The following is a 72089-nucleotide window of genomic DNA, read 5'->3' as shown; positions in this document are numbered from 1 at the left end:
GCCCTGGGGTCAGCCACACTGGCTGCTGCAGAAGTCACGGAGGTTGTGAACAATCAAGGAATCCATGACTTCCGCAACCTCTGTGACAGACATGGAGCCTAGCGATGACATCCCAGAAACCTGCAAGATATTTCATGGCAGCAACAAAGTTGAAACTGAAGAAGCAGCAGAAAGTTGTGCACCCAGAACACAGGAGGATGGAAGAGGAGAGCAGCTCTGATTATATTTAGTAGTGCTGCTCTTCAGCCCATCTAAAAAAATCCATCTGAGCAGCAGGGCAGAGATGTAATTATAGATATAGAAATCAGGGCATAATGTTTAAAGGGTGCTCTATTGGAAAAAGTACATTTTTTAATTAGTCAATTGAAAAAAATTCAAGTTGACAGTGCCCCTTTAAGTGAAAATAGAACAGAAGAATTCAAGCAGAAGTATTGCACTCTAAAAGCACTAAACGTGAGGAATAAGATGTCAGGTAAGTCCACTGAAGTGCATACTATAAATGAATTAAAGAGACAGCTAAATGCTTTTATAGAGCTAGAGGGGGAATTAGAAACAGTGACAAAACAGGAAAAATAGGGTGAGCTAAAACACATAAAGGATAAGTTTTCTGGTTCTTTTCCCATCCAACATTTCCTTATGTTCATTACTGAATGTATTTTGTAACATATTTTTATATGATAGAGATTGGCATGAAAAAGAACTCATTTGAGGTACTCAGATGATCCCAGTGTCCTAGAAACTTCACTCTCTTCAAAACTTAACATCTAGACAGAGAAGACTCTGAAAAGTAAAAGTAAATCTTGAAGCCCAAACTTTATCTAATTTTTATTGTGTGAAGCTAACCATGAACTAGGAATCTCTGGTTTCCGAGTGGCAGCCATGTTAGTCTGTATCAGCAAAAAAAAGTGAGGAGTCCTTGTGGCACCTTAAAGACTAACAAATTTATTTGGGCGTAAGCTTTCGTGGGCTAGAACCCACTTCATCGGATGCATGAAGTAAAAGATACAGGAGCAGGTGTAAATACATGAAAGGACGTGGGTTGCTTTACCAACTGTTAGGTCAGTCTAACGAGATAAATCAATGGGACACTCTCTTACCACTTCAAAAGTTATTTCTCCTCCCTTGGTATCCTGCTGTTAATTGATTTATCTCGTTAGATTGACCTCACACTTGGTAAAGCAACCACATCCTTTCATGTATTTATATCTGTTCTTGTATCTTTTACTTCATGCATCTGATGAAGTGGGTTCTAGCCCACGAAAGCTTATGCCCAAATAAATGTGTTAGTCTCTAAGGTGCCACAAGGACTCCTCATTTTTTTTTTAGGACTCTCTGAGAGACCAGCAGAGGGGCAAGGGTGGATAAAAGAGACTGACTATTGTTGCTGCCCTTTGTACCCTATGCATTGTTTTAAGAGTGATATTTTGTGCATTGCTTTTCTTCTGTAGCATTTTCAGTTCCTATAACTGCATCAATATTTCCTCATAATGGGTCCAATCCAGCCATCACTGAAGGCTCCTATTGATTTAACTGGGAGATGTATAATTTACAGCATGTGGTCCATTTTGTAAATAGCAAAATAAGTAGTACAGCTGGTTGAAATATTTTGAATAAAACTTTTTGTTGGAATGAAAATTGACATTGTCAACATTTTTCATGTATCTCACCAAAATGTATGTTTTTATTTTTCCCCATTTTTATTGAAAACATATTAAAATGTTATCAAAATGCTTTGTGTACCAAAACCCCAGTTTTCTCTAAAACAAATCAATAACCAATTCAAATATGTTTTTGATAAATTCCCCCCACAATAATTAGAAAAATATTTTAATACATACAAATTAGTTTCATTTTGAACCCTTCAAAATGAAGAAAAAAAAACTCTTCAAAATTCAAACAGTTCAATAATTAGGGATTATTTTAACTGTGGGATGTTCACCACACTTTCAGCAGCTTCAGAGACATGCTACTGATTCCTTTTCCTTCAGGTTTTTCTTCCAAAACTTGCCAAACATTTATTTCAAATAATTTTGAAGTGTATTTTAGAGTTATATAATCACTTATAGAAAAGGAGTACTTGTGGCACCTTAGAGATAACCAATTTATTATGCTTTCGTGAGCTACAGCTCACTTCATCGGATGCATACCTGTCATAATCAGTTATGTGTAACTCCTCTCCATAATATGATTCAGCAACAGACAGATTACCATTAGAAAATGGAACATATAATTACTATATTTTATGTTACCGGCATATGCAGGTTAATAAAAAAAGACTTAACGTCATTAAAGTAAGATAAGTAAAGGTCAGCTGTGTCTTAATGTATTTAATTATTTGCACACTTTATTGTAATTTATATGCCAATGTATAGTGCTACGTAATCCTAGTACGGTAAGATTACCTATAGGGGTTTTACAATAGATCCATTTGACTGCTTTCATAGAACATAGAGAAAAAGGTATTTTACAATGAATATAGTGGTATTTATTATGTCTTTTTACTCCATGAGAGGAAAACATTCTGTGTTATGAATGATGAAAAATCTAGAAAGATTAATCCTGAAGCTCTTAGGTTGAACTTCTCATTTTCCAGATGCAATAGGCCCATTTCTTGATTATGACCTAGGAGCACTCATCACACATTGGAAGGTGATGTGAAGGTGCCATTAAGCATGATCTTTCACTCCTCCAATCCTACTGTTGCTATGTTCACAATCAGTCCCTGGTATAAGTTTGCTTGTCCTGTTGAAACTTACAATGGCTGCTAATGGCCTGAAAGGGGCTGAAAACACAACTGGGGATTGGTACAGTTATAGGCATTCTGGCCATACCTCTAAAGTGATAACAGATGGTGGGGTTTGGAAACTCTGTGCTGGTTCTTCACCCCCGAAGTACAGTAAAAAGTGTCTGCTCTGCACTGAGGGATCTTATGCAAAATGTTAAATACCAACCGTTACTTTAAGAAGCAAATCATTATAGATACTACTTCACTGGGAATTATACTATAGAGTAGCAAATTCCAGCATAGTTCTATTCTATAATTTAGTTTTCAAGCATATTCTTTCTTTCCAGTTCAATCACAGCTACAATACCTTACTGGTTTCCCAGAAGCCAAAAACACAGCTTACTTAAAGCAACCCAGCCTTGGGCTCTCACCCAGACAACCAAATCAAACATGATGAGAATCTTGTTCATCACGTAAAAAGTTCGATCAATCCTACCAGGTCAATGAATATTTCAGATCTCACCCAAATACATACTTACATCCAATTCTTATTAACTAAACTGCAATTTATTAAAAAAGAAAAGAGAGACAGTACAGGTTTCAAGATCACTATATATAGAAATATGAATAAAATTCTTAGGTCTGCTTCATAGTAGAGATTCTGAGCTTCAGAGCTGCAAAAAATTCTTTCAGAATTAGTTGCAGAGGTTATAGTCCAATGTCCAATATCAGGGTGATCCAGACTGGAGCTGGAAACCTCAGTCTTGTGACTCAAACTTCCCCTGATGAAGCTTAAGTAGATCTGAGATAACAGGATCAGGGCCCTTGAGTTCTTTTTATAGTTCTCTGGCAGCTTCTTGATAGCAGGTGATCCTTGAGTGAAGCATTGCGGGTTTGAAGTAAAACCTTCTATTTCCTAAGCACCACCGGTAATTAGCTGCATGGATTAGCATAAGGCAACTGCCCATCTCCCGCCATTTACAAATAGTTTTCTACATACTTTAAAGAGATATGGAGACAATGATATTAGTACATTCAGAGTTCATCTAAATGTTAACACGTCCTTTTGATCTCTGAACTAACAGAATACAATGACAGACAGGAACTGTTTGGTTACATTGTCAACCTCTGACAATATAACATGCATCCGATGAAATGAGCTGTAGCTCACAAAAGTTATGCTCAAATAAATTGGTTAGTCTCTAAGGTGCCACTAGTACTCCTTTTCTTTTTACAAAAAACACAATCATTGTCTCCTAATGTGTCTGTAATGGTTGAATCTGGTTTAGTTAGCTGCTAATGCTTAATCCCTTCTGGCTCAGTGTCACACCAGTTTTTGACGCCACTGACACTTTTACTAGATATGTGTGGATTTAAAATATCCAGATTTGACGAGTGTACAAGAATAGACAAGTAGGTTATTATCCTGAAAATTATGAAATGTTCATTATTTCATATGGTCCAGAGTTACACACTTGTATATTTATAGCATGTGCATTTTAATATTATGTTCAGAAGATTGTTATGCAAGTTATAAAAATACTGTAGCTTCTACAAGTCCTACTTATGGATGAGGGCTCCATTGTGCCAGGCACTGTACAAACACAGAACACAAATAAAGTTTATAATCCAACTATAATATAAGACACAACATATGGCAGAGTACAAGAAAACAATGAGACAATATTGGTCAGCATGATAGGTGGTAATATTTAATTGTATATAATTTCTCTATATTTTGTAAAATAGGAGCCTCTCTGGAGGGGCAGTGATAATGTCTATAGTAGTGGTTTTCAGCCTGTGCTCCACAGACCCATGGGGGTCCACAGACTATGTCTAAGGGGTTTGCAAAAAGTTGTGGTTACCATAGAACAGAGGGTTTCAACCTGTGGTCCATGGACCCCTGCGGGCCCGCAGACTGTCTGAGATTTCCAAAGGGGTCTGCACTTCCATTTGAAATTTTGTAGGGGTCAGGAAATGTAAAAAAAATGAAAATCATTGTAGGCTATGAGACATTTTGCTGATGTTGACCGTCTGCAGGCACGTGCCCCCCCTCCTCCCCCCCCCCCGCAGCTTCCAGTGGCCGGGAACAGCGAACTGCGGCCACTTGGGAGTTGCGGGGGGCCGTGCCTACAGACGGTCAACATCAGCAAAATGTCTCATGGCCTGCAATCAGATTACCCTGATGGGCCATCTGCGGCCTGTGGGGCACAGGTTGCCCACCACTGGTCTAGAGTATCCTTAAGGGGTTTGGGTTAGCTAGAGTGGAGAGGCAAACCAGCAAGACACAACTGTGGCGCCTATTGCGGCCTTTCCTTTCACTGCTCCTCCTCCCCTCTCACTGCTCCCCCTTGTGGATGTCATTTGGGAGGCGGGTAGCCCACATGACTGCCTGAATACAAGCTCCATAGAGACATCTTTTGGCCAACCTGGGGGAACTGCAACTCCTGCCTGTAACTCAGTCTGACGTGTGAAATTCAGGCTGAGCGGAGAGCAGGCATGACACGTCTGTCAAATGTGTGAGCGTCATGTGAAATGCTACATGTGTGAGGCTTAGCAGCCCAGCATAACTCACTTATGGCTTTGCCATTTGTGAGTAATGCTCCCATCACACACTTATGCTGATAAAACATTTATACACTGCTGATGTTCAGCATAGATTATTGTTTATTTTCTCTCATTTAAGCTAAGTAGGTTGCCACAGCTTTATGTCATGCACTTGATTCTTTAGGCATTTTGCATTATTCCAGTTTTACTCTGCTGAAATGCAGAAATTAATTCAGTGAAATTATATCATCATAAACTCTGTGTGATGTAGTGGTTAATTAGGCCCCAAAATATGTAAATGATCAAATATGTGCCATAAGAGGAGAATATAAGCGAGAGGGACTGAGAGAGGGAGTACATGATGTGTTATAAAAGTTTTATCAACATAAGTTCAAATGCACACATTACTCATAAGTAGAGATGCTGGAGTCATTTATACAGGTAATCCAAATGAGCATCAGTAGAACCTTTATGCCACATCACATTGAAATCAAGGGATTTAAACTGGCATTAAAACTGGAATATCACAATGATGATTCAGTCCCTTACGTCCTCCTCCTCACCTATATACACCAGGAAAAGCCATATACAATCTGTCCTTGAAAGATATAGATCAGCAGTTCTCCAGCTTTTTCAGTATGTGAACAATTTTGTATGATTCTACAAATGTGTCACGTTGCAGAACATGAAAAAGGGCTCAGCAGACCACTGCTTGAGAATAGCTGGTGTATGTAATAACTGAAATGTAAAAATATGCTGTCATTCCCCTCAATGAACAGAACTACCCATTCTTAAAATCAAAAGTAATCTGTTCTTTTTTCCTACTGTCATTATACATAGTTCAGTTCTCACCTTAATTTGTTTTAATCTACAAATATAAAATATGAATATAATTAACCATGCACTATAACTCAGGGATGATAAATATCATATTTATTGGAGACTTCATGTTATCTGACCTAAGAATGTGTGGCAGCTTTCAAAAATGTGATTGCTTCCAGCGGAAATTATGGCCCAAGCAATAGAACCGTTGAATGCTCTAAAATGCATTAACAGTGTTGCATTAAATTGAGATAACATTGCTTTAACCTCTGGATGCCACTCCAGTTAGATAAGTGAAAATCTCGCTGCATTTAGAAACATTTTTTTAACTTGTTCTAAATATTTTATTTATTCTGAACGTTAATCAAAATAATAAATGAACAAAAATAAAACAAAACAATAACATAATAGATCATTAAAAAGAGAGAGAAAATATAACCTTCCAGTTTTAGTCAAGAATGTAAGACTAGTATTAAACTTGAGAGAAGAGGGAAATCATATGAAAAATCCATATAAAGCCACACACAGAAGCATATCTCCTATAGTTGTCGGATGCCATTTTAGTGATGGGCACTCAATTCATACTGCCCTTTTATATAATTCTTTGCCAACAAATAACATTGCTAAGAGGAGTATCTGTCACTTGAGAAAATTTGTAAATAGAGCTGGGCAAAAACTCAGATCTGGGTCCAGTTCCAGCTTTTGAAATCCCTCCCTGCCAACCAGAGTTCATGGGTGTAGGAATCAGGCTCCTGGTTCACTCTACATCACTATATCAAAGTTGAAAAAAAATTAGGAATGCTTGGAACTTTGATCCAGAAAGATGAAACGCATTAGAATTCAGGGAGATAAGATCAGCAATATTCTCATCTGAGAAATCAGCTGCCGTTGCTCTATCCTGTTCCCAAAAGACAACATTTTCATATCCAAAAATCTTCTGGCATCTTCCAAAAATATGTATTAACACATTTTATTCAAAATTAAAGAGAACTGAAGCCAGTGGCATCAGCTCAAATTCTGGGAAGACAGATTCCTATTTCATTAAATCATATTTATATTTCCTGAATTTCTTAGCTTGAGCCAAGTCAGGAATAATATGAAGTTATTGCTTCAGAAGATGAATATTTCCTCCCACCTCTGCTTCCCCCAACAATATTTTTTTAAAAATAAATACAGCATGGCCACTGTAAGCGGCAAATACAAAACAAACAATATCAACATCCCAGTTCATGGGTGTGTAAACATCACAGATTCCCACCTTTGGATCGAAGACTTTAAAAGTTTTCCCACCTATTAAGGAAATTCAAAGTAGAAGCTAAACTCACAGTTACACTCTGGTTGCTTTTTACTACATTACACAATGCATTGAGAAGTCTTAGGCTGTATTATAGTGCTATGCCTTTACCCCCTTGCAGTGGGAATCTCCCTAAAATTGGGTCAACTGGGAAACCTGTGGCAGCGTGGCTCCAAGCTGTGATGCCAGAGGGCAGCAGAGCTACCAAGACCACACAAACTCCAGATAGATGACCCTTGGCTCCCACAGCTCCCAGAGGATCAAGGGATTTGTGATGGGGCATATGTCCAATGTAGTGAGGCGGTGTGGCTCCCCGCCGCCCCAGAGAGGGACAAGCCCATCCGGAGGCCGGGGTGGGCAGAGCTAGGGAGCTCTGAGCCTGCCCCTCAGAAGGTCAGGCGGCGACCCGGAAGTATAAAGGCTCGCCCTCAGAGCTCACTGGAGAGCCAGTTGCCAAGGAGGTCAGACACCTCCAGCCTGGCCTGTGACTGGGAAGTCCCTGTGACCCAAGGTGCCTGCCAGGACTGGCCCAACTTGCCCTGTGCCCACTACCTGGAGGAGTTGCTGGGCCTGCCGCTCGCCTTCTACTCTGAGGAACCCATGGTGCTGGACCCCCCAGAGGACAGCACCATGACTCAGGTACCACAAGAGGGGGAGTCAGGAAGTAGCCCGGGGGCAGCTGACCCTAGTCTGGCTGGAGCACTGCCAGAGCCCACGTCAGTGTGTTGCGGCCAGGATCCCCACTGACACAGCAGCGGGTCTTCTACCACTGCTAGGGGCCTGGGCTGGGACCCAGTGGAGTGGGAGGGCCTGCATTCCCCTGTTGGGGACACTGGGGCATGGCCACTAGGTAACTCGAGGGGATGGAAGACCACGAGTGTCGATGAAGCCCCCTCACACTAGGCCCAAGTGTTCTTGGCCCCCCTCCCACCTGGAGGCACTCGCAGCAGCTCTGCGTACTAGGCCCAAGTGTCCTTGGCCCCCCCGCCTGGAGGCACACACAGCAGTTATGCTGAGGATCTGCAACAATATGTTGCAGAGTCAGACTGCCTGAAACTAAGCAAGGCCAAACAGGGCAGATATGGAAGAACAATGCTGAATAAAGCAGCTTTATGTATAGTTTAACAAATGATACAGAGAACAAGGGAACTAGCTGGGAACTGAATTGGCTGGCTATATGGATACTTAGGGCAGCTTGCTATTGGATAAGTATGCTGGGAAAAAGGATGTATAAAAGCCTGTGTAACTTCCTGCTCTGTGTGCAGGATTTGAGATTCTATTCTCCCTGTACCTTTTTGCAGCTGCAAATAAACTTTTCTGCTTCTCCACCCCGTTGTGATTATTGGATGTAGCACAACGGGTAGCGAACCAACCCAAGCTGTTGTTTAGCCTCTCGGCACTGGGTGCCGGCAACAGCTTTTGGCGTCCCTGGGTGGGCCACGAGGCTGCAATTTAGCCTTGCCTGGACCCCTCCTGGTGGTCGAGGATTGCGGCGAGAACCGACGCCCAGCGCGCATCTGTAAGTTCATCGGGGGCCTCGGAGGAGACGCAATTTGATCGACCCCGGAGGGCACAACGGTGCAACACACTCATATAGTGGAGAAGCAGTTGTGGGTGACGGTGGGGAACCGGTCCCTTGGACATAGGGGAGGAGCAGCTGTGGACGACGGTGAAGAACCGGTCCCTTGGATAAGGTAGGAACCTTTTGAAATCCGGATTGTATGCTCTGTTGGAACCTGGGGACACCCAGAGTTACCCTGTAGGTATGGGACAGGGACAGAGCTCGGGGGTTAGGGCACGGTGTATGCCCCTAGAATGCATTTTAGCAAACTGGAAGGTATTTGGTGCGGATCCCATGACTAAGACCCAATTAAAATGATTCCGGTTTCGTTCAATATCTTCATAAATGATCTGGAGGATGGTGTGGATTGCACTCTCAGCAAATTTGCGGATGATACTAAACTGGGAGGAGTGGTAGATACGCTGGAGGGGAGGGATAGGATACAGAAGGACCTAGACAAATTGGAGGATTGGGCCAAAAGAAATCTGATGAGGTTCAATAAGGATAAGTGCAGGGTCCTGCACTTAGGACGGAAGAACCCAATGCACAGCTACAGACTAGGGACCGAATGGCGAGGCAGCAGTTCTGCGGAAAAGGACCTAGGGGTGACAGTGGACGAGAAGCTGGATATGAGTCAGCAGGGTGCCCTTGTTGCCAAGAAGGCCAATGGCATTTTGGGATGTATAAGTAGGGGCATAGCAAGCAGATCGAGGGATGTGATCGTCCCCCTCTATTCGACATTGGTGAGGCCTCATCTGGAGTACTGTGTCCAGTTTTGGGCCCCACACTACAAGAAGGATGTGGATAAATTGGAGAGAATCCAGCGAAGGGCAACAAAAATGATTAGGGGTCTGGAACACATGACTTATGAGGAGAGGCTGAGGGAACTGGGATTGTTTAGTCTGCAGAAGAGAAGAATGAGGGGGGATTTGATAGCTGCTTTCAACTACCTGAGAGGTAGTTCCAGAGAGGATGGTTCTAGACTATTCTCAGTGGTGGAAGAGGACAGGACAAGGAGTAATGGTCTCAAGTTGCAGTGGGGGAGGTTTAGGTTGGATATTAGGAAAAACTTTTTCACTAGGAGGGTGGTGAAACACTGGAATGCGTTGTCTAGGGAGGTGGTGGAATCTCCTTCCTTAGAGGTTTTTAAGGTCAGGCTTGACAAAGCCCTGGCTGGGATGATTTAATTGGGGATGGGTCCTGCTTTTGAGCAGGGGGTTGGACTAGATGACCTGCCGAGGTCCCTTCCAACCCTGATATTCTATGATTCTATGACTGGCTTCAATATCAACTAGAGGACCAGGAGTGGTGGCCACCAGGAGGGTCAATTAATTACAACACAATCCTCCAATTAGTTTTGTTTTGTCAGTGAATGGGTAAATGGTATGAATATTTGTATTCACAAGCGTTTATAGCTTTAAGAAATAGAATAGAGCTGTAATTCTGCAGAGTTGTAATTTGATTCCGACTGGTTCGGTAGCAGCTAATGTTAGTCCCCAGACCCCCACCCCCACTGTAATGGCAGAGCCGGTGTCCCCTTCGGCCCCCACACCCCCACCTTATAAGGGTAGGATGCCTCGGGTTACAGAGATTGCCCCCTCGGTGGGACTCTATTCTTTGCTTACCGAGACTGTTGTGGCTTGCCCAGGGGCAGACGGATATCAGGCTAACACTATGTAAGTTTACACCCATGTGCCATTCAATCCAATAAACTTAGCAGCTTTTAAAACACTGGCTGGAGAATTGTCAACGAACCCAAGCCGGTTTATTTCAGTCTTTGAGGAGTGCCTCAATAGTCACAAGCTGGATTGAGACAACTGTAATATCCTCCTGAGAACCCTGTTGTCTGAGGTAGAGGGATCAGGTTACAGCTAAGGCAAGGGGAGTGTCAGCTTTCATGCGAAAAAAAAAAAAAAAAAAGGAAGCTATCTGTCAAGTTCCTACCCCAAGCACTTATAAGTGGCTCAGGGCATTTCTGGGTATGGCAGGCTTTTGCAGGATATGGATCCCAGAGTTTGGACTGTGGGCTAAACCCCTGTACGACTATGTAAAAGGAGCAGATCATGACCCCTTCTGTTGGACCCCAGAGGCTGACAGGGCATTTAAAATTCTGAAAAGGAAGTTGATGGAAGTCCCGGCTCTGGGCCTGCCGGATCTCTCTAAGCCATTTCAGTTGTATGTACATGAACGAAAAGGGGTGGTCCTAGGAGTGCTCACACAGCTGTTAGGAGCATGGAGATGTCCCGTGGCTTATTTTTCTAAGCAACTGGATCAGGTTGCAAAGGGTTGGCCGGCATGTTTATGGGCGGTCGCAGCTACTGCCCTAGTGCTTGAGGAAGCCGAGAAGCTAACATTGGGAGAGGTTATGCAAATCTATACTCCCCATATGGTCCGAGCCTTATTGGATGCAAAGGGAGGGCTTTGGCTCACGCAGGCTCAGATTGCTCGGTCTCAGCAGAAGTCACCTTACAGCCTTGCCCCTCCCTTAACTCTGAAGTCACCTTACAGTCTTGCCCCTCCCTTAACTCAGCCACTCTCTTGCCAGAAACAGAGGAACAAAAACATGACTGTTTAGAGATCATAGATGCCCAGTACTCCAGCAGTCCAGATTTAAAGGATGTACCCCTCCCAAATGCAGATTATGAGTGGTACACTGATGGTAGCAGTACTGTAATAGATGGGCAGAGGAGGGCGGGTTATGCTGTTGTGACCCTCCATGACACTGTGGAAGCTGAAGGTTTGCCTGCTGGGACCTCTGCCCAGCTTGCCGAACTAATAGCCCTGACCCGTGCACTTGAACTGTCAAAAGGAAAGCGGGTCAACATTTTTACTGATTCAAAGTATGCTTTTGGTGTGCTGCATGCTCATGCTGGCCTATGGAAGCAAAGGGGAATGCTGACAGCCCAAGGCTCCCCAGTCAAGTATGGGCCCCAAATCCTCCGGCTCTTAGAAGCCGTACAACTTCCCTCGGAAGTGGCGGTGGTACACTGTAAAGCTCATCAAAGGGAAGATCAAGATGTGGCCAGAGGTAATGATAGGGCAGATAGAGAGGCTAAGCATGCTGCCACCCTGCCATCCCCTCAGACTAACAATGCCCATATGCATGCCCTTATCCCATCAGTAGGGGAGCTTCCAACCCCTCAGTACTCTGGGGAGGAGAGACAGCTAACTGACAAACTCGGTCTCTGGGAAAAGGAGGGATGGCTCCATTCCCCGGAAGGGAAGGTCCTCTTACCAAAGGGCCTAATCCGGCCAGTGCTGCAGAAACTACATCAAACCACTCATGGTGGCAGGGAAGCACTTATCCAGCTAATGGGAAAATATTTTATCACTTCCAGACTCCGACCCCTGGCTGCCCAGGTACAAGCGGACTGCTTAGTCTGCCAAAAGAATAACCCCCGACTGGGACATCCTGTGCCACCAGCTGCCCTGGAACCTACTCCGGGCCCCGGACAAGTGTGGCAAATAGACTTTACTGAGCTTCCCCGGACCCAAGGGTTCAAATATCTCCTTGTCATAGTGGATCGGTTCAGCGGATGGCCAGAAGCCTTCCCATGCCATAATTGCACTGCCAGAACAGTGGCCCTCAAGTTTGTTAAGGAGATCATTCTTCGCTTTGGACTCCCCCTGTGGATGGAATCTGACAACGGGACACATTTCACGTCAAAAATTATTCAAAGCATCTCACATGCCTTACAGATCCCCTGGAAACTCCATACACCCTGGAGACCGCAAGCCAGTGGTGTAGTGAAGCGTACCAATCAGACCCTTCAATGGCATCTCTCAAAAGTGTGCCAAGAAGCCTCACTGCGATGGCCTGATGCTTTGCCCCTCGTCCTACTTCGTATCCGCGTTCTCCCTAAGGGTAGATTAGGGCTTAGTCCCTTTGAAATTATGTTTGGAAGGGCATGGCCTATGAATGGCACCCCGGTTCTGTCAGGGGAATGGGAGCTGGGTAATGTTTTTTTGTCACAGTATATATGTTCCCTGTCTTCTGTTCTCTTGTCTCTTCACAGGTATACCAAGGATTCCCAGCCTCTCCCCTTGGACTCTCCCGTCCACTCCTTACAGCTTGGTGACTCTGTGCTTGTTCGTACCTGGAAAGATGAGCCTCTCCAGGAAAAGTGGAAAGGACCCTATACCGTCCTGCTGATCTCCCCTACAGCGGCAAAGATCGAGGGACACAAGAACTGGATCCATCACTCTCATCTGAAGGCAGTACCTGCCCCCTTGTCAGCAGAACAGTGGACCGTCCAACCTACTGACTCCTCATCTAGTGACGATCTTGGGCTAAAGCTACTGTTTAAAAGACACAAATAGTGGGCACCTTAATGCTAAAATGGGCCCACCCAGGTACTGGAGACTCTGGGTTGGGAAAACTCTGGTGATAATTAATTGGGTAACATTGTTATTCTCTGTATTGGTATTTCCAAACTGCATATCGGGAGCATAACTCCTTTTTTTCGCTTGCGCACCATGTTGCTACTTTAACAAACCAGACTGATTACTGGGTATGTGCTCCAACTCCACTGTCCCCCAAAACGGGAATGCCCCTTGACATGCTGCCCCTGACCCTAGCAGAATTAGCCGCCACCAAAGAGCAGGAAAGAACGGACTCGCCATTCTGGAATAAGACCTCTTTACAGCAAGCCACCTATAAGGACCAGGAGCATTCAGTTGCAGTACTTACTGAGGGAGTGTTATGTTTTACCCGAAACCAATCTGATCACTATGGGCGTCCTGTGGGAAAAAGCTCCTGTGTTATTACACAGTGGGCTGATAGGTATTGGATAAAGACCAAAAGGGGAGGCCAACAGTGTGGGTGTAATGGTTCCTCCCCTTTTAGGGAAACTCTTACAAATAATCTTACCGCAAAAAAAAGAAAGGTTTGGAAATATAACTTGCCGTCCAGTTAATATCTCCAATGTAGCAAGCCAATGGTGGGTTTGCAGTGGTCCCTATGGCGAGTGTAATTTGAATGGCACAATTAGAAACGCCCCCACTTGTACCCAATCAGGAGGATGGGATGCCCCCTTAGGGGCATATGAACTGTTTGGAAAAACAGCCAAAGCAGTCTTAAATATCCCAGGAATCCCCTTAAGAAACAGTCCTTACTGGGCCCTACAGGGTCACTATTTTGTATGTGGCCGAAAGGCTTACAAGGTGCTGCCAGCCAACTGGACAGGTAGCTGTTATATAGCTCATGGAGTTCCTCATTTGTCAATAACTGCCACACTGCCCAAAGGAAAGATTAGAAATGCCCGAGACACCTCTGTTGAGCCACGAGAAAAGACCCTGCGGCAACTGACTACGGCATTGGAGGGCAATATGAAGAATTTCCTCACAACCGAGAAGCTTGTACAGTGCTCTGTACTGGGAATAGCGCCACTGTTTACCGGGCCAGCCATGGTATGCATAGGCCGCTATAATGTAAAGCTGCAAATGGTACTTGAGAAAGTGGCCTTAGAGTTAGAGGACTCAGTTAGTAATTTAAAATCAGCAGTAAAAACATTAAATAAAAAGGTACAGCAGCTCAGGACGTTTTCCCTCCAAAACAGCTGGCTTTGAACTACCTCTTGGCACCCCAAGGAGGGGTTTGTGTCCTTGTCGGGCCGCAATGTTGTGTATATGTAAAGATAGCAGTTATGAAATCTATGAAAAGGTGGTACAGGCTGAGGCCCATGCCCGAGCCGGAGCACAGTTTGCCTATACTGCCCCAGAGAGCAATTGGTTGCAAACCTTGTTTTCAGGCTGGGGTTTGTTGATTTGGCTTGGTGGTTTATTTAGCCTGCTATTGAAACTTCTCTGTCCTGTATTGCTTGTATTACTGGTATTATGCTATGCAGTATCATGTGTCAGGGCCCTTTTGCAAAAGTTAATAAGTCATTCTCTTCAGGGCTATCACAAAGTGCTTATGCAAAGTCCTATTGTAAAGAAATGAGTAGCCCAAGTGAGAAAACTCAGAGCCAAGGTTGTTGAGTGTTCTCAAAGGAGGGAGTTGTTGGGGACACCGGGGCATGGCCACTACGTAACTCAAGGCGATGGAAGACCACGAGTGTCGATGAAGCACCCTCACACTAGGCCCAAGTGTCCTTGGCCCCCCTCCCACCTGGAGGCACTCGCAGCAGTTATGCTGAGGATCTGCAACAATATGTTGCAGAGTCAGACTGCCTGAAACTAAGCAAGGCCAAACAGGGCAGATATGGAAGAACAATGCTGAATAAAGCAGCTTTATGTATAGTTTAACAAATGATACAGAGAACAAGGGAACTAGCTGGGAACCGGATTGGCTGGCTATATGGATACTTAGGGCAGCTTGCTATTGGATAAGTAAGCTGGGAAAAAGGATGTATAAAAGCCTGTGTAACTTCCTGCTCTGTGTGCAGGATTTGAGATTCTATTCTCCCTGTACCTTTTTGCAGCTGCAAATAAACTTTTCTGCTTCTCCACCCCGTTGTGATTATTGGGTGTAGCACACCGGGTAGCGAACCAACCCAAGCTGTTGTTTAGCCTCTCGGCACTGGGTGCCGGCAACACCCCCGACCGCCCAACTCGTGGGTGGCAGTCTCCCCCTCTCCCAAACCATTTGGAGGCCTGGGCCTGCTGTTAACTGCTCAACCCTGCCTGAGCTCCTGACTCATTATGGGCCCGCCCTGACCTGGGGACTGGGCTCACTACTATTTGTACTGTTAGTGCTCAGCCCTGCTTGAGGGCCTGAGCTCCTGACTCAGTATTGCCCCACCCTGACCTAGGGCTGGGGCTTACTACTGTTTATATTGCTACTGCTGTAGTATTATTTTGCAGCCCCTGCCTCAGCCCCTGCCCTGACCTAGGGCCCCAGCATAACGGTACTTATTTTCTGTGTCCACAGCTGCCAGGGAAGACTTCTGTGGCTGAACTAATTCCCCAATCCTTAGCTGAGTGTAGTGACCTGGTGTGGCTCCCTGCTGCCCCAGAGAGGGTTGAGCCCCAGCTAGCCCCTTTACACCCTACAATGGCTAATAAAGTGTTAACAGAGATTTGGAAGGCCTAATTAGCCTATTCTGTGCACCTGGAGGAGAGACAGGTTGGGAGAAGACTGTCTGTTTCCTATAAAGGAAAGTCTGCAGAGCCAATAAGGGAGAATTGGGAGCTTATGCCCAGGGATTGGCTCTGAAGGGAGAGGGCAGCAAAGGCAAAGGGTTCCAAGCAGCTCCAGAGTAGCTAAGAGACACCCAGAGAAATATCCTTAGGAACAGACTAGAAAAAAACTGCATGGAGAGATGAAAATCCAGGGAGATAGAGAACTGTAGAATGTAATTCCATAATAGATGGCTGCAAGAAGGCAAAGGGAAGATGCAGCCCAAGGACCCATGCAGGATCATAAGAAATAGATCTTAAGCTGCTTTCCAAAGGGGTCTTGGGCCAAAACCCAGGGGAGAGGGTAGACCCAGGTTCCCTTGCCATCTGCTTGCTGGAGGGTGTAAGCCTCAGGAAATGGGTGACAACTGTTGAGCCTGGACAGAGGCAGAAGGCCAGTTACACTGTCACTAAGACTTTGGGTTTTCATTGAGACTTATTTAGTTACCCTGGAAGGGAGCTGAACTGAAAGATGTCCTGGCTGGTAGGGCTAGGAGATGGAAGATGCGGACTGCAGCAGAACTAGTAAGGTGGGAGTAGGGGGTGCTAGAAGAATAGGACCCCTGCAACACCACAACCTGATGCCCGCAAAGAGAACTATGATGGTAGGTGTAGCCATGAACAGGAAGGAAAATCCCATCTCCATTGGTTGAATACTATACTCAGTGATGAAAACCTTGTGAATATTTCCTTCCCTTTACTTCTCCTGTGGATTTTCCGACAGAAGAGGGGAATTAGGCCTATAGTATTTTTGTGAGGTGAACAGGCAGATCTTCAAATAAATGTTCACTACCCTTCCACTTCATTGCATCATCCTTTCATTTTGTGTATGATTTATATTTATGACTGAGGCCCAGTATTAAAATCCTGAAAATATGAAGGAAAACATTCATACAGTAGTGCTTGCATATGGGGAAAACATAGATTGAAATTAATATTTTCAAAAGTGTCTAAGTGACTTAGGAAGCTATGTCTTATTTTCAAAATAGATTTAGGAATTTAAGAACCCAAGTCCCACTGACTTTCAAACAGACTTAGACTCGTAAGTGCCTAAGTCCCTTTTGAAAATGGGATTTAGATGCTTTTGAAAATTTTACTGGAACGTTAATGCCAATCTAGAGGTCAGGATCAGGAGTTGAGTTTCCCTAAACTTTTCATAGCACTACTCTAACAACCCAGATTTGTAAACATCTAATGTCACTTTAATATTTCACTTGAGTATAATGACATGCTTATGCATGGAGCTTCTTATCACTTACTGTATATAACTCATAACAACCATAAGACACATTGTTTTGGAGTGTCACAAGGCAGCTTAATGTTATCTCATAGGAGTATAATGATTTTCTCCATGAAATATGATTAAAAGTGAATTTTACTATTTACATGTCCCTTCTTTGCTGCTTTGTGTCTGTTCACAGTGGATTTAATGCATGTGTCAAGCCACTAATGTAATGAAGTAATAATAGCTTCACACATACTAACAGTTAACAGGACGTTATATAAAGCACTGAAAACAGAAATCTATTCACCCACCAAAACTACTTTAAAAGAATGTTAATATGTATTGCATTATTTCTTTTATCCCAAGAGATGAAATGGATAATATGCTGTGCCATAAAAATCTCAGGTTATAGATACAAATCTCCATAGTTAAAGATTTTTAATATTGCCTTGGAAAACACTGTGAAAATTGCAATAATATCTGTACTCACAGAACATCGAATTCTTGTATCCTATGTGACATTACAGCAATATATAATGCTTGGAGCCCATTCTGTAAGTTGAGGGTATCATTAGGAATCCCTTTATAGTTTTCACTATTCCCTCTCCTCCCTCAGCACACCGGGCACAGAGAGTCATTATGGTGAATCTTTTGGTAGAGAGAGGGGTTTGTATGAATTTTATCCAGAGGGGATTGCTTGAAAGAGAAACCAAATATTATGATCTTCTCACCGATGAAGTTGCTATCTTTGTGATTTATTATTTGAATTGTTTCAGAGGAACAGCCGTGTTAGTCTGTATTCGCAAAAAGAAAAGGAGTACTTGTGGCACCTTAGAGACTCTAAGGTGCCACAAGTACTCCTTTTCTTTTTATTTGAATTGTGTTTTTCTGATTTAGACTGTAAGCATTTCTGGAGCAGTTCCTGCTCTTTTGTTTATGTTTTGCTAAATGGAAGAGTTATACATACACATATGTACGCACACTATGCACATATTTTCATTCTTGGCTTAGGAATGTCAGAACTATGTGGGGTCCCACATTTCGTTCAATATGGATATGACACCACTAAGAATAATTGTGAGTAGATGTAGTTAAAAAAAATCTGTTGAAAAATGCCATTTTGTCTAATCCAAAATGTTCCATGGAAACATATCACTTTCAATAAAAAAAATTGATTGTGACTGTTTCTAAGTTCCAGGGTAGAATTTATGGTCAAAACCAGAGCGACTGTAACCGCTTCCCCATCCTGCCCCACTGAATTGCCAATAGGCTGGTGGATGGGTCTTTCACTGGGGAGGTGGAGGACCCTTAATTAAGCCCCTGCTCCAAATCAAGGGAAGTCGGAACTTGAAGTTTAGGTTTCTAACATCCCCAGTAAGTGCTCTAACCACTGGGTTATTGCAGGGTCTCACTTGTATGTGTTTTTTTTCATGACAAATTTCAAATGGTCTTGTCATTCTACATCAGAAAGGAAACAAACTTTGAAACCTCAATTATTTTGCAAAACAGAATTGTTGTTTTCTGGCCATCTCTAATTGCGAGACATATTGAGCTGTATTTTTATCTATCGCTGGCTAAACTATTCATTGCAAGCAATTTATCTGCTGATCATAGTCCTTTTTTCGGTCTTTTGTGAACAGATGGCAATCTTTATACATTTGATTTTCTAAACTATTCTAGTAGATATTGCAAAGATATCTTAGGGGTTTTTTATGACGTGTAGCAAAGTTTTCAGTTGTTCATTCAGTATCTGGAATTTATTTTCAAGTTTTTGATTAGTTAATAGATTCTGAGATTTTAAGGTCCAAAGTGACCATTATGATCTAGTCTGACTTTTTGCAACAACTTTCAGATTCTTTACATAGGGATATCTTTTGGAATCCACTAAGGAGCTACCATGAAATGAAGCTGCCCATCTTCTGAATGGGTTTGTTCCACCATGAGCTCATAACACCCATACTCAAATCTATTCATGCTGCTTCTATTTGTAATGCAATCTTTTAGTGATTTTAAATTCCTGAATGGCCTGGGACTCATTTAACTATGAGATTATCTTTTACCTTGTTCTACTTTATAACAGTTAAAACTGACTGGTACATTCTTGGTGATGTTGAATTGATTGGGCCCGATTTTGGGGTTTGCCTTGTTGAGCGGCTCCATTTAGCTATGACCAGAAACTTGCCAAGAAAGCTTCTGTGCACAGTTCAAGACATTGATTTGGTTTCACTTTTGTTTATCTTTTATTTGGTTTTGATTTTTAGTTATTTTCTTTTTATCCCTGATGTTATCAATTTGGTTTCTACCATGACTGAATTGAAAGCTTTCTATTTGAGTTAATATAGTTTTGAATCACAACTCATTTCTTCTGATGAAAGCAGTAGACAAAGATGGCCACCTGCAAAATATATAAAAGGTTGCTGTAATCCCATCTGTACAGCTGTCATTTAAGACTCTGGGTGTGTGGGGGGGAATAAATGTGTTTTAGCAAAATTGTTAGACATTCACAGCCTCTTATCTACATTTTTACACCTTTAGAAAGTGAAAATACTGATGCCCTTGAAAGTTTTCTAGGAAGCCTAAAGCTTCTTACTCCATCCAGATAGGGACAGGGATGATTCGAGTGTATCTGTCTTTCTGAAACCAAGATTAGAGACCACACAAGGACTGAACAGGAAGGCTTCAGGTTCTGATGGTTACAGAAAAAAATTGTATAAGTACATGACTCCATTTATCTTTGAGGTACTGTCAAAAACATCTAATTATCCACTAGCATTCTAGGTTAGCAGAGACCTCAAGGAAGACAGCTCCTTTCTTATCATTAGAAACAACAACTATGTCTCACATGGGAATCTGGGATAAACAGAAGAAATTTTAATTGTAGGTCTTTTTCATTGTAAATTTTCACCATATTTTTTGTAACTGTAATTTATCTATTTTCAAATTTTATCAAATGGTTTTCATGATGATTTCTATTTTGGTGCTTTATTAATTCTGAATTGTAGTAGAAAATATTCCTTATATAGGAATAACCATAACACAAAAGCATTAAATACCTAAACAAGGACATGTTAACTTGTTCCAAAAGCTCACAGCTTTGTCATGAAATAGCTATCCTCTTTTGATGCATTCTGGGTAATATCATGCAAATGACCAGACTAGACATCCCTCTTTATTTCTGAGATGATCACATAAATAACAGATAGCAAAATCTGTGAATATTAAATAAACCAATTTGTTATAGCAGTAAACAAAGGTCCACAAAGTTGTACAAACATAAGAAAGCAGAAACAACTGTAAAAGAAACTATAAACATAAGAACAGAGAACGCTAAAAATATTTTAATTTAAAAAAAAACCTGATACATAATTCTAGAGACAGTATTTTGTCAGTGTTATAGTAATTGTTCGGAATGTTTGTACTTAACACAGACTGATCAGAAAGTAGGGGGAAAATGACGGAATCATTTCTTTTTTCTACACTGCAGCCTTTTTTCCTTCTATGGCTATCTTTTAAAATAGAACTGCAGGACACAATAAGTGTGTTTTTAAAGTTGAAATGATTGATGCCCTTTAGTTTTTCAGTCTCAAAAAGAAAACTTTCAACGTTAGTCATTAGAACACAGACTACAAATTTGCAGGGAGAACCTGAATCCTCTCTGTATTTTTTTTTTTAAAAAGCGTAGTTGCTGGTAATGTCTTTGAAAAGTTATGGGGTTAGAACACACATATTATGGGCAGCAGGATTGCACAGTTCCTGCCCTCCTCCAGCTTCCATCCTCTTTAGTAATTATAAAAATGCTTCCACCTTTTTGTGGAAGAACCAGACTGAGGTATCTGAGTACTTCTTTATGGCCCATTTTGTACTTGGTGTCTCTGATGAGACTGCCACATGAATGTACATTTTAATGTGGACAACTGTAAAGCAGGAATTAGAACACCAAGTAATTTCATATGGGCTAATGAAGGGGTTATTGGGTGGAAATAATGTTCTGTTGTGACTAACCTGAGTTGCATTTGTATTTGTTTCTTAGACCTCAAAGTCTCCATAGCCCATTAACAGTTGCCTAAACCACCCAGTCCCCTAAAACCGAGCTGTTAAAAATAAAATCAAAGTTTTCCCATTTAGATATGCAGTCATACAATGTGGATTGTTTTCTTAATATTTTTTTCATAAAGCAGTCTTTCCAAGTGTAGGTAAAGGTTTTCAGTCATATCCTGATACCCACATTTTTTTTCTAGAGTTATGTCAGAGGAACAATCCAAAAGATGATTATGTGTGTGTGTGCACGCTGACTCAATTCAAACACTCATGTATATGTGAAAGAATGCCAGAACAAGAACTACTGTACTTCTTAAAATTTGATAAAAGAAATACATCACATAGAACCCTGCTTTCATAACAATGTCTTATGTCCAAAAATTGTATAAAACTATCTATCCATTGTCCCATTTCTCTCTCGAAGCTGGATTTATTTTATAAGAACTTTAGCTAATAATATTGAAACTATTTTACATTATGATTAAAATACACAACAATTTCAATTCAAGTAGACTGCCTTTCATGAACTCTCTCTATGGGATAGAATTATTTAGAATTATAACCCATGCAATCCAGTTCTCTTTGAATATAATATGAAGTCATTATCTGACCTTATAGAGTTCTGATATAAATTTAGTTGAGTGGAACAGAGGAATATATATCATATTTCAGGTGGATCCCAATCTAAGATCTTAATTAAGGTTAATTAATTAATCAGGATTCAGCAAAGTTTTTAAGCATGTGTATAACTTTATATACATGATTAATCTACCTGACTTCAATGTAATAGATCTTGAATGCAGTCAGTCACCTACTTAAAACTGTGGAAATGCTTAAGGACTTTGTTGAATTGGGGCTCAAAGAACTTATTTACATGCTTAAAGCTTACCACATTCCTAAATGCTTTCCTGAATTGGTATAGACTTACACTCATAATTAATCACATATTTGAGTTTTTTTCTAGATCAGGGTCAAATTAGGTACCTTTTCTTAAGAGCCTATGGCCCCAGTTTATCTGAAATGCCCTTAAGCACTATTCTTCTTTATTCTGCCCAACCAATCTATCTCTTTATGCACCATGGTCATCATCAGTATCTGAGCCTTTAACAGAGGCATTGAGGGAGGGTAGTGGAGATGATACCAAAACTATAGTGTATTTGGGATGAGTACTCTGTCTTGTTTCAAATAGAACTGGTCTGAACAACTCAAATTTCACACCAAATGGAAGCTGTGCCAATTGTATGATTTAAAAAGTTGATATGATAACTTTTTCATTCCCTTAAACTCCAGCTGACCTCCTACATTTGTTGGTATATGAGAAATAGGAACAGTGAACATGTTCATCCATCTTAATTTAGAATAATAGAATCAAAAGGTAAGAAGGGACCTGCCAAGATGCAAGATTTGTTGTGGCTAAACCATCCAAGACAGATGGTTTTGAATACCTCCTTTTGAATACCTCCAGTGAAGGAGCTTCCACAACCTCCCAAGACAGTATGCTCCATTGTCCTACTGTTCTTACAGTTAGGAAGTTTTTCCTGAGATTTAATCTAAATCTACTATGCTGTAGTTTGAACCCATTGCCTCTTGTCCTGCCCTCTGTGGCAAGAGAATGCCATACAAAGATGGAGAAAAATTGCTAACTTTCAAATATTTGGAGATCACCATCATGCCCCCCCTTAGTTTACCCTTTTCCAAACTCAGCATACCCATTTCCTCTAGCCTTTGTTCATATGGCTTGCATTCCATCCCTTTGAACCTCTCTGTCACTTGCCTCTGGATCTTTTCCATATATTGGTAACCAAAATTGGACACAGTGCTCCAGCTGAGGCCTAACAAATGCTGAGCAGAGTGGTACTATCACCTTCCCGTAACTTGCATGCTATGCCTCTGTTAATGCAACCTAAAATTACATTTGCTAATTTTGCAACAGCATCACATTTCTGATTCATGTTGAGGTTGTGATCCACCACTACTCCCACATCCTTCTCAGCAGTGCTGCTACCAAGTCAATGTTTCCCCCATTCTGTATTTGTGCATTTGTTTTTTCTTCCCTAAGTGTAGCACTTTACATTTGTCTTTGTTGAATTTCATTTTGTTGTCTAGGTCAGTTCTCCAATTTATCAAGATCCCCCTGAATTTTATCTCTATCTTTCAAAGTGTTGGGAATCCCTCCTAGCTTTCTGTCATCTGCAAATATTATCATTATGCTCAGTATTCCTACATCTAGGTCATTAATAAAGATGTTAAACAATACCGGACCCAGAATGGATCCCTGTGGAACCCCACTTGAGACCTCCCTCTAATATGACATCATTACATCTTTGTTTGTGGTTTGTTTTTTTTAACCAGTTATGTATCCACCTAATGGTAGTTCTGCCAACCCCGCATTTCTCCAGCTTACTTATCATAATGTCATGTGGGACTATATCAAAAGCCTTGCTGAAGTCCAGGTATATAATGTCTGCTGCATTCCCCTTATCCACCAAACCAGTTACGCTGTCAAAAAAGGAAATCAACCTGGTTTGGTGTGATTTGGTCTTGGTAAATCCATGCTGGCTCCTAGTAATTACCCCTTCATCCTCCAGGTATTTGCAAATTGAATGCTTTATACATTGCTTTACGAGCTTCCCAGCTATCAAAGTCAGGTCTATAGTTTGTTTGCTCTTCCTGTTTACCCTTTTTAAAGATGGGTGCTACATTAGCCCTTTTCCAGTCTTCCAGGTCTCTCCTGTCATCCAGAAGTTTGAAAATATGATTGACAGTGGCTCCAAGATTTCTTCAGGTAATTCTTTCAGTACACTCAGGTGATAGCATCAGGCTCCACTGATTTGAATTCATTCAAATGGGTCAGAAGGTCTCTGAAATGTTATTTACTTAACTCAATCTGCATCAGGGATAGCTCAGTGGTTTGAGCATTGGCCTGTTAAACCCAGGGCTGTGAGTTCAATCCCTGAGGGGGCCATTTAGGGATCCGGGACAAAAAAAAATTGGAGATTGGTCCTGCTTTGAGCAGGGGGTTGGCCTAGATGACCTCCTGAGGTCCCTTCCTACCCTGATATTCTATGATTCTATCCCTTCCCCTTTATTGTCTATGGTAACTTTGCTAGTCGTCTGGTCACATGTTAGTGAGATAACTTAAGGAAAGTAGGCATTGAGTAACTGTGCCTTCCTATTGTCTTCCATTACCAGCTCACCTTCTCCACTGACCAGTGGACCCACATCTTTGATCTTTCTTTTTTTTTTTCCTGACATATTTGAAGAACCCCTTCTTGTTGTCAGGTTTCAGAGTAGCAGCCATGTTAGTCTATATTCGCAAAAAGAAAAGGAGTACTTGTGGCACCTAAGAGACTAACAGCTGTTAGTGAGCTGTAACTCATGAAAGCTTATGCTCAAATAAATTTGTTAGTCTCTAAGGTGCCACAAGTACTCCTTTTCTTCTTGTTGTTGTTAACATTCCTTGCCAGCTGTAATGCATTCTTTGCCTTGGCTTCCCTGATTTTGACCCTACACGCACACACTATTCCCATGTGTACTTCCTTGGTGAATTGCCCCTCTTTCCATTTCCTGTATGTATCCCTTTTGGTTCTTAGATAGCTAAAAACCTCCTTGTGCAGCCAATTTGGCCTCCTGTGGCTCTTCTTATCTTTCCTCTGTTTTGGAATAGCTTGATTTTTAGCCTCTAGTATTATATCTCTTAGGAACTGCTGGCCCCCTTCAACTACTTGATTGGTCTCATTGAGTAGTCCATGGTTTCTTTTATTACTATTACCTATTATCTTTTGAGTCTCCCAGAACCTGCTAACTGGCTCACAAAAACTAGTAAAGATATGTCCCCTGCCCTGAAGAACATGCAGTCTAAATTCCATATGATATAATTACTCAGGACAGTTGTAGTCCCATCTTTTCTCTATAACTACTCAGGGTCAGAATCAAGAAAAGAGGAAAAGGTGCTTGAAAACAATGGAAAGCAGGTATTTGCTACAGACGTTTCTTGTCCAAATTAGAAATTTTATACAAATAAAGGGACATTTAATCCATTTAGCCACGCAGCACTTTTGTTGCACAAAGCAGAGGTAATTTTTAATAAGACAAAACATTGGGTGTTTCTTGAAACAGTTTAAACTTTAAGCCCTTAAGTGGCCTCTTTGTGTTCTAAAAGGAAAACATACCAGACTGCATTAAGTATGATTCACATTTTTTCTTGCTTTCTTATGAATTTAGATGGAAATGCAAAGGTTAATGGTCATTTTGGAATCCCTTCTCTTAAAGCCACAATAGCATTTTCCTCTGTTTTGAAGGGCCAGACTTAATCTTTCAGCAGTGGAAAGACAAGGACAAATTGGGTCAAATTCCACCTTTGAGTTAAACTCATACAAACTTCTAGATGGTGCCTTTTGTTTACTGGATATGTATTAAAGGAATCTTTTGCTATCATCTGAGTAGCTGCAAACAAGGCATGACCTCCCAAAGAATCAATGTTTGGCCTTGTCACAATTAAGAAATTACATTAACGCTCACATACAGTTTTTTCCCTTGGGCATTTATTTTGTCCTTAGTAGCTAAGCTTGTTTGTTCCATAGATTGGGATATGAGATGGATGTAACACTTTTGACACTTATCTTGTTATGATGTTAATACCAATAACATTTTTTTAAAAAGCATGAGCAGATCCTTGGCATCTTTCTCTAATGAGGCCTGGGAGAAAATACTTTCCTAAATTAATAACTTTTCTGTCTCCAGTTTGAACAGATTTGATGGTAATTCATGCTGGGTAGTATTCATTTAAACACAACAGAAACTGAATGTGGTGGGTGAAACTTAACATAAAATATGTAGAATAAGCATAACATGATACCTTTGAGGGAGCAGCTTAAAATAAGAGTCCCCAATAATTTGGGTTCACTTTTTTTTTTTTTAATTGAGGGCATGGATGTCTCTGGGAGGTATTTACAAGAACTCATGGTATGGTTTATCTAAGTTTTACTGAATCCCATGCATATATCATATACAATCACGAAAAATACTCCACCAAATACTTAGTCCTACCATAAGTGTAAGGGGTGGGATTAGATGACCTCTTGAGGTCTCTTCCAGGCCTATGATTCTATAAAAACATTCACACTAGTTCTTAAGTGTGCCACTTATTATCTAAAGACAACAGAATTAGTGTACCCACCCTTGAGAGTTATGTCTGCAGCAGATTAGAACAAATATTTAATTTTATGTCACATCAGAGGCCACAAACAGGATCTGGCATGGGCTGCATTAACACAAATGAAAACATTGTAAGCTCTTACAAGTAGAAAGAAGAAAGTATTCAGAAGGGACAATTTATTCCGGAACTGTGATAGAAGGTACAGACATGTTTATATGATAAGTTGATTAGCAAACAAAGCTGATACAATTAGTGAAGAGCAGGACTTTGGGAGTGGGGAGGAGGGGCACCTGATAAGAGATAATAGTGGAAAAGAAGGAACAGGAAGAACTGTGTCTTGAATATGAGTTCAAGTTGCTCGAATGTTAATCAGCAACCTCTGATCGCATCCATGAATAAACTTGTGTTCTTCGTAATCACTGAAAGTCAGCTTGAGTGGAAGGCGTCTTCTGGATAGAATAATACAGTTATCCATAACTAATAAAATATTGAAAGAGAGCAGATGGAAAAGTCTATTAGGGTATTCAGTCAACCTCCTTGATGTCAAAAGATTGTTCCCTATAGAAATTCTTGTCCAGGCTTAGTTTTGTATGCTCCAAGCAATGAAGCTTCCAGTATGTTTTGTGGGAGATTATTCCACAGTCCCAATGCACTTCACTGTAAGAAGTTTTCCCTGTATTTTTCAACCTAAAGTTTCCCATGTTTAATTTGCTTTTATGCTTGTACATGAACCTAAATAACTTCTTTCCACATGTACATCCTATGGCCTGTATGTGTGGTTTACTGAACAATATTACGCTTAGTCAGTTTAATTGTATATATTTGTCATTTTAAAAATGTATCTTCTTAAAATAGTCCCTCTGGACTTCTAATAATGTTGTTACTTTTCTCTGAATTCTTTCCAGTTAGTCAATCTCAATCTGATAATATGTTGCCCAAAAGTGAACACAAAATACCAGGTGTGATTGCACTTGTATGGAGTCACATAGACATGAGGGCTTTCACTTTGGATAACTTCATAAAATGTATGCCAGCTGAGAATATTGCACTTTGTATTTATTTCCCTAGACTCGTGACAAATTACAATTTTGTTCAACAAAGTCTTCATTGTAAAAAAATATAAATATGATGCCAAATAAAGGTAAATTTAACAAACAGTTCTCTCCACCCCTCCAATAACATTTCTGGCATGGGTTTTAAAACATAGGATACAGTCCAGAGATAGCAATCAACATATAAGTAAAATGTGTTTGGACCTGCATGCTGGATCTGCATTCTTCTAAGCTCCCCAAGGAGCTCTAGTCACAGTTTCTGGCTCTAGCATCTTGAGAACACTTTCTAACACAAATTTTCTGTCTGGTACCATTTTTAGGGAATGGGGATCTTATGGTCTAGCTGCCTTGCATCCCCAGGACCAGGGCTGACACCTACTTGCTCAAGCACACCCTCACTGAATCTCCACATTTGAGGATTTGCCAGTTTACAGTTTAACCCTTCAGAGACATGTGACAGTTGAAGCAAGTAACATACAGGGAGTCTGAGGAGAAATTTCTGATCCGAGCACACTTGCCTGTTAGTATACGCCTACTCAGAAAAAAACCAAACCAAACCAAACCAAAATGGCTGTGAGTCTTGAGTCTGGGTCAATTGACATTAGGTTCACAGGACTCGTGGTTCGTGGCTAAAAATAGCCATGTAGATGCTTGTGGTCAGGTTGGAGCTCGGGCTCTGAGAACCTTCCCACTTACTGGGTTTCAGGGCGAGGGTTCCAGCCTCAGCCAGAATAACAACAAGATTGAGAAAAGTTATTCTCTCTTGCCTCGGAGGGTAGAACAAGAGGCAATGGGTTCAAACTACTGCATAGCAGATTTAGATTAAATCTCAGGAAAAACTTCCTAACTGTAAGAAGTTAGGACAATGGACCAGACTGCCGCAGGAGGTTGTGGAAGCTCATTCACTAGAAGGTTTCAAAAGGAGGCTGGATAGCCATCTGTCTTGGATGGTTCAGACACAACAAATTCTGCATGGTTAGATGATTCTGTGGTTATTTGTAGCCATATAGTGCAAGCCCCATGAGCCTGAGTCAGTTGACTCTGCCTCTGAGACTCACTGCTGTGGTGTTTTTTTTTTTTCTGTCTAGATGTATCCATGGACAAAGCACAAGACATACACAGATCTAGGCAAAATGATATGCCTCTGGACACATCTTTTGGATCCCAAGCCTCTGATTCAGACTTCTTTTCCTGGTCTTGGACTCTTCTCTGAGTACTTCAACAAGCTCCCCTTTGTTCAGGTCCTGTGACCAAAAAGTTCTCCTTTAGCTCATGCCCCTTTTTAACAGCAGCTACTAACATCTTTTGCCTTTTCCATTTCCCCCACGCCCTCCAGACAATTTGGGAGAACTGGTTTTCCCTAATCCATCTCATTGTTCTATAATGCTTCGGATTTCTCAGGTCTGGGAAGTATGTGACAAAATCCCAGTTAGAACTGGCTGATTCAGGAAACACAGAGGCATTCAATGATACACCTATTACAGAAAATCAAACAGAATTTGTAAATTTTACACAGATAAATTTCCCAAATTGTCAGTCACACACCCATTATCACCTGCGCATCTTCTGTGGAAACCAGCTGCAAAAATTGCATCTGCAAAGCACAAGGGATTCTGGAGTCTCTCTGCCTAGTTTCTTTTTTGATCTGACCCGTTATAATGGCAATATATAGTTTCTGCTTATGTCACAATCCTGGAATCTCCTCCAAGTTCAGAGACACAAAAAGAGTCTTGCTAAAGATAGTGGAGCTCTGCATAGACACAAGGATCTGCCTGTGGACATCTGACTGTAGCATTCACGCTTTCAACATCTGTCTTAATGGCCTTGGGATTAGATCTACAGGGTGGTGTAATGATATTACTGTACAGTAGCTACTGCTTAAAATGAAATAATCATTATTTCCATTTAATTAATTATTGATCTATCACGTTATTGCCTTGCTTTTTGATCCTTAACCAGCAACCTACATTTCCATCCAGTTATTTCATCAACTGCATTGTACAAATAATATGAACATTCTTTACAAAGAATTACACAATTTATCACTGTTTTTATACTTCATTAAACAGAAAAATGAAACAAACATTAGAGACAGAATATAGTTTTATGGTGAATGTTTTTATGTAGTAATTTAAAATGATCTCCTACACATCTGCCTAAGATGTTAAATATCTAATTATAATTTTTCCCTAACGCTATATGGTAAGGCAGCGATAAAATGCTTTCAGAAACATTTGTAGGAAGTTGTCCGTAGTAAACATAAAAGTTGAAAGGTGTGAACTTTCCAGATGATGTTTAAGTACTTCTTTCTTGCTGGCACAAGAAAGCATAAGGTTTTTGGTTTTTTTTTGTTTCATCAAGGTCATACCACGTGCATTTAAGATTGTGAATCTCTTTCTGGAACCCTGCTGAGCGTTTGAAAGCTTGCTGGATTCTATCCACAGAGGTTTTAAAAGACATGTACCTCTTTCTGGCTCTTACCCCATAAAGATAATATTCGCATGTAATTATAAGCCTCATCAGAAGCTGTGTATCTTATTTCTTTTCCCAACCTGTTTCTGTCTGAGTTTTTAATAAGGTGGTAGCCAATTCTTAGACAATTACAGATAAGAGGGTCAGTCATATGCAAATTTTATTTGCTCAATAAATAGACAGACCTGCATACAGATATGCTGAACTTTGTCGCAAAATGGAAAGTTTGTCATTTGTATAAATATCTGTTCAGCAACAAAACTAGTGCAAAAGAAAAGGACAGCTACTTAAAAGAAAACTACACTCATTTGGTTTGTGTTAACAACTACACCTAGGTCGCTGGCCATTCAAAAAAAGTGTTTTGGGTTGAACCAAAAACAATTTAAAAAAAACAACTTTGGGAAAGCAGCAAGAAAACAAAAATATTTGTCAATGAAAAGTTTATACAAACCAAAATGAAATGTCATATGCAGATATGAACATTTTTTAATGTTTTTGATTTTTCAAAAATAAAATGTAAGAAAATTTTGAAACAAAATAATTGGTTTTGAACCAAAAATTCAAAAGGTTTCATTTTGAAAATGTAAACATTAAATGTTTGATTTTTTGCTGGGGTTTTTAAAAGGCTTTTTTGACTAAAACAATTCAGCAAAATCAGCACAAATACATGAAGTGTTTCAGTGTTGCCAAATCTGTACTTTTTGCCCCACCTCCCAAAATTAGTGGAAATAATTTCACCTAATTCTCTCAATGACATAAAGTTACTATGATAAAATGTAGCTCTTAGTATTTATAATCTTCAAATTTCATTTCAAGGTAGTTTGATATTTCTGGGTCTTTCTTCATGAAAACCATCTTGCTAATATGGGACACCAATATCAGATAATGAATAGGAGTACTAGTGGCACCTTAGAAACTAACCAATTTATTTGAGCATAAGCTTTCGTGACCTACAGCTCACTTCATTGGATGCATTCAGTGGATAATGAATGCATACACTTACTCATAGAAGAATCTCAAAAGTTTTAGAGATATTTTCAAAGTTTGGGTGAATTTCCAAATCTAATCTGAATTATCCAACCTTGGGCTAGAGATTTAATAAACAGATTTTTCACATGCGGTTTCAGATACTTCCTTCTTTCTCATGATATTCTCACTACAGGTTTATCTGCATACATAAATTGCACTACTTAAACTACATCAGTATAGTTTAAGCAGTTACACATTAAGTGTGGACACAGATATACCATTATAAAGATGCTTATGGCTGTTTAGCATATTCCTATAACGGAAGACAAATTAACTATGAGGCCCTGTTAATGCTATAGCAGCACCCACACTATTTCAGTAGAAAATCACACCTCTAACTGCAACAGTTAAATCAGTAAAATATTGTGTGTAGACCCATTGTAAACAACTAGCTTTAAAGCTTTGCTTTTCACCACTTCTTCCTTGATCACACATTTTTACACAGTTGATTGGTTTACTGTTCATTGTGTTTTTAATTAGACATTCATGCAAAAGAATGGTGTAACAAAGTAATTCCCATAGGAAATATTCTTCTATCTTAGGTACTTACCACAGTCTCTTGTAAATGTACTTATCCTCACAACAGACCTGTGAGATAGGGAAGTACTGTTATGCTCCTTTTACAGGGGGGACCTGAGGTACCAAGAGAGACTGAGTGATTTGCCCAAGCTTCGATAGGAAGTCTGTGGTAGAGCTGGGCCTGAACCTGCACCTCAACAGCCAGTTCCTTACCACTAGCACAGCCTTTTTAGAAACATTGCTAAAAAGTGGTTCAAAAACAACTTTAAACCACAGGGGCATTAATTGGACACTCCATCAGGTCAATAACTCTAGCAATTAATGTCATTGTTTAGAATAAACAAAAACTCACTCAAGCACTTTGAATCCTCTTCTCTCACACCTAAAGGGTATTGGAACTGGAGTTCTGCACTTTTCCTGATATTAAAAGTCTGAAGAATGACCCTCATAAGAAAGTTGATGATATTTTTTTTGTCCTTTGGGAAAAGGATGTTGAAAAAATATGTGAACATTGCATTTGCTTCTGGGCAAAGAGCATTAAGCTGGTGAACTTTGAAGTCATTGTTTGCCAGACTTTGTCAGGGAGACAAAGTTAATTGCAGGTAGAATTTATTTTGGCCTAATTCTGCAACTCCTATAGCACTTCTTCAAGTGATTAGTCATATTAAGTTCAGTGGACCTGATTCTCCTCTCAATTACACCAGTTTTGTACCAGTTCCACTGACTTCAGTGTAGATTCTTTGCATTAAATTGATGTAAATTAGATCAAAATCAGCTCTAATGCAATTACTTGAATGAAAAAAATGCTACCCAGCATTGCTAACAGCTGCAACACCAAATTATATAATACATATAATGTTTGAATCACTTTAAGTGAAATTTTTCAGCAGATTTGTCCTTTTTACTGGTTTTGCTTTAGAAGAAAATTACTCTATATTGGTCTATACAAGACTAATGTACAGAAGCAGACAAATGCCAATCATTCTCTTTCATAAATGGTGAATAATAAGTTAATACCAAACCTGATAGCACCCCACACAAGTCTCTAGAAACTTGATTATCTGTTTCGCTCTCTCTCTCTCTCACACACACACACACCCCAACCAATATTAAAAGAACATTATAAAGGTCACAAAATCAAGCAACCAAAAATAGGAAACGTAGCATACTCAGTTGCTCTGTGGGGGGGTGCATGTGCAGTCTTGTCAGCACTAAGAGCTGTGAGAGGCTCGCCACTCTGCACTTAAGCAGGGAGGCATTTGGCGGGCTGACTGGCTGGGAGAAGAAGGCAATGCTTTCTCGTTTCGGGGAGGAGGGAAGACGTAAATCTGCTGGAAAGAGCAGTCAGCGTGGTAAATGACTCACCACGTAGGAATGTTGGGTTTAAAAGGTCAGTTGGACCTGGCCTCTCCCCCTTCACTCAGGACAGGCTGGGCAGAGCATTGCTCCACTAAACATGGCTCCACAAAAGCAGCAAACCGCACTGGAAATAGCATGATTCCAGAGACACAGAGAAGGGTAAGCTCGGAAAAAACACATCCTTTGACACAATCCTCTGCCAAATTTCAAGTCCCTACTCCAAAGCATTAGAGAACAAGAGCTTTTCTAATAAAAGGTCTCCAGGGTCTATTTTTTGGGTTTTTTTTGAAGTTGCAAAACTACATGTTATTCCCTAGTCTTATTCTTGGAAACTGATAAGCCGTTTGACTGAAAATTTTCAGAATACTACAGTTCGAGTTAGGCACCCAGCCTAGAAAATTTCATCTCAAACTATTAAAATTTAGCAAAGTTATAAGATATTGAAAACAGGGTGTCATAACGGGAAGTGTCTGGCAACCTTAATAATAGGCAAATCTACCAGCTCTTCCTATAAAATATTATCTCAGGGTTACATTGTGGCTTTGGCACAAAACCTGTGTAAGGGACAGTGCATGGCTGCTCAGGAATAGGCCTGGGACCAGATTGCAACTCATTGTGGCAAAAGGGACATTTGGTCAATCTGTCCTGTGTTATGCTGACCCTTCATTAGGTTTTTTCAGGGTCCTGTGCCCATTATAAGTCTTTGTACGTTAGCACAGCTCAAGATGAAAGACGTGCACAGAGCAGTACCAGGATCAGTGCAGTGCAAGTGGGAGCTTTAAGCCTATTTTGTATATTATCCCCTGACTTACACTTTGAGCATACCTGAGGATGCGGCCCTACAGTTTCGTTTTCAAAAAATTCCAATCTGAGAGGACAGTGAGAAAATCATGTAACATGAGGATGAAGTGAATCCAAAAGTGTGTTTATCAACATGTTCAAGAGATTTGGAAGTAGAAAGATAGTGACACTGAAGACACTGAGAAACTGACAAGAGTCATTTACAATAAAATACACCAAGTCAGGAGATACAGCGAGGTAGATAAATAATGATTGGAAATCAGGACAATCAAAGCCTATTTTGAGATAGCAATGGGTACCACAAATATATATTGCTGCCCCACTGTGTTTGCAGGATATCCAGAAAATACTGCAGTAAATATTATGGGCAGTAGACTTGTGTTTTGTTTTGTGTTAATATTGCCGACCTCTAAACAATTTAAAGGGTCTAACAGGCATTGAGTTTTTATTGAATTAACTTTTTAAGCCAATTTGGAATGGAATCATTCCTGTGGAAACTTCAATTATAGTACAGCTAAGACAAGTATTATAAATTAATATATAATTGTAAAAAGAAAATTGGCTTAGAATGGACTCATAGCAGGAGCCAATGGAAATATGTGATGTGGAAATTCTGCACTATAGAGCCGATTTAGGGTCTCTGTGGATATTAGTATTCATAATATTTTCTCCAAAGTGAAAACTTCTACCTAAATTAAAATTAAATCTTCTATCTATTTTTCTTGGGTAGATATCCTCTCATATGCAAACCAGTATATTGCTGTTTTCCTGAGTCAGCATACAAAATGAAGTGATATATTTAATAAGTATAAACGTCCCATTAATCTAAATGGGTGTTTTTACTCTGAAGCCTAAATGGTAACAATTAATAGTCAATAGTATATTCCAGCAGAAGCATTCATTTAATGCACTTCATACAAGTTGTTTGATTCATTATGGAGGAACATTCTGCATGAATATATTTTCAGGATTTAAAATGGTCTCTCAAATCGGAGAGGGATAGAGAAAACTTAGGGAAATGGAAAGATCTGAGGGGTGGCATGTAGTTGGCAGATATGTGGGAAGATCGTTAGGCAAAATCAATGATCTTTCGGAGAGTGGAAGGCTTATCTTCAAACTAAACAAAATAAAACACCAATTTTATTTAAAACATACAGTAAAGACACAATAATAAACTCTTCAGTAGAGCTGAGTGAAACCGCAAATGTCCATCCCACTGAAAGTCCATGATGCCAAAATTTGCTTTTGTTCCAAATTGGAACAAAATATCAACATACATAATTTCCTGAGAAATATTTTTAAAGTTAATTCAATAAAAACTCAATGCTGTTAGACCAGGGGTCGGCAACCTTTCAGAAGTGGTGTGCCGAGTCTTCATTTATTCACTTTAACTTAAGGGCTTCGTGTGCCAGTAATACATTTTAACATTTTTAAAAGGTCTCTCTATAAGTCTATATATTATATAACTAAACTATTGTCGTATGTAAAGTAAACAAGGTTTTCAAAATGTTGAAGAAGCTTCATTTAAAATTAAATTAAAATGCTGATCTTATGCCGCTGGCCTGCTCAGCCCGCTGTCAGCCTGGGGTTCCGCTCACCTAGGCTGGCAGCAGGCTGAGCAGGGCTGGCGGCCGGGACCCTGGCTGGCAAGGGGCCGGCAGCTAGGACCCGAGACCGGCAGCGGGCTGAGCGGCTCAGCCCGCTGCCGGTCTGGGATTCCGTCCGCTGGCTCCTGCCAACCAGGGTCATGGCTGCTGGCCCCGCTCAGCCTGCTGCCAGTCTGGGATCCCAGCCCTGCCCACACAGAGTGGGTACCTACCTTCTCCCTGATTCTAGCCCATTCTCTTCCTCTCTCTCTCTGAACTGAGCTGAGGGTGGGAGTGCACTGAGCACAGGGCTGGGGGTGAAGGAGCAGGCTGGGGGTTGGGGTGTAGGGTCTGGCCAGGAGCTAGAATGAGGAAGGGGACTCAGGGCTGGGGCAGGAGGTTTGGGTGTGGAGTGCTTACTTGGGCAGTGTTACGAATTACACCTGAGAGGACACGCAACAACTGCTGCGAATTATACCTGGTAGGACACGCACACAAATGCTACGAATTACACCTGGTAGGACACGCACACAAATGCTGTGAATTATACCTGATAGGACACGCACAGTTCAAATCTAGGCTGAGGCACATAAACAAAGTCCACAACTGCAGAGTTCCCAAAAGACACTAAGTTTATTACGCTTGAGCATGGTGCCCCCTTGCTAGCCAGGAGGGGACCCTGAATACAGGTTATATACTTTTTAGCAAAGCATGTTGCCCTCGTGCATCGGAAACCTTAGCCAATAAACAAACCCTTGTATTATCTACCACCTATCCCTGCTTGGTGCATTCCTCGTGCTATACCAGTATGTTAATTAGACAGCATGGTCCTAAAGCCATGCATCAGTAACCTTTATTATCAGGATGGGAGGCCTCACATCAAGGCCAAGAGACAGGGAGTTAGAGACTGACAAAAACCAGATACTGGGAGTCAAGGCAGGCTGGAGACAAGGAGGAGGATTTTCACAGGGATTCAGTATCTAAGGATCACTCCTCCTGGTGTATGATGTGCTGGCATTTAAACAATGGAGGGCCCCAAACCAAAATGGAGTCACATGTGCTAACTTTTCCTTAACAGTCCTCCCTTTCTTTTTGTATGTCAGTAAACTATATTGGGGCTGAGTAACCGCGCTGCAGGGTTAGCAACTGCCGACAGCACATACTGCAGCATTGTAGGCATACAAAAAATAACGCAAAAACAATAACAGTCAAAAGAAGTAAATACAAAATACGCCATCCCCAAGTCCCCACATCCGGTAGCCATGAGGTGAGCCAGTCCCAGACCTCCTGGAATCCAGCGTTGGTAGTGTCGAGGCTGATGTGGTGGAATAGGGCTGCCTGTTGCTTGAGGATGTGGATGTTAGTTTCCACCCTATGGTGCTAATTTACAAATACACAACAGCTTGAGTTGACCAGAGCACAAACCCCGCCCTGATTTGCAAGGAGATAATCCAGAGCTAGGCGGTTTTGCAATGTAGTTTGGATAGCTGGGTGACTTCAATTTGAAGGGCAGATAGAGCATCTGCAGTAGCATTTGCCATTAGTTTCAAAGCAGCTGAAATGTTAACTATAGCTTTTTTCAGCTCGCTTACTCCCAACCATGGCAGAAACCAACACACAAAGGAGTGAAAGCCTTTGGGCTGTTGAGGAAGGGGGTTTAAAGGAATACTTTGTCGGTCCCTCCATACTAGATTGCGGATCTCTCCCCGGGTCAGGTTCTGGTGTACTGTCACGGCAGGTACTATAGCCCCTAAGGTACATGTACCACACCATCCTGCTGGGAGAACCTTATAGGCTGTGTGATTGAATAACCAGCCCTTGGGGACTGGCCACGGGGTCCTGGAGTAGGTAGAGGGGCCTCCCACACCAAAGCTGATTTGGGTGGTGTCCTTGCACCCACAAAATTCCGTACAAAAACTGTATTTTCTATGCCCTTACGTCGTGACACACATAAAGCATAATTACCCTGGGCCACCATATCAGTAGACCGTATTTGGATTGTAACATTCCAGTTAAATGTAGTGTTTGTCCATAGCTTAGTTTGGAGTGTTCGATTAAGGGGGATAGGTACCCCTACCAATGGGATGCCCTGACCTAAATATGTGGGGGTATGAATACAAACCCAACACTGTGTTCGATTTACACCCTGTTTGATAGCGCGGGTTAAATTTAAGAAGCTGTTGCCCTCCCATCCTTGTACTGGACTTGAGAATAGGGAGAGGACCCCCCAGGCAAACCATACCAATGTCGACATCCTCCCCTGTACCATACAAAAAACACTACCCCCAATGTAAGTCCAATAAACAGGAACACAAAAAGTCCTGGTGGGCTGTGAAGGTCCCAGTAGCTGTAAAGTTTAGTCCATGGGTTGGTTGTGGTGTTCATTCGTGAAGTGGTTAGTCCAATGGCTTGTTAGGGTTAGGTGGGGGTCCCAGTGCCAACTTAACATAGCTATGATGGATCCAGGAACCTTTACCTGCAAAGGAGTGGTAGCAGATGGTGGGAGTAATGTTTGTGGCGGTAAGGTGTTTTTGGTATTTATACTTGCCTACAAGCACAGGTTCCAGCCTCTGGAATAAACCTACCCCACCACTTCACTTCACATTCCCAAGAATACATCCCACAACTTTTTCCCTGCCAATGTACAATGCTCCATCTTTGCCATCAAGGCCAATTCTCAGTGTCTTTGCAGTCAGGAATCCTTGGATTTTGGTGGTTTTAGCAGAGCAGGCGTTTCTTCTTTTTTCTTGGAACAGTCATGGTTTTGCATTATACAGGGGAGAGGTTACTAGCACGTCACCCTGTAGTGCTTTGGTTTCTTTAGCAAATACTGAATGCAGGTTAGCTTTGTCAGTGGACAAGGGAAAGGTTACTACCACTTCACCTTGTTTTTTTTCCTGCTGTCCAAAAGGAGGAAAGAAAAAAAACCCAGAAGGAGGGACAGGCTGATCAGTAGTCGAAGTGAAGTCATCTCGAGGTGGAGGGGTCTTTTTGCAGTAAGAAGCATGGGTCCAGGCAGTCAGTCCTTGGCACTTCACAGCGGTGTTGATAGTTAGCAGGACTTAATAAGGGCCTTTTCAGCATGGGGCCAGAGTAGTCTTTTGTTGATGGACCTTTATGTAGACCCAGTTACCTGGTTTCAACAAATGGCGGGTTTGCTTAGGATTCTTGAAGCAGGACTTCTTTTACCTGTAAATACAGAGACCTAACACATTTTATTAATGTCTGGCAGTGTGTTGCAGATCTCACAGCTGCTTGGGCACATTTAAGCCCCCCTCTTTCTTGGCTGTTAGCCAAATCCTAGCTGTGAGTAGTGTCCTTGGGCAGGCCAGTGCCTTATCTTTGGACTGAGCCTGCCAGGTACAGCGTTGAATTAGCTCGTCCTCCATTTTATTTCTTTTCCCCTTCTTGGCTTTTATTAACCTGCAAAGGAAACTTTTACTTTTTACTTATACACCTTTGTTTAAAAAGAAACACATGTACATTGCCCATTATACAGCACTTTAGTCTTATTGTTTAATGTATGCCACATACACCCTTCTAGGAAAATGACTTTATTACAGAGCTTTGGAGCAACAAGACAGGACAAGCACACCCACTTTTGAGGAGTCCACTTGGTACAACCTCTGGTGTTTAATAGCTTTCCACCCTTCCCAGCCCTCTGGCTAGAAATGTGAGGTAGCCAGAAGGATCTCATGTATAATATGGGGAGTGAGTTAACCTTTCATGTCCTTGCTTCCAAAGACTGTTGGTGTGCAAATTTTAACAACAATTTTTTTAATTAAAAGATTTGGCCAATGAATTTTTTTTTACTTAAGCAAATATATTAAACTTTAGTATATCACATGTTTTTGATATTATCCAAACACTTTGTATTTCAAGTTGAATAAAACAAGTATCTGCATTTTGATTTAACCCTTCTATTTAGTTTTAAACTAAACTGTCCTATGAAAAATTAAACACAGCAATTCTGGCCACAAGACAAACACCACAAGACAGGACATAGAACACAGAACAGAATTTCTATTGTGCTAGTAAATTCATGAGATGTTGACTTGTTTTTCAGCTGGCATCAGTTTTTTCTGATTTTCTGAAAGACAAAAAAAACACAGATCTACCCCTTTTGGGCAGTCAGTCATTGCTTAAAATATTTCCTTTTTATACAAATACCCTTGTTAATTGCAGGCAAAACAGAGGAATTACCCATATTTTCTTGTATTTGTTTTATAGGCAGCCCAGGTTTTAGTGGCCTTTACCTTAGCAGTTAGGTAATTTACATTAAAACAAATGCTTTCTGGCTTGCTTTTGGATCCACAGGTTAAAGATTCTTACTTTAAAAAGGGCACAATAAACTTTACCAGACTTTTGATTGCCTTTTCCTTTTAACTTCTGCTGTCAAACACACAGTGACCTGAAAAGGAAGACACCACCTATTGTAGCCCCTTGGAGCCTAATAAGATATTAATTAAGTAGCACTGTATAATTGCATTTCTTTGGAAAAGGGCCCATTTTTTCCAAAATGGCTTCAAAGAAACCAAGAATTCTTTTTCTTTCCAGTATTTCACAAAGTTTAACTGCTTAATTCTTTCCAGCAACTAAAGAGTTAACCTTTTACTTTTCTTTCTTAAATCACTTGCTTATTTCCCAAAACGACACCCAATTAACTTAGATTTTATCATTCCAAGTATTATTCCGGGATTTACGTTTTCCATTCCTGTAATTATTTACTTCTCTTTTTTTACTATGACCTCCAAGTTTCCAACCTGTTTTCCAATCTCTCTATCTGTTGCCTGCCCGCTTGGGCCCGATCCTGTTTTTTTTTCTCTGAACTGTCCCTTCCATAAGCACCAGCTTTGTTTCACTACCAAATTAACAAGGAGGGTGGGCTTTTTAACTAGCCCCCAGCCCTCCTGGTCTCTTTTTTTAAAATATTTTCACTTACAAGGGCTACCCGAGTCCTCCCCCCATGAGGCTTGTCACCTGGACAGAAAGCACGGCTAATTAGCAAGCAAGGAGGTGACAGGCATAAGTCAGAAAGCCGAGGGTAAGCGGAGGAGGAGCAGAAGCAGGCATAGCACAGAGCGGGGCTGGAGACCCCTGAGATGAATAAGAAAAGGAGGAGGAAAGAGGACGTCCTTTCGCATGCACATAAGCCCAGTTTTCCCATACATACCAATAATCCATCTGGGCTGGAGCTTTGTTTTCCAGCCTTTTCCTAAGCGCTGTTAATTTTTCTCCAGCAAAGGAACCATCCGGTGACCAGTCAAAAGGTGTTTGAGTTGTTAGTGCTGGCCTCTCAACCTTGCACAAGATTACAGCTTTTTTTTTTACCTAACCCATGGGTACCAGAAATATTCCCCCAATTCTTGAGAATTTCAGCCAAAGGGGTCCCCTTACTTACAATCTACCCAGAACCCATAATCGGCTACCAAAAGGACACCAAATGTGCCACCTTATCGCCTAAACGATGGCTCACCCCCTCCCCTCCTCGGAGTTCTCAAGGGTGAACTCACCCTGTGCCGGCTGGAGCTGTCCGAGAGGAGGAGTGTAGTCTCGCTTGTTGGGGCGAGCCTAGAGTCCCTTCGTGGTCGCCAAAACTGTTACGAATTACACCTGGTAGGACACGCACACCAATGCTGCGAATTATACCTGATAGGACATGCACAGTTCGAATCTAGGCTGAGGCACATAAACAAAGTCCACAACTGCAGAGTTCCCAAAAAGACACTAAGTTTATTACGCTCGAGCGTGGTGTCCCCCTGCTAGCCAGGAGGGGACCCTGAATACAGATTATACAAAGGTTATATACTTTTTAGCAAAGCATGTTGCCTCGTGCATCGGAAACCTTAGCCAATAAACAAACCCTTGTATTATCTACCACCTATCCCTGCTTGGTGCATTCCTCGTGCTATACCAGTATGTTAATTACACAGCTTGGTCCTAAAGCTGTGCATCAGTAACCTTTATTATCAGGATGGGAGGCCTCACATCAAGGCCAAGAGACAGGGAGTTAGAGACTGGCAAAAACCAGGGGGAGGCTGGATATGTGTGGAGTGCTGGAGTCAAGGCTGGGGTTGTGGGGCGGTGCAGGGGTCTGGGCAGAGGGCTGGAAGTGTGTGGGGGGGTGCAGGGTCAGGGAAGGGGCTGGGGTGTGTGTGAGAAGGGTGCAGGGGTCAGGGCAGGGGGCTGGGGTGTGTGTAGTAGGGTGCAGGGGTCAGGACAGAGGGCTGGGAGTGTGTGTGGGGGTGCAGGGGTCAGGGCAGGGGGCTGGGGTGTGGGGGAGTGCAGGGGTCAGGGCGCGTGTGGTAGGGTGCAGGGTCAGGGCAGAGGGTTGGGGTGTGTGGGGGGGTACAGGGGTGAGGGCAGAGATCTGGGGTGTGTGGGGGGGTGCAGGGGTCAGGGCAGAGGGCTGGGGGTGTGGGCTGGGGTCATGGGGGTGCTCCCAGCCCCCTGCCCAGAGGCTCATAGCAGGGGGCTGGAGGGGATATGCCCTGATTCCACCCCCCATCCCCACGGCCCCATCCCCACCTCATCTCCATGTCCTCCCCAGAGCAGCAAGCATGCTGTGGCTCCGCTTCTCCCCATCCTGTGCAAGGGCCATCAGCTGATGGGTGGCAGAGAGGGGGAGGGGCAGGACCCCAGCACGGTGGGGGAAGAGGCGGTGGAGGGGGGAGCGGAGGAGGGGCAGGAACCCAGCACTCTGGGGGAAGAGGTGGGAGAGGGGGATCTTGCCTGCCCTGCAGCAGCAGCCAGTAGGACCAAGCTTCTTCACCCTGCCCCGCTCGGGGGCGGAGAAGAGCGGGCCAGGGTGGGCAGGATTTTTAATGGCTCACTGCTGCCTGCCGGGGTCCCGGCCTGGGTTCGGCAGCAGGCTGAGCGGGGCCGGCGGCTGGGACCAGGCAGGCAGCAGCGTGCCATTAAAAATCGGCTCGCGTGCAATCTTTGGCACGTATGCCATAGGTTGCCAACCCCAGTGTTAGATCCTTTACATTGTTTAGAGGTGGGCAATATTAAAAGAAAACAAACAAGTCTTTTGCCCATAATATTTACTGCAGTATTTTCTGGATATACAGTGGGGCAGCAATATATATTTGTGGTGTCCATTACTATCTCAAAAGAGGCTTTGATTTTAAAATGTTTCATTTCAGATTACTGGAATTGTTCTATTTTGATTTTGACTTTGATATTACATTATATTGTTGTATTATAATTCATAATATAATGCAATAAAGTCAAAACAAAATCGTGTTTTAAAATGAAAAAGTTGAAATAAAATGTTTTGACACTTATCAAAATACATCATTTGATTTATTTCTGCATGGAATTTTGTCATAATCAACATGTTTTTGTGTAAGGTTTCAGTTTTGTCATATCAACATTTTCTGATGGAAAACTGTTCTGTTGGAAAATTATCGAGCAGCTGTACTAACCAACTTCTTATTCTTTAGATAGCTAGATTATTTGAATATGTTGTGGTTGAATTTACTTTGTAAAAAATCCTCTTCTCCTAAACTTCTCGCAAAATGTGCAAGGAAAAGTCTGCACAAAATGGCACAAGCTCCCCCTAGATTTCCAGTGATCCTATTCACAGCCACACCTGAAGTGCCAGCTGCCAGTCTCGTTATGTGTTATATGGTTTACTATTTTGTATTTGAATTTCAAAACTATGAAAGCATGAAGACACATTTACTTCCAATAAACAATCCTCCAAGAGCAACATAATAACAAGCATTGACAACGTTAATAGCACCAAATTTTATAAATGTAAGGGGGGAGGGAAAGCAAGGGGGGGAAATAGCTCAATGGAAGGAAAATTGAAAGTAGAGTTTTGTTATTTTCATAGAATATAAAGCCAGAGGGACTATTGTGATTGTCTATTCTGACCTCCTGCATATCACACAGGGGCCATAGATCTTCCCCACAATAATTCCTAAAACAGATCTTTTAGAAAATTCTTGATTTAAAAATTACCATTGATGGAGAATCCACCACATCACTTGGTAAATTGTGCCAATAGTTAATGTAGGGTGTAATGTGTAGAATGTATATTTTAGCTGTTGGGACGTGAAAAGATACCTGCTTGTTCGGTAAGGAAAGAAGAGCCAAGTAAAATGCTGAGTCAGCAATTCAATCAGGTAACCAACTGAGTTTACAAGCTAATCTTGGTGCTAGGTAGAGAAAGAGTTTATACAATATATATATATAATAACTTTCTAACAATGTATATAAAGTGAGCACCTGGATCTGGGTGTGCACTTGCATTTAACCCTGTGCTGTGCTCTGTTTTGGTGGACTGATCACTCACTGAAACAGCAAATAAGCACTTACTTCTTTTGCTCAAGAGTCTGTGAACCTGTGCAGGGAAAGAACCTGTCAACAGTTAATTATTCTCACTGATAAAAATGTAGGCCTTATTTCCTATCTGAATTTGTCTAGCTTCAACTTGCAGCCATTGGATCATGTTACACCTTTCTCTGTTAGACTGAAGAGTCCATCCTTAAGTATTTGTTCCCTGTGTAGGTACATATAGGCTAATCAAGTCACCCCTTAACCTTCTCTTTGTTAAGCTAAGTGAATTGAGCTCCTTGAATTTATCACTGAAAGGCATGTTTTCTAATCCTTTAACCATTTTTTGTGGTTCTCTGAACCCTCTATAGTTTATCAACATCCTTCTTGAATTGTGGACACCATAACTGCGCACTGCATTCCATCAATGGTTGTACCAGTGCCAAATACAGAGGTAAAATAATCTCTCTTCTCTTACTTGAGATTTCCCTGTTTATGCATTTAGGACCTCATTAGCCCTTTTGACCACAGAATCACTCTAGGAGCTCATGTTCAGTGGATTATCCACCATGACAACCAAGTATCTTTTAGAAACACTGCTTCCCAGGATAGAGTCCCCCATCCTTTAAGTGTGGACTATATTCTGTATGTTCCTATATGTATACCTGAACATTTATCCATATTAAAACACACATCTTTGCTTGCACCTAGCTTACAAAGTGATTCAGATCAGTCTGTATCAGTGACTTGTCCTCTGAAATGGTTGCCTAAGCATGAAGGGGCATACGAATATTTAGTGTATCTGGCACATAAATACCTTGCAACTCCGGCTACAAAAGTGCCATGAGAACACCTGTTCTCATTTTCAGATGACATTGTTAATAAGAAGCAGGCAGCAGTATCTCCCATAAATGTAAACAAACTTGTTGGTCTTAGTGATTGGCTGAACAAGGGGTAAGAATGAATGGACTTGTAGGCTCTAAAGTTTTACATTGTTTTGTTTTTGAGTGCAGTTATGTAACAAAGTCTACATTTCTAAGTTACACTTTCATGATAAAGAGATTGTACTTATCTGAGGTGAATTGAAAAATAGTATTTCTTTTATCATTTTTACAGTGCAAATATTTGTAATAAAAATATATATAAAATGAGCACTGCACAGGTCATGTCCTGTGTTGTAACTGAAATCAATATATTTGAAAATGCAGAAAACATCCAAAAATATTTAAATAAATGGTATTCTATTATTGTTTAACAGTGCGATTAAGCACAATTAATTTTTTAAATTGCTTGACAGTCCTAATTACAGTGATTAAAAATGAGCCAAATTCAACTCTGCTGTAACTCCATTAAAAAGAATGGATTAACATTTAGCCCTCTATGTGATTAGTTTTATCTGAGAGATCAGGTAGGTGAAGCAACGTCTTTTATTGGACGAGCTCCTGTTGGCGGAAGAGACAAGCTTTCAAGCTTCACAGAGCTCTTCTTCAGATCTCTCATGTCTTGGGACCAACAGTTACAACACACTGCAAATATTTGTCTTACAGTTGTTTCTTCTTAATCTTGGTAGCTCTAATTTGTGTGTGTTTGTGTGTTGAGAGGTGTCATAAATATAAAGGGAAGGGTACCACCTTTCTGTACACAGAACTATAAAATCCCTCCTGGCCAGAGGCAAAATCCTTTCACCTGTAAAGGGTTAAGAAGCTAAGATAACCTCACTGGAAACTGACCAAAATGACCAATGAGGAGACAAGTTACTTTTAAAGCTGGAGGGGGGGTGAGGGACAAAGGGTCTGTCTTTCTGTATGTGATGCTTTTGCTGGGAACAGATTAGGAATGCTCTTCAGAACTTCTGTTAAATTAGTAAGTAATCTAGCTAGAAATGTGTCAGATTACCTTTTGTTAAATGGCTGGTAAAATAGGTTGTGCTGAATGGAATATATATTCCTGTTTTTGAGTCTTTTTGTAACTTAAGGTTTTGCCTCGAAGGATTCTCTGTGTTTTGAATCTGATTACCCTGTAAGGTATTTACCATCCTGATTTTACAGAGGTGATTCTTTTACTTTTTCTTTAATTAAAATTCTTCTTTTAAGAACCTGATTGCTTTTTCATTGTTCTTAAGACCCAAGGATTTGGGTCTGTGTTCACCTATGTAAATTGGTGAGGATTTTTATCAAGCCTTCCCCAGGAAAGGGGGTGTAGGGCTTGGGGGGATATTTTCGGGGGACGATGTCTCCAAGTGGGCTCTTTACCTGTTCTTTGTTAAACATGCTTGGGTGGTGGCAGCATAGGGTTCAAGGACAAGTCAAAGTTTGTACCTTGAGGAAGTTTTTAACCTAAGCTGGTAAGAATAAGCTTAGGGGGTCTTTCATGCAGGTCCCCACATCTGTACCCTAGAGTTCAGAGTGGGGAAGGAACCTTGACAAGGGGATACAGTTGGAGTGGATGGCAATGAGGTAGAAGACTAAAATGTTGAAATTGGAATGAGGTGAATGAAGTCACTTGAAATTCTGGAAGGGGATGTGACTTCTGTACTGACACATGTATTTCTAGAAATGCTGACCAAAAACATTCTGAAACACTGATAAACTTACAAATGCTGAAAATATTTTATTTCTTCACTAAAACACTGGGAATAATGTACCAGAGAAAGAGGCAGAGAGATCTATACAGGATTTTTCTGATTCTGGAGGACAATTCATTTTGCAACTAGTTCTGCTATTAATGGGAACTTTTATCAAGGTTAAATATCTCAGTTAGGTTCTTGTCATAGCCAGCAACAAAGATTATTGGATCTGTAGGCAGGCCCAAATCCAGAATTCAAATAAGACTATATAGAACATATGTCCAATAATAATTCAGAGGATGACTCTACCATCATACGTATATTAATGCACCATTCATTTCTTCACCTGTCCAGCATTTAGTTATGTGCCTACTTTCTACATTCTTACCAGGACCCAATGGATTGGAAATAGGATTTTATATTCTCTTCATCTTCTGGGTGAATTTAACTACCCTGGCCATAATTTCACTTCCTACTTTAATAACTATATCTACCTTGATCTATTCACACTATGCAAATTCTTGGTTTTGTGGGTTTTTTTCAGTTGTAAATTCAAGGGGTTTTTAAAAAATATTTCTCCCTATTTTTTCCATTATTTCAAATACATTATTACTGAGTTTGATACATACCTAGGTAGTGGACAAATAAAGACAAAATGAAATACTTGGGTGGGATTCATCCTCCCTCTTCACCTTGCTTTGGCCTGTACATGCTTTATAGATATTGTGCATAAGGCCAAGGGGCATTCTGGCCTCCTACAGGCCTTGGAACAGGCTGTGTGTTGTAGTGTAAACCAGATGTACTGCAATTTCTTTGAGTATTAACAATCTTTTATTCAGGCAACACACACATTTTGGCAATAATCACTGTTGCCAACGTCACAACCCGGGAACAGCCGCACATCTGCTTGTTTAGCTATGTGCCTATTCCCTCTAGTGACTGGTTTGTTATACAGATTATAACAGTGTGCAGTGGGCTGGGGCATCAGAGAGGGAGTGTCAAGGGTTGGCCCATACACAGGATTTTACAGCCATTCCAGGTTGTGCTCTCAAGCCACAGGCAAATTTGGACAAGCTGCTATATCTTAGAGCAGCCTCCAGGGCTATCTAAGTTACATTAGGAAGTGTTTTAGACACTGGATCAGCCCGAAATCAGGAGGTCAAAAGGGAAGCTTAAAGCACTTATGCCAGCTAATGCCCAGTGTTGTGCCTTTTGTGATGGCACAGGTCATGCTGCATGCCATTACCTCACAGGGTCTGACTGTCCTGCCCAGAATAAGCAATTTTGAAATGGATAGCTGGCTATGCTGCCCTCCCACTTTCTCCTCATAAGACTCTGTGGGTAAGGTGGCCCTTTCCTGGCAGTCTCATCCCCTAAAATTCTGAGTTTGGAGAGAACGGCCATACGGTGACCTCATAACAATGAAGGGAGAAAGATGCAGGCCACCACTGTCCAAAGAAAGACAAGATGACTGCAGTGTGAGGTCTGACGGGGAGGGTGTGACACTCTGTAACTCGGAGGAACACCCTGCACCCCCATGTTCATCCTTATAATAGAATTGTGTGGTATCCAATGCAAAGTTTGTCATGTCAGGTGTCTTCAGAAGGCTCATGATGCACTGTTGTTATAGTAATGTTATAGGTTGTAATTTCATGTATACAATTATGAGGCTGAAAATGTGTCCTCATGGCTTAAACAAGCTCAGGCAAAATGCTCCAGGAGCAGAGGGGCAGTCCACACCTCATCATGGCATGTGTGGGACAAACCCAGCCCAGCCTCACAGGAACAAAGGACACTGGCCTAAGCAGCAACAAGGGATCTGTTGGACTCTCCAGTGAGTCACGCCCCTTCCCTTGGTCAGTTTGGGACTATGATGAGGTAATGCTCACCTGACTCTAAGGGAGGGGGGTGCAGCAAAGTCAAGAGGGAAGAAATAACATGATAAAAGGGAGAGATGTTTGCCATGCTCTCTCCCTTCCTCCTCCATCTACAGACACCACCACCAAGCAACTGAAGTGCTGATGAAAGGGGAGAGCCCGGCTGAAGGGCAACCAGCCAGCCTGTGGTGAGAAGCATCTAAGTTTTTAAGGGCACTGAAAGTGTTAAGATCAGATTAGAATGTGTTTTGCTTTTATTTCATTTGACCAAATCTGACTTGTTATGCTTTGACTTATAATCACTTAAAATCTATCTTTTGTAGTTAATACATTTGTTTGTTTATTCTACCTGAAGCAGTACGCTTGGTTTTAAGAGTATCAGAGATTCCCCTTGGGATAACAAGCCTGGTTCATATCAATTTCTTTGTTAAATTGACGGACTCATATAATCTTGTATCCTGTCTTCTGACAGTGGCCAATGCCAGGTGTCCCAGAGGGAATGAACGGAACAGGTAAACATCAAGTGATCCATCCCCTGTTGCTCATTCCCAGCTTCTCGCAGACAGAGGCTAGAGACACCATTCCTACCCACCTTGGCTAATAGCCATTGATGGACCTATCCTCCATGAATTTATCTACTTCTTTTTTTAACCCTGTTATGGTTTTGGCCTTCACAACATCTTCTGGCAAGGTGTTAGGACTCTTCCTAAAGATTACTGAGATGGGTGGACTTAATTGTGTATTAAGGCTGTGATGATTGGGTGAGCCTCTGTCAAGGTTCCTCCCCCACTCTGAACTCTAGGGTACAGATGTGGGGACCTGCATGAAAAACCTCCTAAGCTTATCTTTACCAGCTTAGGTCAAAACTTCCCCAAGGTACAAAATATTCCACCCGTTGTCCTTGGATTGGCCGCTACCACCACCAAACTAATACTGGTTACTGGGGAAGAGCTGTTTGGATGCGTCTTTCCCCCCAAAATACTTCCCAAAACCTTGCACCCCAGTTCCTGGACAAGGTTTGGTAAAAAGCCTCACCAATTTGCCTAGGTGACTACAGACCCATACCCTTGGATCTTAAGAATAATGAACAATCCTCCCAACACTTGCACCCCCCCCCTTTCCTGGGAAATGTTGGATAAAAAAGCCTCACCAATTTGCATAGGTGACCACAGACCCAAACCCTTGGATCTGAGAACAATGAAAAAGCATTCAGTTTTCTTACAAGAAGACTTTTAATAAAAATAGAAGTAAATAGAAATAAAGAAATCCCCCCTGTAAAATCAGGATGGTAGATATCTTACAGGGTAATTAGATTCAAAAACGTAGAGAACCCCTCTAGGCAAAACCTTAAGTTACAAAAAAGATACACAGACAGAAATAGTTATTCTATTCAGCACAATTCTTTTCTCAGCCATTTAAAGAAATCATAATCTAACACATACCTAGCTAGATTACTCACTAAAAGTTCTAAGACTCCATTCCTGGTCTATCCCCGGCAGAAACCAGCATACAGACAGACACAGACCCTTTGTTTCTCTCCCTCCTCCCAGCTTTTGAAAGTATCTTGTCTCCTCATTGGTCATTTTGGCCAGCGAGGTTACCTTTAGCTTCTTAACCCTTTACAGGTGAGAGGAGCTTTCCCCTGGCCAGGAGGGATTTCAAAGGGGTTTACCCTTCCCTTTATATTTATGACAGCCTCAAAGGCTGGAATGGTTAGGATCTGAATTTAAGAATAACTATGTGGGCCAAACCACAAACTTTTTATTGTCACCCTGTAACTTTTGTGATGCCTGTTTCTTCCAGCACTGATTTAATTGTTTAATTACAGGCACATGAATCACCTGAATGAGAGTTTCTCTCAGTTATTTGTCTCCTGGTACTACTGCATTGAATTGTGCCACTCACAATCTACTGACCCCTAGAGAAAAAGAAACTTAATTTATGTTAGGGAAGATTGCAGCTAATCAGCATCATGAATTAAAGTTTAAAATTGCAAAAGGTATTTCAAGGGTTTAGGTGAAGCCTTTAGGGAAAGTTTAGTTGAATACAAACCATCACAAAACAACTTATGTCATTTACATTTCTGTAAGACCAACATCTATGTCTAGACTTTGCAACGGCCTATTATATCTTAAGTCATTTTTATGCTATTCTTTTTGCATGTATGAAAAAGAGTTTGTGGTCATTGTGGTGCTGTTTATTTTTAATATCCTCTATTTATTATTTATGGAGTGATTTGCCTGCATATCAGAATTATACTTTGTGTCAACACTTCCTGTGAGTCATAATATGGAATTGTGCAAGCTCTAAAATTCCTGTACGGGACATTACAGCATCTCCAAGCTCACAAACATTCTAATGTGGTATATGATATATGTGTAGGACATAAATTTATAGTGGAGCTTCCTGAAATGAGTTTTGGAACATAAGGCAGATGGGGGGGGGGGGAAAGGTAAAAGATCACTATAATTTTTATTATGCTTCCAATAAATACTTCTGCTTTTTTTTTTCTAATTAACATTCAGCAACCATGTAGTGTCCTAGTGTAAGGAGAAAACATGCCTAAACAACTGCCCGCAGCCGGAATACCAATTGTTATGGTCATTGCTGAAAGTGGCTGTAAGACCTTTGTAACAGCCTTAGCACAAATAACAGACCAGGATGGGAGAGTAAAGTGAGTGACCACAAGGAGTAAACATGAACAAGTTATGTAATACTAACAAATTGGATATAAGAAGAGGAAGAAATCTGAGCTTGGTGGACACTTGAACATTTGGATACCTCTCAGGTTCCCCTGCAGATGAAAGGCTGGCCACTGGCTGTTTACAGTTATCCAAGTGTGACATCCTCAAGACCCTGGGGTGCTATACTAACCTGTTGTGGATGTGTGTAAGTGCTGTAGACTAAATAAAATAGAAGCTTTGGGTGAAAGCACTTTTGTTTGCCTCCTTGCATCAACTATCAATCAGCCAGACGGCCGTGTCCCATGATTTATTTCCTGCCATCACCTCACAAAGAGTAAAGTTACCATAAACCTTTGGTTCAGCAAAACCCCAGGTAACACTATGACCTGATCTAACAAAGCACTTGAGCACCTATGGAACTTTAAGCTTGTGATGAGTCCTGTTGAAATAAAGTTATATGCATGCTTATGTGTTTTGCTGTATCAGGGTCCCAGCCATCAATGTTGAGTACATTGGGAACACTGGCCAGTATGCCCCAACTCATGGAGAAATTCAGGAGAGGAGCAGAGGAGACTAAAAGGCAGGAAAAGCTGAGAGCTTCTGTTGAGGCATCTACAGAAAGAGACTACTGGAGCGATGGGGTTTGGAGGATGAGAGGTCTCGAAACCCAGTAGATCCTGGAATAAACAGGAAAGGGATCCTCCCACTGGTAAACAGTTCCTCCAGTCTTGATATATAATATATAGCTCAGCTCTGAATTAACTGTCTCCCGTATCTCCACATAGAAATCTGGTGTGTCTTTGGAGGCTACCAGGACAGAAGGAAGAGGCTTCCTATTAACTGCAGTGGATTCAGTATTTCATCCTTAAAGTTCAAGGACTTCCGTGCAGACCAAGGATGGAGAAAGGAATGGTGATGGGGAAAGGTATTCTCTTCCATGCCGACAGGGTGAGGTTGCTTGTAATGGAGATACTACAGAGCAAAATGATGGGGCAATTCTGTAGCAATTGGGGCTGCATAAAACAAAGGGATTTCATTAGGAGATCCAATAACCTTGGACAGAATAACTCATAATTGCCTAATCCTATCAAAGAATCCTTTCCTGAAAGCGCTCTGCATGTAGCATTCCTACTGACTTCAATAGGAGTTCTACAGAGGAAGTGTTTGGAGTATAGGGCCCTCAGTAATTAGCAATTGTGTGTGCTCTTAAAGGAGATGGGTTGGATACAGACTTCTAAAATGTATTTACAGTATTTTTTTCATAGTTGAATATATTTATTCATTTGTAATATAGGAAACAAAGAGTTCAGGGTCAGTGAAAAGGAATGAAGGATGACATTTACCAACTGTACTTACAAAGGTTACAGAATCTTGCATATCTGACCTGGATTCTGAAGAAAAATGGGCCATTTTCTCAGCCAGTGTAAATCAGCTTAGTTCTTTGCTGATCTACACGACTGAGGATCTGGCCCCAAATGCTCAGCCAATTTTTTTTGCAACAGATATCAGTCATTCCATTCTCTGTTACTGTAACAGCTCTTTAGTGGACATGGACTATAAATGCAATTTGTTTAGTCATCTATCTGGTATGACAAATGGTAGACATGATCAAGGAACATAATGAAACGCATGCCATAAGTTGTTTCTCATACAAGCAAAATGTGCATTACTATAGTGCAGTGGTTCCCAAACTTATTCCACCGCTTGTGCAGGGAAAGCCCCTGGCGGGCCGGGCTGGTTTGTTTACCTGCCGCATCCGCAGGTTTGGACAATTGCGGCTCCCAGTGGCCACAGTTCGCTGCTTCAGGCCAATGGGATGTGCTGGAAGTGGCATGGGCAGAGGGACTTACTGGCCGCTGCTTCCAGAGGCTCCCATTGGCCTGGAGCAGCAAACTGCAGCCAGTGGGAGCTGCGATCGGTCAAACCTGTGGACGCGGCAGGTAAACAAACTGGCCCGGCCTGGCAGAGGCTTTCCCTGCACAAGCGGCGGAATAAGTTTGGGAACCACTGCTATAGTGAATACATTAACTAAATTCATTATATTTAGATAAACTGTTGATTCTTCAAAGAAAAATGGCAGCTTTGGCACCACTCAGACATTGTTGAAGCTGAGTGGCAGAGCTGTCTCTGTGCTGATTGTATTATGAACAATAAAACATGTAATACGTATAAATAGTATTGAATGAGAAGTAAAAGTAATTGTAAATAGTATAAAAATGCAGAATTACCTGAAGTAAGAGAGTAAAAGAATCTTATGGCACATAGCAAATGAGGAGTGCCTCAATACACAGACTATCTCCTTCTAAGCAATTAAGTATAGTATTCAGAGGGATAGCCATGTTAGTCTGTATCAACAAAAACAATAAAGAGTCCGTGTGGCACTTTAGAGACTAACAAATTTATTTGGACATAAGCTTTTGTGGGCTTCATCAGATGCATGGAGTGAAAAATATAGTAGGCAGGTATAAATATATGAACATGAAAAGGTGGGAGTGGCCTTACCAAGTGCGGGGGGGGGGGTGTCAGTAATTTCCCCCCACCTTCTCTATAGATTTCTTAAAAATATAACTCCCTGTGGGACTCTATTCAGACTCTGGAGGCATAAAGGACATTGGGAATTCAGAGTCTGGATTGCCTCACAGCAGTCTAGTGCAGGGATCAGCAACCCTCGGCCCGTTCCACTTCCTGCAGCCCCCATTGGCCTGGAATGGTGAACCGTGGCCTGCGGGACCTGCGATCGGCCGAACCTGCAGATGCTGCAGGTAAACAAACCATCCCAGCCCACCAGCGGATTTTCTGATGGGCTGTGTGCCAAAGGTTGCTGACCCCGGTCTAGTGAGTGGCAAAGAGGTGTGACGGGGTATCAAGGAGGCATGCTAGAGGAAAGGAGACTTGTCCAGTGGTTAGCATATATTGATAGTCTCTGACAAGTCATTTATGTCAAATTTTTTTTGTCAAAGTTTTAAACTGGATGCCTAAAATTAGGGACCTGAATCCATTTTTATATAAATAAATAAATGTCCTGATTTTCAGAAGTGCTGAACACCCACAATAACCATTCCAATTAATAGGAGCTGCAAGTGTTCAACACCCAGAAATTAGGCATATAAATAGATGTCCTGATTTCAGAGTGTCCCTGTGCCTGATTCTGCTACAGGATGCATAGGAGCAGTCCCACTGTATTCTATGAGATTATTCAGAAGCAAACAGTTATTTGTGCACAAGTCCTTGCGGAGTAGAGTCTGAGTGTATACCTTGTTTCTTACAAGCTTTGTTGATGTAGCCTGTAAAATATACAAGGCGAGGTGCTCTGGAACGAGGAAGTTACAGACTCTGCTGGCATAGATTATTGGGACTACTAACCAAATAGTAGAGCTAGAAGTTTACAATCTCTACTGGTAAATCTGGCAGAATTTATAAGCACTGCAAACTGAATTGCTCCACTTTCCCCCTTGCTTTTACTTTTTTATCATTTTTATATTTAAAAAAGTCCCTCAAACACAGTCATGTAAAATGAATCAGTTAAATTTAGTGTTTATCCCTGAGAATCCTTTCAATAACCCCCAAAACCACAGGGTGATCCCACGCCAATGTGATTGTTACATCCTTGCTCCAGTGATTATTTAATTTTTATACATAGGAAAAAACCTTCAGCCAAAGAGATTGAGAGAGTCCTTCCCAAGCATACCACTTACTTTGGTGTTTAGGAAACTCCCCTGCAATGCAGAAGACCCACATTTAAGTCCTCCTCTAGTGACTATTTATAAACAGTTGAATAGCTTCAAGGAGAGAGAGAAAGAGAGAGAGAGAGAGAGAGAGAGAGAGAGAGAGAAGGAATAATCTTGAGTTAAGGCACTCTTTCATAAGAGCCAAGTTCAAATTCCTTCTCCACACCATGCAGAGGAGGCAATTGAACCCAGGTTTCTCACATCATCAGTGAGTGCTCTAACCACGAGGCTAAAAGGTTGTCTAAAATGTTGCCAGGCTCTAATAATGTATTTCTGTCTTTTAGGCTATATCTTCTTACCTTTATAAGATACTTGACATTTGTAGATACAGACACATTCTTTCCTCTGGCTAATGGGGCAAAAATATCTTAGACATTTTCAAAAAAAAGAGCAACAAAAATTATTAAAGGTCTAGAAAACATGACCTATCAGGGAAGATTGAAAATAATTGGTTTGTTTAGTCTGGAGAAGAGAAGACTGAGAGGGGACATGATAGCAGATTTCAAGTACATAAAAGGTTATTACAAGGAGGACAATATGTTACAATATTCATGTAAATGTTACAATATTCTCCTTAATCTCTGAGGATAGGACAAGAAGCAATGGTCAAATTGCAGCAAGGGAGGTTTAGGTTGGACATTAGGAAAAACTTCCTAACTGTCATGGTGGGTAATCACTGGAATAAATTATCTAAAGAGATTGTGGAATCTCCATCATTAGAGATGTTTAAGAGCTGGTTAGTCAAATACTTGTCAGGGATAGTTTAGATAATACTTAGTTTAGTCCTGCCATGAGTGTAGGGGACTGGACCAGATGATCTCTCGAGATCCCTTCCAGTCCTGCAATTCTATGATTCTATGATATACTGATGTCCTCTAATACATTTTATAAAGCTACAACTGTTTCCCATTCCTTGTCTAACAGGAAAAGTATTCTGCCAAGGTAACACGAATGACTTGGGGAAGAACAAGACATGGTGGAAGGAATTTTGACTTTGACAAAAATTCTTTCGCTTTGAAAACTCTTTCTCCCCGAAAAGTCACCTGGATATACACTTGATGGCTGCTTATTCCACTGTATGTTAATGTTTTCTAATTAAGGAATTTATGACAAAATGAATGGCTAAATACAGAAAAATGTTTTTTTCTGTTAAAAACAACAACTACAAAAAAGGTGATTCATTGAAACCAAAACTTTTTTGCATGAAATGGAGTTTTCACAAAGTGCCTCTTTTGAAAACACTTTGGGAAAAAAGTTTCAACACTATTGAAATGTCCTGTTTTGATATTTTCAAAATGAAAGTTTTTTTTTTCAACTCAAAACAACTTTTTGTTTTGAAATGTAATGTATAGTAAACCGAAAATACTGAAACAAAATATGTCAACATATTTGAAACATTTTTTTTCCAGATTATTAGTTAAAGGACATTTTCAAGAGTACACCTTTTTCATCCTCACTTGAATGGGAAAGAAATGTCAAAAATTTTCCTGGGAGAGGAAATCCATTTCTCACCCAGCTCTGATATTTTCATATGTATAGTTATCCAATAATACAACAATAAGTTGCTCATTTATAATCACATCAGAAAAGTCAGGGAAGAAATCCTAGCCCTATTTACACCAGGGGGAATTCTGCACCGCTGCACTTATGCAAAATTCATGTCCCCTGCAGATTTATTTTTTCTCCACAGAATATAGCTTCTGCTGGAGTGGCACTGCAGTTACTCCTTTTGCCCACCAAGTGCCAGAAGAGAGGGCAGGGCCAGGTGAGGAGGCATGGGACTGACAGAATGGGGCACACTGAGCTGCTGGGGGGGGGTCATAGACTGGGGTTTAGAAGGGCTAGTGGGAGGGACAGACTGGGGCATGGGCTCAGAAGCTAGTGGTGTGACAGCATTCATCCGGGGCTGAATGGGAGGGGCTGCAGGGCCACATGGGGGTAGGGGAGAGGGGATTCAGGGACACATGGTGATGGGGAGGGGCTGCAGGGACACACAGGGAGACTGGGGAGGGGGTTGTAGGAACACACAGGGGCAGATGTGCCTGACCAAATGGAAAAGGCTAGGAGACAGCCAGGGTCTGCATGGGGGAGGCTCCCCAACTCCCTAACAATCCCGCCTTCCCCAAAAAACCTGTTCCATACTTCTCCCACCCACACCCAACAACCCTTCAGGTTCATTCCCAGGCTCCTTCCCAGCAATTACTTCTCTCTCCCTTAGCTCCTCCATTACCCTTGACTCTCCCAAGTCTTTGCATTGCTTCTTAGGGGTGCAGGAAATATGTTTCTGTATCGTAGCTTAAATGAATTATTGTTCAAATTAATCTGCTATTTATTTGTGAAAAAAAATCCTGAATCTTTGTTTTTTCCTGTATTGTTACAGACATACTTGCTGGCACATATTTTGAAATAAATTGTATTTTGAAACATAATTTAAATTGGTATGATTATACTGTGTTGTTTTGACAAATAAAATATGCAGAATTTTAAAATACTGTGCACAGAATTTTCAACATTTTGTCACAGAATTCCCCCAGAAATAGTTATTGAAGTGAAAGGAAACTTTAACCAGTTACTTCAGTGGTGTCATGATTTCACTAAAGGTTCCTACAGAAACTTTAACACCAGCACATTGAACATATCATCTGTTTATTTAAAACAAAAAGGAATTGCTAGTGGTTCCATAAGTTAATTATCTAATTCTCTTAAGATCCTAGTGTTTAATCTCATCTGGATCTGTTGATTTATATTCAGCTGACTTTATTCAATTTTTCCAAGTATTATCATAGAATCATAGAATATCAGGGTTGGAAGGGACCTCAGGAGGTCATCTAGTCCAACCCCCTGCTCAAAAGCAGGACCCATACCCAATTAAATCATCCCAGCCAGGGCTTTGTCAAGCCTGACCTTAAAAACTTCTAAGGAAGGAGATTCCACCACCTCCCTAGGCAACGCATTCCTTCATTCATTTGCTTGTTTTGTGTCAATATAGGTTTGGTAGAGTGTCTACGAAATTATCATGTGTTGGTTTAGTAAAGAGTTGGAAATCATTAATAATGACATAATTGCATATTTACATGAGGGAGTTTTTTTTCATTCAGAGCTACCATTCTCTTGTTTCTCACCCATCATACGAATAAGCCATTAGGAAAAAAATGTTTTTCTGTAGCTTATTGGGGAACCTGTGACAGAGTGAACTATCACATGCAGGAGAAAAGAAAAAAAAACAAAAACAAAAGCAGCTGACTCCAATTAACCATTCCTCTCAGAGGCTGCTGGAAATAGAAGGGATCTGAGGTCTATATAAGCCAGACCCTGAGAGGAGGAGAGGTAACTTTGCAGACTGAATGAGAGCCAGTGGGGAAAACAGTTCCAGTAAGGGGCAAGGGGGCAGACATCACCTGGGGGAGTGGGGGAAGGTACAGAAAAATCTTTGTTATCTGACATATTGAGGGAATGGGGAGTGCCAGATAGTCAAAAATTCCGATTAAATAAGAGTTATACTTACTAATAGAATACCAATTTTCAAAGAATTAGAATACAATAAAATGAATAAAGTATAAAATAGTATACTCACCAATCTAGTAGTAGTACTGTACTGCAGTGTGGTTGGTTTCTTGAGGCCCTTAGGTGTATACAGATAAAGTTTTCTATACAGTACGTTATTTTATGACACTACATATCACTATGGGCAGCACATGGCATACACCCAGGTCACTAAAATACACTTAACAGTAAAATTATACTGAACATAACGTAATCTCTCTTTGATGATTCAGAAAGCACTTCAGGATCTTGCAGTGTCTCAGGATCATAATTATCAACATCAATTATCATTGTAAATGTAGAAGGTGTAGGAGATTGGGCTGAAGCTGTAATGACCCTATGACACACCTTGGAAGCTGCTTTTTTTGAATAAATCCCTGATAATAGCTTGCTTACTTGCTGGCACATCCTACTTGTATTCTGCCTCTTTTGCATAAAAGTAGAGTGCAGAATATGCAATTGCATAACCTCCTGGGCTGTGTACTAATCCGGGTTATTAGACTGAAAATTTGTATTGGGAGATATCAGAAATACCTGTTAATAGAGCTTTCTGGTTGATAAAGTGCCAAATAACACACCTTTTACTGTATTGAGTTTGGGGATTGTTGGGCACAGGCTGGGGCCTGGGTTTCTAGGAAACTGTGAACTTGCTTGGGAGGGAAAGGAACATAGGGAAACTGGGACTAAAGATACTGGGTAGATAACAATAAACTAAACACTCATACATCCCTTTTATAAGTTCTCCTACATTCTCTCTAGTGTCCTTTGTCCCCCAATCCTTTCTGTAGTAGTCAGGTCATCCTGGCCCACCAGGCAATGACTTGGTGACATTTGGTGCTGTGTGTGATTTGGGGCTTAGCCAGAGGCCACATAACCTTAGTCGCTATCTGTCAAACTCTCTGGGGCTGGTGATATTCCACCAGTTCACAGAATCGTATTCCAGAGAAAGATATGAGATGTGCTATAAAAATGACTATTGTTCAATCTGGGCCTCCGCATAGTATTTTCTGTTCATCTTTCTCATCTATAAAATGAGCATGTTATAGGCATCCAGAATAAAACCTTTTCTTCTGACTTATAGATAATATCATGCAAAAATGTTCTGGAATCACTAAGCAGATTATTTTATAAACTAACATTATAAAAGTATGTGTCCTAGTATTAAGCAATTACTGCTAAAATATCTGAAACAGTGATTTGCTGCTGTTTCATCTACCATAATATTTTTGATTGAATAGAATTTGTATAGCACTCTACTTCAAAACTAGTGGTTTTTTTTTTCTTTCCATTCTACCATAAGCAGGTTAGGTTTGTCATACTTCACTCTAATAGATTACTTTTTATAAATATAGCCATCCAAACTTTGCTTTTTGCTTATAAAGGGCAAGAAAACTTCAGATAATAAAACATTAGTTTGATGAATAATTCAGAATGGAAATAAGATTTAGATGTCATAAAGTCACAGTTTCAATTGAGGTTTTGTGGTTGAACAACATGGCCTTTCACATCTGAAACCATGATTTGTGTTTAACCTCTACTCCTCTGTGAAATGAATTTGGCCACTCGTCCATATTAGGAAACTATTCCACAACCTAAAACATATTAACTGTAAAGCATCCTTTGCCAATGACACAGATTTGTATATAGAAAAGCAATTGGGTAAAATCTTTTTATTGTGCAGGAATGAGAATGATATTATTATTGGCAAAGTAGTTTGAGGGCAACAGCTACCAGAGTGACATTGTGTCTGAGTATTAACAGGCTCAACGTATGTAATTAAATCAGCTCTTGACAGATCAGGTAGGTCACAGGCTGACATAATGAGACAGAGACTTCACAGATAACATCCTCTTATGTCAGGACCTTGTAGACCTTCTAGCCTATGCTGCTCCCATTACTGGTCCCAGAAGCCTGTAGCATGAAGGTTAAAGGCTTCCTCAGTTCACATGGAGAACATTAGCATGCAGGAGATGCTTCCAAGAGTTAATTATGGAAATCGCCTAGGGCTCACCGTAGCCAGAACCAGTTTTGCTGAGAGTGCAAAACTTAAGTGAAGGCCTTCCAGCCCTACTCTCTTACTTCCCAGATTGTCACTGGGGACCATGTCTTCCTATGTGTTTGACAGCATCTCGCACAATGGGGTGCCAGTGATGACTGAGGCCTTTGGGGATGCCACAATGCTCACATGACATTCTCATTAAAAAACAAACAAACAAACAGGGAAATACATCCTAGAAGGAGCTACTACAAGTATAGTCATAATTCATTCCCAGAGATTAGTTATTAGTGGCTCACAGTCAAGCTTCGAGGGCATATCTAGTTGTGTCCTGCAGGGATCAGTTCTGGGTCCAGTTTTGTTCAATATCTTCATCAATAGATAATAGCATAGAGATTTAGATAATGGCATAGAGAGTACACTTATAAAGTTTAAGGACAATACCAAGATGGGAGGGGTTGCAAGTGCTTTGGAGGATAGAATTCAAATTCAAAATAATCTGGACAAACTGGAGAAATGGCCTGAAGTAAATAAGTTGAAATTCAGTAAGGACAAATGCAAAGTTCTCCACTTAGGAAGGAACAATCAGTTGCACACATATAAAATAGGACATGACTGCCTAGGAAGGAGTACTGCAGAAAGGATTAGAGGGTCATAGTGGATCACAAGCTAAATATATGAGTCAATGGTGTGGCACTGTTGCAAAAAAAGTAATCATCATTCTGGTATGTATTAGCAGGAGTGCTATGAATAAGACCAGAGAAGTAATTCTTCTGCTCTGCTCCATGCTGATTAGGCCTTGGCTGGAGTACTGTGTCCAGTTCTGGGCACCACATTTCAGGAAAGATGTGGCCAAATTGGAGAAAGTCCAGAGAAGAGCAACAAAAATGATCAGAGGTCTAGAAAACATGCACGATCTGGGAAGATGGAAAAAAAAAGGGGGGGGAAGGTTGTTTAATCTGGGGCAGAAAAGACTGGGCGGGGATTGTTACAAGGAGGAGAGAGAAAAACATATTTTCCTTAACCTCTCAGGATAGGACAGGAAGCTATGGGCTTAAATTGCAGCAAGGGTGGTTTGGATTGAACATTAGAAAAAACTTCCTAACTGTCAGGGTGGTTAAGCACTTGAATAAATTGCCTAGGGAGGTGGTGGAATCTCCATCACTGGAGATTTTTAAGAGCAGGTTAGACAAACACCTGTCAGGGATAGTCTAGATCAGTGTTTCCCAAACTTGGGACGTCGCTTGTTCAGGGAAAGCCCCTGGTGGGCCAGGCTGGTTTGTTTACCTACCGCATCCACAGGTTCGGCCAATCGCGGTTCCCACTGGCTGCTGTTCGCTGTGCCTGGCCAATGGGGGCTGCGGGAAGTGGCAGCCAGTATGTCCCTCGGCCCGCACCACTTCCTGCAGTCCCCATTGGCCGGGCACAGCGAATCGTGGCCAATGGGAGCTGCGATCAGCCGAACCTCCGGACGCAACAGGTAAACAAACCGGCCAGGCCCACCAGGGGCTTTCCCTGAACAAGCGGCATTCCAAGTTTGGGAAACACTGGTCTAGATAATACTTAGTCCTGCCATGAGTGCAGGAATTGGACTAGATGACTTCTCGAGGTCCCTTCCAGTCCTATGATTCTACTATGTAATATTACTACTAGTAAGAATAAACAGAGTGACACTTGCCAAGGACTGCCCCATCCCTCCATAGCTGTGTCTGCCTCCCTCTTTAGTCTTGGATTTGGAACGTGCTCAAGTTTTCTCTGTGGAAGGCTTCAGTATTTATTCAGCACTGCTTCCCTGGGACTTCAACTTCTGTAACCGTGGCTATTGCATGAAGCATGTCTGAGGCCTTTGAGCTGAGAGCTTGTTGGGCTGTACATAGCACTGTATTACTTCTCTCTGGAGCATATTCCATATCATGAATGCAGCAGGCTCACGGAAGGTGCCTATATGTGAGGGTTTGGGATTTCTTTTATTTTTCTTCACACCAGCTTTTTATTCCTAACACCTGTCCCACATGTGCTGCCATTAGCACTGTTAGAGCCACTCTGCTTGGTCATGGCTGTCCTGGGATAGCATATACAGGAATCCCTGCTGCAGCGTTGGCTTTGCCAGCTCAAAATATCTTTTTTTATTAAAGTTGATGTTTAAAATCAAATTTACATGGGTTAGGAAGGAAGGTACTGTACATCTGGGGTCAGGCTTGAGTTATGAGGGATTACAAGTGTTGGTTACAGGGTTCATAAGATACATACATAGTACATAACCAGCATAGACCTGGATTGGGGTGCGGGAGTTTTTAAGACGTCAGTGGATAAGTGATCTCAGGTATGACACCACAGAATGTATTTAGAGTCCAAGTCAGTATTGGTGTAGTGAATAAGTACATGGGTGGAGTGTGTACCTTGGTTTGTCAAGGAAGGAAAGAAGTGGATTATTTCCCTGACCGGCGTTCTTGATTACTTGACCTGGTACTGACGGTGTCCCGTGATGTGCTCCATGTATATATCTCTGGACCACCTGATGGTGTTGGACACCGTGAGCTATCTCATGAGCCGGGCATAGTGTCAACTGACTCCAAATGCTCTCAGCACCGGCTCGTTTAATATACATAGCACCAAATCTACCCTGGCCTACTCCATTCTCACCTCCTGCCTGCACATACTCTGGATCTATTGAACCTGAAATGGCTGGAGGCAGGATTGGTGCTGCGGAGGCAGCTGACGTGAGAAAGGGGAGATCCACAGGAGGCAATGATTCCCCTGTCACACTGTCTGAAGTGGGTCAAGACCATGAGTGCCAAGCTCAGGACAGACTGTCAAAAGGAGGCAGGCACTCCAAACTTATGGTATGTTCTATAATTAGATTTCAGCAATCCAGTAACAAATGTGAACTCCTAGATCATTGTAACAGTCTTACCATGGAATCACAGACAGTCCCCTTGGGCTCTCCAGTCTTGCTTGGCAACCAGGCATGCTGGACTTAGTCGTAAATGGTCATTTATCCCCAAATCATAAAATGTTCAAATTGTTTCTAGTCCCAAGAAACCAGCCATTTACCTTACATCAATTTCTACCTTAGATCTCACACCAAAGACAATGTCTGTAGCCAATCATGTGATAAGCTAACTAAAGTTTTATTAACTAGAAAAAAGAGTTATTTGCAGGTTAAAGCTAGCAAGCATATATATGAGTTTCAAAAGGAGACAGAGATGTAGTAATCTGTCAGCACTGAATGTCTTTTAGGGCTTAATCCAGGTTGACCTTGGGGATCTCTGCTTTATGTTACCTAGTTCCAACCCTTGTAAGAGTTCAAACTGTAAATAGAGATGAAAAAAATTCACTTTAGCTATTTTGATTTCCCTCTTCTGGCATTCCAGCTGATGGGACAAGGCCTTCTGCTCATACTTCTCCATGGGTGGATGGGGCAATTAACAAAGCTTTTGCCCTATGATGGCCCATTTAATTTTGATAGTCTTCCTGGATGGGCGGGGGAGCCACTCTTCCTGTCTGAGTTCACAAGTTCAAAACTGGTATTTTTACAATTATAAAAGAAACTTGTATTTTATCTTGCAGCATGGAATACAGACATTACAAGTTAGATTAATGCATGCAGCAAGTTACAAGCATTTTATAGAGACTAAACTCATCCTTATGAGTCTAACACCTATCTTGCAAAATATTAGCACAGGGATCGGCAACCTTTGGCACGTGGCCTACCAGGGTAAGCCCCCTGGCAAGCCGGGCTGGTTTGTTCCAATGGAGACTGCGGGAAGTGGCATGGGCCGAGGGATGTGCTGGCCACCACTTCCCGCAGCCCCCATTGGCCTGGAGCAACGAACCGCAGCCAATGGGAGCCACAATCAGCCGAATATGTGGGCATGGCAGGTAAAAAAAACAGCCTGGCCGGCCATGGGCCAAAGGTTGCCGATCCCTGTATTAGCATATAGGTAAACTGGTGTGGTTTCCAGCTCTGAATTTGCCAGTGCTCATCTGATGCCTACAGATTTGCACCAGTTGTTTGAACTTGATCTTGTGAAAACATTACTACCTATTTGCATGTGCAATTGCAACTCACCGTATTTAAAGTGTCATCTTAAAATAAATCTAGCCGTAGTGTTTTACTGTAGGACATTTCAAAAGCCTACACGATTTCACTAAGCTTTTCCTCTCCAGATTATATTTTGTAAATCAGTTGTAGATTAATATAAAATTGACTAAGGGCTTTGATTAGGTAGAACTTTTAGATTAAAGAAAACAACTTTTGTTCTCTTGGGAAAAAAAGTCTATTCCCCTAAAAATAGTCTTGCAAGAACTCCTACTCATTATTGATGGTAAGCACAGCCACAGCTGAATGTTTGTGGAGGCAGAGGAATAAAAGACAATCTGAATGGAATACAAGAAAACATTTTTTCTTGTGCTAATAATATAATATCACTGCAATTGTCTTCACTAAAAAGGTAGCATTGTACTATTGCAGAAATAAGACTCCATATTTTTTGATAGGCACTATAAAAACTTACATTACTCTGTTCCAAATTGAACCATTTAGGGAACCTGTTACTGCTAGATCACACCATTTTTTAAAAAAATTAAGTCTTGAATATCCCTAGATACTGTTATTGAAAGGATAAAATGTACTACTGTAAGATCAATGAGGGTTGAGATGACTATATTCTCATAAGCTAAAGAAGACAATCAGAATGATAATTAGAGCATGTTAATTACTCTCCATTTGCAACAAAAATGCAAATGATATACAGCAGGAAATTAACAGCAGTTACTGCTCAATATTGCATGACTTTTCCATTAAGTATCGTATGAGAAGTTGTTGAATTATGGAAAATGAGAATAATGAAGCTGGAATATGAAAGAACCTTAAGTTTCTGGTCTGGCTATGGAGAGAATCATTAGGAAGGGTACTGAGGATGTGCTGCAGCCTGTATGGGTTCGGCAGACTTGTACAGTACAGTGGGGAAATCTTTATGTATTCTTATTTTTACAAGGTAGAACAAGACTGGGTATTCTGGCTCAGCTGGAAGCAGTACAGCAACCTTTTCTGAATAATGCATCTGCTGCAAAACAGCTAAGACAATTTCATCTTTTTCTTTGAAAAACAAAGATTGAAATTACAATGAGTATGATGGTTTCCTTAGAATTAGAACAACTGAGGCAAAAAAAAAAAAGAAGAAAAAAAAAAAAGGAGGACTGATAACTTACCATGACTTCAGAATGGTCTAAAGAGAAGGCTGGAGTATCTAACAGCCTGATGACTACTAACAGAAAGCAATGGAAGAGGTTACATGACTGCCATTTAATGCCATTATGCATTCTCATATGTACAGATAGGCTGGATTAAGGACACACCCTCTACTGTTGGCCATCTATGGGCAGCAGCTAAATAAATATTGACTTTTCAACACTTCCATCAGGTGTCCTTTTAAAAACCAAAAACCTCCCATGCAGTATTGGACTGATCCAAAGCCTATTGACATTCATGTGAGACTTTCTATTGACATCAATGGGATTTGGGATCAGGCCCTGTAACAGATCAGCTTGGGTTCCATCAGTCTGATACAATTATGAAATACAGCTATGACTGACAGTGCAAGACGATGTGTCATTATGCAACAGACAAGCTCAAAGTATGAATAATTAAACACAATTTTTGCTGAATAGGGATTTATTAAGTTGATTTTTTTTATCTGAGAAAACCTGCAGTTTGAGTTTTCATTGTACTTCATGTCATTTTTTTGGAATAATTGAATTTGCCAATGCTTCAATATTCTCAAGTAGATACTTACATTTAATTAAGCTACAGGATGTAGAACATGTGCTGTATTGTACTGTGTGAATAATTTTTACTGCTCTACTTGCATTATAGGTATACTGAAAACTCCACAATCACAGAAGTTCTGGCATATGCCAATTAATACCAGTTGGAATCACAACACAGCCAGTGCCTTCTTTTCCTTGCACTGTGAGCATCATTTACATGAGCAAATTGTTCCCATTTCTAGCTTAGAGTTCTAGATTTATTTGCAAAGAGTCTAGGGACTTACCATTCTGCCAAGAGGCTGCAGTATTGCTCTGAAATGGCTAACCTTCTTCTGATAAATCATTAACCAACATGCCATCCTCCTTCTCCCTTTCCTCTTCTGGGAATTATTTAGAATATAAGAATGGTACCACGGCTTAGTACTTGAATCCTGTTTGACACTACATAACTAAAATTATTGCACCACAGAGTTATTGGCACAAATCAAAACACTCACAGCTAAATACAAGCTGATGCTGACTGCACAATAGAAGTCTTGGGTTGCCTTTTAGCTAACATCACTGCACTCCATGTAGGCAATTCATTCCTTTGGAAAACATCACTGCAAAATTCTCAGAATGATATTGCCTAGTAAATATGCATTTTATTGTCTAATGCCTTAGATTCTTTGGTATTGTCTTCATTGAAATTATTTCTCCTGCCTGTGTTAACACAATACAGATGTTCCTCTAAGGTACATGATCAATATGTTCTGGAGACACATAGTGGCCAACTATTTACAAAACTTGTTTACATGTTAGTAAGTACACATTATGTTCCATACTTGGTAGTTAAAATATAAACTATAGATAAGTTAGATAAATTTTGACATTCACAAATAGGCCCAATGAAAAATACTTTATTCTGAATGAAACTCAAGTACAGTTGAGAAGAGTACATATGAATGTCATTGATTCACCTCAAGTATACTTTCATTTTGTAATTTCATTTTTTATTTATTTAGTGAGATAAAAAATGAAATAATATGAAATCTAATACCCCAAATAAATCACCTTAATTCAAGTTAGACAAGTTAGATGTCTTCAAGTCACCAGGGCCTGATGATATACATCCTAGAATACTCAAGAAGCTGACCAAAGATGTATCTGAGCCATTAGGGATTGATGATTAGGGATTACCTTTGAAAGTCATGGAAGACGGGAGAGATTCCATATGACTGGAAAAGGGCAAATATAGTGCCAATCTATAAAAAAGGAATTATCGACCAGTCAGCTTAACTTCAGTACCTGGAATGATAATAGAGCATATAATTAAGCAATCAATTTGCAAACACAGAGAACTTAAAAAGGTGATAAGTAACAATAAGCATGGATTTGTCAAAAACAAATAATGTCAAACCAACCTATTACCTTTCTTTGACAGGGTAATAAGCCTTGTGGATGGGGGGAAGTGGTAGATGTGATATACCTTGACTTTAGTAAGGCTTTTGATACCGTCTCACATGACCTTCTCATTAACAAACTAGGGAAATACAATTTAGATGGAGCTATTTTAAGGAGGGTTCATAACCGGTTGGAAAACCGTTTCCAGAGAGTAGTTATCAGTGCTTCACAGTCAGGCTGGAAGGTCATATCAAGTTGGGTTGCACAAGGATAGGCTCTGGGTCTGGTTCTGTTCAATATATTAAGCAATGATTTAGATAATGGCATAGAGAGTACACTTACAAAGTTTGCAAATGATACAAGTTGGGAGGTGTTGCAAGTGCTTTCAAGGATAGTATTAAAATTCAAAATAATCTGGACAAACTGGAGAAATGGTTTGAAGTAAATAGGATGAAATTCAATAAGGACAAATGCTAAGTACTCCACTTAGGAAGAAACAATCAGTTGCACACATACATAATGTGAAATGACTGCCTTAGAAGGGTTCTGGGAGTTATACTGCATCACAAGCTAAATATGAGTTAACTCGTATTTTTGTAACACTGTTGTAAAAATGCAAACATTATTCTGGGATGTATTAGCAGGAATGTTGTAAGGAAGATACAAGAAGTAATTCTTCTGTTCTACTCCAGACTGATTAGGCCTGAACTGGAGTATTTTGTCCAGTTGTGCATGCCACATTTAGATGTGGAGAATTTGGACAAAGTCCTAAGAAAGCAACAAAAATGACTAAAGGTCTAGAAAACATGCACTTTGAGACAAGATTGAAAAAATGGGTTTGTTTAGTCTGGAGAAGAGAAGGGGACATGATAACAATGAGAGGGGACATGATAATTTTCAAGCACATAGAATCATAGAATCATAGAATATCAGGGTTGGAAGGGACCTCAGGAGGTCATCTAGTCCAACCCCCTGCTCAAAGCAGGACCAATCCCCAATTAAATCATCCCAGCCAGGGCTTTGTCAAGCCTGACCTTAAAAACTTCTAAGGAAGGAGATTCTACCACCTCCCTAGGTAACGCATTCCAGTGTTTCACCACCCTCCTAGTGAAAAAGTTTTTCCTAATATCCAATCTAAACCTCCCCCACTGCAACTTGAGTTTACACATTACTCCTTGTCCTGTCCTCTTCTACCACTGAGAATAGTCTAGAACCATCCTCTCTGGAACCACCTCTCAGGTAGTTGAAAGCAGCTATCAAATCCCCCCTCATTCCTCTCTTCTGCAGACTAAACAATCCCAGTTCCCTCAGCCTCTCCTCATAAGTCATGTGTTCCCTAATCATTTTTGTTGCCCTTCGCTGGACTCTCTCCAATTTATCCACATCCTTCTTGTAGTGTGGGGCCCAAAACTGGACACAGTACTCCAGATGAGGCCTCACCAATGTCGAATAGAGGGGGACGATCATGTCCCTCGATCTGCTCGCTATGCCCCTACTTATACATCCCAAAATGCCATTGGCCTTCTTGGCAACAAGGGCACCCTGCTGACTCATATCCAGCTTCTCGTCCACTGTCACCCCTAGGTCCTTTTCCGCAGAACTGCTGCCTAGCCATTCGGTCCCTAGTCTGTAGCTGTGCATTGGGTTCTTCTGTCCTAAGTGCAGGACCCTGCACTTATCCTTATTGAACCTCATCAGATTTCGTTTGGCCCCATCCTCCAATTTGTCTAGGTCCCTCTGTATCCTATCCCTGCCCTCCAGCGTATCTACCACTCCTCCCAGTTTAGTCTCATCTGCAAATTTGCTGAGAGTGCAAACCACACCATCCTTCAGATCATATATGAAGATATTGAACAAAAGGTACATAAAAGGTTGTTACAAGGAGGAAAGAGAAAAATTATTCTCTTTAACCTCTGAAGAAGGACAAGAAGCAATGAGCTGAAAATGCAGCAAGGGCGGTTTAGTTTGGGCATTAGGAAAAACTTCGTAATTGTCAGAGTGGTTAATCACTTGAATAAATTAACTAGGGAGGTGGTAGAATCTCCATCATTGGAAATTTTAAAGAACAGGTTAGACAAACTCCTGTCAGGGATGATCTAGATAATACTTAGTCCTGCCCTGAGTGCAGGGGACTGGACTAGATGACCTCTCAAGGTCCCTTCCAGGGCTATGATTCTATGCTGCTGATTTTCCAATTACAGATTGTAAAAATATAAAGGCTTGGTACAATGAGGAGCAAATCAGTAGGAATTAATGTGTTCAGGAACATTTTGTTACTTTCTATGGAAAAGAATGTACTAAGAAAAGAAATGACAGTCAATAAAGGATATTTTGAAAGTACATGTCCCCAAATATAGTGGAAATATCAATCTCCATTTAGCATACTTGATAAAACATAAATTATTAGCCGGTAAATATGTACTTTCTTTATACCTATGAGAGGTATGTAATTGGATAGTAGAGGAGTAAGGGAGAGAGAAAAAGAACAGGTGGTGATCTAAAAAATGACAGAAAAAGGGAACATTTAAGGGAAAGGTCTTTTTTGAACCAAGAACTGTTATCTCTGATAGATCTATCTTCTGGTTTCGCTGATAGTCCTACTATATTGAGCCTTGGCTCATTCTAGTTTAAAAGGGTGCTTGCAAAGATCTAATCTTATATCAATTTGAAAAGTCTATTTAACTTACTGTTTTCTTTCTAGTACCCTTTCTGCTTATATACAACTAAGGATATCCACTGTTTATGAGCCATCAAAAATAGTAAATTGGTATGTTTTTGTGTGATGATGTGAGAAACTTCCAGGAGTTCTTATGAAGTTTGATAGAGCAGCTTGTTTTAAAAGATTTTTCAAATATAGGAAAGAATATTATATTGTTTTAAAATATATAGTAGGACAAAAGGAAGTAGAATGAAAGTAAAACTGTTCCTAAAAAAAATAATCTTTTTTTCTGTTACCACACAGCGGACTCGGAGATACTACATTTCTATACTAGCCTAGGGGGAAAATATGCTGCCTGAAGAAGGGAGCTGCTGCTGAATTGCCGCCGAGGGCGGCCAAATTAGGGGGCTGCCGCCGAATACCCACTGCGGGACTGTGAAGATACAAGCTGACGCCGAATTACCACCATGGTGAAAAAACCCATGCTGCCCTAATAACGCACGGACTGCCGCCCCTTTAAGATTGCCGCCCCAGGCACCTGCTTGGAACGCTGGTGCCTGGAGCCGGCCCTGCCTAAATGTATATATTTATATTTAGCCGTATGAAAACACATATTGTTTGCTTGCACCCAGCTTACCAATTGATCCAGATCACTGTATATCATGAGCTTTTCCTTATTTACCATTCCCCAATTTTTTCTGTCATCTGCGAACTTTATCAGTGATGATTTTATGTTTTTTTATATTGTTAAACCACATTGGGCCAGGAACTGATCCCTGTGGGACCTGCTAGAAACACACCTGTTTGATGGTGATTCCCTGTTTACAGTTACATATTGAGACTTATCAGTTAGCCAGCTTTTAATCCATTTAATGCATGCTTTATTAATTTTATATTGTCCTAGGGTTTTTTTTAATCAAAGTGTCATGTGGTATCAAATCTTACAAAAGCTTAAATATATTACATCAACACTATTAGCTTTATCAAATGAATTTGTAATCTCATCAAAAATATATATCAAATTGACTTGATAATTATGGGCTACATCATGCCTTGAACGATGTGTTCACACTAGGGAGAAACAAGGAGTAAGATACTGTCTGTATGCTACCAAGACTTTGTGGGCTACATGGACTTTGGATTCAAATAGTTTGTGCATGATTATCTCTGTCCTACCCTGCAAAGCAGGAGTCAGTCAAGAACAGCTGAGGAATGAAGAGAACTAACGCTCTTCCTTTTTACCTCATGCTACACGGCATCCAGAACAGTTGAGCCATCTCAAAAAGTGTTACGTATATTGAATCTATTTCCCTACGTTAAGTATTCTCACACCTTCTTGTCAACTGCCTAAATGGACCATCTTGATTATCACTACAAAAGTTTTTTTTCTCCTGCTGATAATAACTCAATTAATTAGCCTCTTACAGTTTGTATGGCAACTTCCACCTTCTCTGTATGTATGTATATATATATATATATATATATATATATATATATATATATATATATATATATATATATCTTACTACATGTTCCATTCTATGCATCCGATGAAGTGAGCTGTAGCCCACGAAAGCTTATACTCTAATAAACTTGTTAGTCTCTAAGGTGCCACAAGTACTCCTGTTCTTTCTGGCACAGAATTATTACCTCTCACCACCCTGAGGCCAGGGTAAGCAAGGAAAGAATTTTGCTTCAGAAGGGTGGCTCTGAGGTCCAATATCTCCCAGGGCTACACTGAGGTAGCACTGTGCTTTCTTAGGGTTATTCCTAAAGGCAAAATCTAGCCCTGTGTGACCAGACAAGGAAGATGTTTGAATTTAGTCATTTTAAATGTTTTATTGGGAAAAATAATTATGAATCTTGTCTTCTCCTTTTGTTTTGCTGTAAACAGGAGTCGATGTGATTCACAGCCACACTCTATCTGGCAATGAACACTGCAATCAGTTCTAAATAAATGGTTTTCCTCCCTGCCTTCACACTTCCTTCCATACCTTTTGTTTAATAATTCAGAGCCAAACCTTATATCCTTTACCAGCAACAGATTCTAAGGAAGAACACATTTTATACTTCTTTTTCATTGTAATTCTACACTGTCCAATATTTCTACTTTCCAAAGATTATACTACTTAAATTAAAAAGGTTTTTGGAAAATAAATTAGTGTTACAAATGGCTATGGTTTTCTCTAACATAGTAAGGTCAGAATTTTGTCAAAAAGCTTGAAAAAACGGAATGAAATCATTTGCTTGGAGTGTTTTATATAACAGCTAATAAATCACAAAAGTAT

General features: G+C 40.9%; 1 long non-coding RNA gene across 1 annotated transcript; it reads right to left on the bottom strand.

Moving 5' to 3' along the window:
• Positions 1 to 38235: 38235 nt before the first annotated feature.
• On the bottom strand, positions 38236 to 41131 carry LOC142071520 (uncharacterized). The gene is made up of 2 exons (XR_012667588.1): positions 40821 to 41131; positions 38236 to 38512 (listed from the first exon to the last, which is right to left on the bottom strand). It is a non-coding gene; the product is annotated as an uncharacterized LOC142071520 (long non-coding RNA).
• Positions 41132 to 72089: the final 30958 nt, after the last annotated feature.

This window comes from Caretta caretta, chromosome 3, assembly GCF_965140235.1.
Source record: "Caretta caretta isolate rCarCar2 chromosome 3, rCarCar1.hap1, whole genome shotgun sequence".
In the NCBI taxonomy this organism is placed as follows: Eukaryota; Metazoa; Chordata; order Testudines; family Cheloniidae; genus Caretta; species Caretta caretta.
Note: the sequence above shows the minus strand (reverse complement) of the source record. Positions and strands in the feature narration are given on the sequence as shown.